At 33.7% G+C, this 72,089-nt stretch overlaps 7 protein-coding genes across 10 annotated transcripts; 5 read left to right on the top strand and 2 right to left on the bottom strand.

Annotated features, from left to right (window-relative positions):
- Positions 1 to 5,879: 5,879 nt before the first annotated feature.
- On the top strand, positions 5,880 to 9,479 carry LOC145006322 (uncharacterized). 3 transcript variants are annotated; one of them, XM_078965559.1, is made up of 6 exons: positions 5,880 to 6,024; positions 6,621 to 6,874; positions 6,993 to 7,063; positions 7,200 to 8,327; positions 8,401 to 8,527; positions 8,615 to 9,479. In XM_078965559.1, exons 2-6 carry the CDS (start codon positions 6,733 to 6,735, stop codon positions 9,250 to 9,252), a joined length of 2,106 nt encoding a protein of 701 aa, XP_078821685.1. In that variant the 5' UTR covers positions 5,880 to 6,024; positions 6,621 to 6,732; the 3' UTR covers positions 9,253 to 9,479. The 3 variants fall into 3 exon arrangements, with proteins under 3 accessions (XP_078821685.1, XP_078821568.1, XP_078821628.1); XM_078965442.1 differs by having other exon boundaries at positions 6,434 to 6,874; XM_078965502.1 differs by having other exon boundaries at positions 5,880 to 6,079; positions 6,434 to 6,874.
- Positions 9,480 to 20,209: 10,730 nt separating this feature from the next.
- TOM5 (mitochondrial import receptor subunit TOM5-like protein) lies at positions 20,210 to 20,975 on the top strand. The gene is made up of 2 exons (XM_078965349.1): positions 20,210 to 20,433; positions 20,739 to 20,975. The coding sequence occupies exons 1-2, from the start codon at positions 20,347 to 20,349 to the stop codon at positions 20,814 to 20,816; spliced, it is 165 nt and encodes a 54-aa protein (XP_078821475.1). The 5' UTR covers positions 20,210 to 20,346; the 3' UTR covers positions 20,817 to 20,975.
- Positions 20,976 to 21,109: 134 nt separating this feature from the next.
- On the top strand, positions 21,110 to 21,964 carry LOC145006133 (AT-hook motif nuclear-localized protein 16-like). Its single transcript, XM_078965260.1, has one exon. The coding sequence runs from the start codon at positions 21,204 to 21,206 to the stop codon at positions 21,864 to 21,866; it is 663 nt and encodes a 220-aa protein (XP_078821386.1). The 5' UTR covers positions 21,110 to 21,203; the 3' UTR covers positions 21,867 to 21,964.
- A 1,251-nt stretch (positions 21,965 to 23,215) lies between these two features.
- Positions 23,216 to 26,425, bottom strand: RPA70B (RPA70-kDa subunit B). The gene is made up of 10 exons (XM_078965175.1): positions 26,144 to 26,425; positions 25,609 to 25,755; positions 25,351 to 25,506; positions 25,082 to 25,259; positions 24,733 to 25,003; positions 24,547 to 24,649; positions 24,336 to 24,460; positions 24,001 to 24,224; positions 23,618 to 23,899; positions 23,216 to 23,541 (listed from the first exon to the last, which is right to left on the bottom strand). Exons 1-10 carry the CDS (start codon positions 26,269 to 26,271, stop codon positions 23,350 to 23,352), a joined length of 1,806 nt encoding a protein of 601 aa, XP_078821301.1. The 5' UTR covers positions 26,272 to 26,425; the 3' UTR covers positions 23,216 to 23,349.
- Positions 26,426 to 28,390: 1,965 nt separating this feature from the next.
- LOC145048203 (homeobox-like protein) lies at positions 28,391 to 30,489 on the bottom strand. The gene is made up of 4 exons (XM_078996641.1): positions 30,406 to 30,489; positions 30,193 to 30,298; positions 29,141 to 29,939; positions 28,391 to 28,770 (listed from the first exon to the last, which is right to left on the bottom strand). The coding sequence occupies exons 3-4, from the start codon at positions 29,908 to 29,910 to the stop codon at positions 28,602 to 28,604; spliced, it is 939 nt and encodes a 312-aa protein (XP_078852767.1). The 5' UTR covers positions 29,911 to 29,939; positions 30,193 to 30,298; positions 30,406 to 30,489; the 3' UTR covers positions 28,391 to 28,601.
- Positions 30,490 to 43,037: 12,548 nt separating this feature from the next.
- On the top strand, positions 43,038 to 44,747 carry LOC145048187 (glycine-rich RNA-binding protein 3, mitochondrial-like). Of its 2 annotated transcripts, none has more exons than XM_078996623.1 (5): positions 43,038 to 43,168; positions 43,651 to 43,814; positions 43,900 to 43,968; positions 44,079 to 44,185; positions 44,284 to 44,747. In XM_078996623.1, the coding sequence occupies exons 2-5, from the start codon at positions 43,667 to 43,669 to the stop codon at positions 44,542 to 44,544; spliced, it is 585 nt and encodes a 194-aa protein (XP_078852749.1). In that variant the 5' UTR covers positions 43,038 to 43,168; positions 43,651 to 43,666; the 3' UTR covers positions 44,545 to 44,747. The 2 variants fall into 2 exon arrangements, with proteins under 2 accessions (XP_078852749.1, XP_078852757.1); XM_078996631.1 differs by lacking the exon at positions 43,038 to 43,168 and adding an exon at positions 43,443 to 43,575.
- Positions 44,748 to 56,232: 11,485 nt separating this feature from the next.
- Positions 56,233 to 59,634, top strand: LOC145005949 (Mitochondrial substrate carrier family protein). Its single transcript, XM_078965078.1, has 9 exons — positions 56,233 to 56,567; positions 57,381 to 57,496; positions 57,665 to 57,722; positions 57,879 to 58,028; positions 58,174 to 58,381; positions 58,621 to 58,666; positions 58,807 to 58,927; positions 59,036 to 59,108; positions 59,202 to 59,634. The coding sequence occupies exons 1-9, from the start codon at positions 56,465 to 56,467 to the stop codon at positions 59,428 to 59,430; spliced, it is 1,104 nt and encodes a 367-aa protein (XP_078821204.1). The 5' UTR covers positions 56,233 to 56,464; the 3' UTR covers positions 59,431 to 59,634.
- The last annotated feature ends 12,455 nt before the right edge of the window (positions 59,635 to 72,089 follow it).

The following is a 72,089-nucleotide window of genomic DNA, read 5'->3' as shown; positions in this document are numbered from 1 at the left end:
AGGTTGAACTTTGAAAATTTTCAAATTGATATACCGATTTTGGGGGATTGTAACTCATTGAATATGAAACCAAAATTAACAAAATTATAGTCTAAAATCATGTACAAACTCTAAAATACACTCTGATAAAAACTGCATGTCAATCCGACTTTAAACGAATGAGATATGCATGTGTTAACATTTTCACATAATACAAATTAGAAAGAAAAAAAAAAGGTGAAAAGTTGAAAATTTTCAGTTTTGATATCCCGACTTCGGAAGACTGTAAATCATTGAATGTTAAACCAAAAATGACAAAATTATAGTCTAAACTCATGTACAAACTATAAACTACATGTTGGAAAAAATCACATGTCAATCCGACTTCAAACGAATTAGATATGCATATTTTAAAACTTTCACCGAATACAAAAAAACTGAAAAACTAAAAACTTTCAGCTTTGATATCTCGATATTTTGAAGGACTGTAAGTCAATGAATATAAAACAAAAAATAGCAAATTTATAGTCTAAAATCATATACAAACTCTAAAATACATGTTGGAAAAAACTGCATGTCAATCGGAGTTGAAACGAATGAGATATGCATCTTTTAAACGTTTCACAAAAAACTGGTTCCGGTTCTAAACACCAATTCCGATTTTTAGACCCGATGGACCCAAACCCAGATTACCCGAAACCCGGATAAAGTCAATTTTTAAACCCGGAACCGAAATCGGTTCTATATATTCCGGTTCTAACGGTTCCGGTCTGATTTTTCGGTTCTAAATCTCATCCCTAAATATATTAAGATGAATCTACAAGGATCGTAGGCTTATTAATTCAATTACTGTCTAGGATAATTTTATTATTGAATAAATTTATACATATTAAATATGTTATAATTTATCTTATCTTAGGAAAAATATCTTTGTTTAATTTTAATGTATTTAATTTTTGGTTGCTTCTATTCTTAAAAATGAGACAAATGGTTAATTATTATTATTTTAATATCATAATATGCAATGGTAGGACAATGAAAGTATACCTTGTGTGAATTTCATAATAAATATTACGTTTCAAAACTATGGAAAATGGCCATGTTTGATTTTATAAAAATGGTCCATGTGTGCAAGACATAACTGAAGAAATGGTCCATGTGTGCAAGACATAACTGAAGAAATGGTCCATGTGTGATCCTCTCGGGCTTAAAACTTATGTTTGTTGTTTGATTATTTAGTTATTAATACAATTTAACATTACTATGTAAATAATTAATGAAAAAAATTTTAAATTGTCAAATATTTATATAATATTTTTATATTATTTTCAATAACAGAATCACAGATAATTTTATTAAACTTAATATCTAATTAAAAAAAATCAATTTTTCAAAAATTACATTAAAGTTTTCAAATTTTCAAATATTAATCCAAAATTTTTATATTTTCAAATACTCATTTTCTTAAAATATTTTAATTTTTTAATAACTTAATTAATAATTTATTGTCTTTAATTACTCACCATGTAAACCGATTAATCTCTTAAGTCTGATCTATTGTTGAATTCCCGTCGATTGTTTTCTACAATTAACCTTGAAATTACCTAATTTGTTATTATCAATTTCTATTTTGTTAGAAACAAACTTGATCTAATGAATCATTTAAAATCAATATTTGGTATCAAACTTATAACCACTTTATCATGATGTTTGTATATTTAGTACACTGACAACCTTATAAACAAGTGAGATATGTTATTGTCGTTGTAATCACATCATAAGATTTTACAGAGTCCAAACTAGATTGAATTGGCCGGCTTCCTTAAAAACAAGGTTGGATCGATGTGATGGAAACGATAAAAAAAACGTTTTAACCAATTTATTGGACTTTGATAGTTGGATTTCATTTAGCATTAAAAAAACAATCCATTTCCAAAGCAAATTCAAGAACTCGATCGGTCTGAGTTAATTGGAGTGTAAACAACTTGAAGACTAACACACACCACTATCAAATGTAAGAAAATTCTTAGTGTTATGTATATATATATTTGTTATCTATTATCTATTAAACTTATTAAATATACCATTTTTAGGACAAAAAACACTGAATTTTGTGCAAAAAATTGTTCGCCTCTAGAAACTAATTTCTGAAAAAATTATTCACACCCGTCACTTAGCACAGGTAAACGACTTGTGTGTGTGTGTGTGTGTGTGTATATATATATATATACACATAATATTAGGTATAGAACCATTAAAACTATATAATTTTAACAAAATTCAATCAAATATCTCTACCATATTTCATGTATCCTCTTTGTAGAGCTTATATTAGGCTTTGTATATATTTTTATAGAGTTTTATAAGTTTAATTTTACACCACAAACCGTGTATAATAATATTTTATCAACTACATGTAGTTCAACATATTGAAATTCATTACAGAGAACTATAATGAAATATTGAAATTGTTCATTAAAAACCAGATAAACCAACCACTTGAGTTGTGGTGACTTGGCAATGCATGTGGAATATATGATAGATAACATATTGATCCATGTTCAAATCATGGCACCACCCAGCCCTTATGGCCATGAAGATCTCCTACAGTGACTCCAGGGAATGAGGCAAAGCTTCATGTTTGCAGTGGAGGATTAGTCGGTACGTGAAAGTTGGCTTGGAAACCCTTGTTATGAAAGTTCCCTTTCCAAAAAAAATCAAATAAACCTTTTCCCATAATCCATCAAAAAAAAAATGCAAGTATACATCAGATAAGTGTCGGAGGAAGTTATGATGCTTCTATTAGAGGTCTAAAAAAAACACATTCGAAATACATAGAAGTTGGGAATGAATTGCAAAATAAAAAATAATATGAATTCAAAAAGCAATAGGAAGAAGCTAGCAATGAAAGAAAATTGTATTTTTTTTAAATTAAAATAAAGCCAATTTAGAGGGTATTATACCTAATATTTCATACACAACCACATATTCACTTCTCTCTCTCTCTCTCTCTCTCTCTCTCTCTCTCTCTATATATATATATATATATATATATATATATATATATATATATATATATATATATATATATATATATATATATATATATATATATATATATATATATATATATATATATATATATAGGAGTAAATTACTGAAATCGTCCCTGTGGTTTGGTCAAAATTGCACGTTTGGTCCTTAACATTTTTTTTGCACTCGGATCGTCCATGTGGTTTGATTTTGTTGCGTTTTTCGTCCCTATGGTTTGATTTTGTTGTATTTTTCGTCCCTTACATACTCTCTCTCTCTCTCTCTCTCTCTCTCTCTCTCTCTCTCTCTCTCTCTCTCTATATATATATATATATATATATATATATATATATATATATATATATATATATATATATATATATATATATATATATATATATATATATATATATATATATATATATATATATATATATATATATATATATATATATATATATATATATAGAAAGGAAAGGAAAGGAAAGGTATTGTATGCATATGAAATATGAGCCACATATAACAATAATAATGTAACGAATATAGGCTCAAATCATTTCTAGTTGGTCCACTCAATTCATATGTAGAGTAGAGTGTAGAGTGTAGACAGTAGACTCACCCTCACACTCACCCCCAATTGGCAATCATGCTTCTCGGACATTTTCTAATGTCCATCGTCGACTATATATATACTTTTAAATCATAACTTACCAGCTTTTTATACACTTAGATATGTATCTTAAGAAAGAATTGCACTGTTTTATAATACGACAGAAAACAATTAATATTTTGATTATTGATGTGTATATATGTAATTGAATGTGATCATAACTTTCCAAAGTTGGAGCGGAGAATCATGTGACATTCAAAAAGGAAAACCATCAAAGAAGGGGAGGGGAAAAGGTGAATACACTTGGAAAATAATTTTTTTTTTAGTCGATATATATTTCAAAAATTATAAATTTCGAATTTATTATAACTTATTATGCTATCAGATTTTTTTTTCTCAAAAATTGACGTAAACCAGTTGAAAATAATTGGACACGGTTTTTATAGGGAATTTTATTATTTTAATTTTTCAAAAGTTCATCTTTTAACCAACTTGGTTACCCTATTGACTTTCTTTTCTTTTGTATATTTTTTTTTGCATTTAATTAAACTTTTACTTGGTAACATGGCGTTACATATTGTTGCATGATTAGAGTAGGATTGGTTAAACTATCCCATAAAAATAGAGTTGGGACCTTGGCCCTCAACCTGTCAAGTGTCAACCACATGCATGTGACTTCCCTTATTGCATGTGAAACCTTAATTATATATATATATATATATATATATATATATATATATATATATATATATATATATATATATATATATATATATATATATATAAAGAGAGAGAGAGAGAGAGAGAGAGAGAGAGAGAGATTATACTAGTTAAACTTTTTATTTCATTTTAGATTTTGACTTGAACTAAAAGTACACCATGCTAAATTGCTAAGACGTAGACCGGAGTTTATCAATTAATCATCTAATATCTATTTTAACCATAACGAATTCGATTGACCGGACATAACTTCAACTACTGCATTAGGTAACCATTAATTTATTTATGTTTGATGATTAAAGGTGTGCATTGATTTTATTGTGATGGTTGTTGTTTCATATATTAATACTCTTCAATTAATAATAATAAATTTCAATTTATTATTACTATTTCTATTAGTTATTTTATTTTGACTATATATTTCAAACTGGAATATTAGATTAAAATAAAAAGCAATAACATGTTTTTTTATTAATTTGCTTATTACTACGTTTTTTTCTTATCATAAAATTATATTTTGAAAACCACTCTCAATTCTAGAGACATTATACAAATTAATACAAATAAATTTCTATTGATATTATGAAAGTACAATGTCTTGTTATGGAAATTAATCTAAGGCTTGCCTCTGTTCTATAAAAATAAAGAAAGTGTGATAATTATAATATTTAATTAAATAAAATGTGGTGTTATTCTTATTTTTAGCTCTTAAAAACTCACCAAGATCATATTTAGTAGTACTATTATCAATTATTTTGAATTTAATTATAATATTTATTGTATCTTTTAGGGTATGTTTAACATACCGGCTAAAAAACTAAATGTTAGCTAAAAAAACTAGTTGATAAATGAAAAATTAATTGTTAGCTTACAAACTATCTGATAAAAAATAATGTTTAGTAAATTAGATGATAAAACGATATAAAATGATATTTAAGATAACGAGTGTACTATAATTAATTAAGGGTCCATTTTGAATAGTTTAAAAAAGTTTTCAAAAGTTAGTCTAAAAAGTTAGCTTATAAGATTTTTTTTTTTGTCAAACATGATAATTTATAAAAACTAGAAAAATAGCATGTCAAACACAGCTATTTTCCAAAAAATAAAAGTGTTATCAACTTTGAGAAGTAAAGGTTAATTAGTTGACATTTAAAAAATCACATCCATGATCACGAACAAATGGAATATATAGTTTTTGGTTTCATTAACCTATGATCAAATTTTCATAGATGTGAGTTACAATGGTTTGATCATCGAATTATAGTGAAATCTAAAAATATTATTAATGTAAATCTAAGGTATTGTCTTCTCTTACTTTAAATGGGGTAAATACTTCACCTAATTAAGGTTATTTGATGTAAAAATATGTTGTCATAAAAAAAAGTTCTTAAATTATCTTGTTATTGTGTACATTTACCCTAATGCTTTATAATATATTATATAATATTGTGTAAACAAATTTTTAAAATTAAACCCCATTTATTAATTTAATTACATTCCACATGTATGTATCCTTTCTTCAAAACTATAAAAAAAATCCCACGATCCAATATTCACATGTCCCAACCCTTAATACTCAATTCTCTGTAAAACCACCCCAAAAGAGAAAGAGAAAACATACCCTTCTTCAACCTTCAGACCATATATTCTCCTGGGTTACATTGATATTTGCAAATTACAAGGTAAACATGTGCATATGATATTAATTTGCATTACAACGTCCTTAATCTGTAATCGGTAAGTAAATCTTTTTTGTTTCTAACCATACGTCCATACCCATACCCATTTTAAATTTTGTTTTATATTCTGTAAAACATACGCATTTTCATCTTAGGATCCTTCTATTCTTCTGCTCCCAACGTAATGTGTTAACAAAATCACATCTTGTATACAAATCCCATAGGGAACAAACTGTGTTTGTGATTTTCTGATTTTATTCCCGTAGCCGTTTTCTCCTTCTTGAGCTCAGCTCAGTTGGAGAGTTTAATTCTTGAGGGCACTTTCTGAGAGCGTTTGCTCATATAGTAAGAGTCTTAGAGAGAGACATTCAATTTCGTTTCTAATGTATGAGAATTTTGGTTGAGATCACAGGAATTAGAATGGTGGATCGCATTTGAAATGATTGCAAATTTTTGAGATTGAAGAGAGATAGTAAAATGGGAATTTGTGCTTGATATCTCTCTTTGCCTTCCAACTGTTTGATATTTTGTTTGAGAGAAAAGTTGACTAGATTGATTAACCTTTAACATTAACTAATGGTCAATGGATAATGTTCAAGTCTTCAAGATCCATTTTGCATTTAAAAAGACTCCACCTACAATCAAAAGTCAAAAGTTGAATCCAAGGGTTGTGAAGGGGAAGAACAGTATGATGAAAGGGTGATCACTCAAATGGCTGCAAAGTATTTGCATTCACTGGCAGATGAAAATCCAGATCTGAGGAAGCAAATAGGATGCATGACAGGTGTCTTTCACATCTTTAATCGCCACCAGATTGTTTCCAGAAGCCATGCCCCTAGAAGGCTTCCTCATGGTAATTCTTAACTTCTTTATGAATTATGATAGTTTCTCTTTGTTATGATTTTCTCTTGTTAATATATGCAAAAAAGGTAAATGTAATTGTTGATTGTTTTCACTAAATTTTCATGCAGGTGGTTTGCTTTTCAACAATGGGACGCCTGAAAGAGAGTCAAGTGTAATTTCCCAGAGAAGCCCTAATCTGGTATGTGTAGTTAAAAGTTGAAATAACTTTTTTTTTAAAGTTTGTAGAGACAACAAGGTAGATAATAGAACAATAAGTTTTAGAGATATAATTCTCATTCCTAATTCACTCTAACTTTACACATTTTTTTTTTCAGGAAAAACATTCAAAAAAGCACTATATGGAAAAACACAGGGTATCCACAGAATCATATAAAGAATCTATATCCTCATGGTCTCCTCCATCTCCCTTTTCTTATGCGAATAGAAGATCAAATCCAGAAACTCATAAATCAAGTGCCTCTAGACATCAGAATCTTGACCTTAGAGATGTAGTCAAAGATTCAATGTATAGAGAAGCTCGTGGGTTATCACATAATGTTCTTGTTGAACTTCAAGAACCCGATTGGTATTGTAATAATGAAGCTAATGAATTTTCAAGATCAAACTCTTGCAAATTTAAAGATGAGTTTTCTAAAATTTATCCAAGATTTTCATATGATGGACATACAACAACCCCAAAGCAACTGAAAGAAGTTCCAAGACTTTCTTTAGATAGTAAAGAGAGATCCATACGTACTCTTAACTCTATCTCACTTGTACCCTTTAAACCATATGATTCAAAATCTAACCTAAATTCAAGAAACCCTAATGAAAAATCCTTGATTCAGACCAAACCACCCAGTGTTGTAGCCAAGTTAATGGGATTGGAAACTTATCCCAATTCCACATCAACCAGCAATAAGGATCTTGATTTGTTGTCAAAATCTTTGAAAATCCCTAATTCCACAAGAGAACCAGTATCTGAATGTTGGAAAAATCCCGACATGAAACCGATTTCTAGGGTTCCAATTGAAGCAGCACCATGGAAGTATCCACATGGTGGTCAAAATCCTCAAAAACAATCTCCTCGTGTTACTAAATCCACTTCTGTTTATAGTGAAGTGGATAAAAGATTGAAGAATCTTGAATTTTTAGAATCTGGAAAGGATCTCAGAGCTCTTAAACAGATATTAGAGGGAATGCAAGCTGTGGAAGCAAGAAAGGGCGAAAGAGACAATACAATTGATCATCAAAGGCCACCATCTGAGAATGTTTCAACTGGTCAAGAATCACATATTGTCATCATGAAACCAGGAAAGATTATTGAAAAGGGTTTTATAAATAATAATAATAAAAAGGTAAAAGATCCAAATACTGAAATTACAGATTCTTGTAAACCAAGAAAGCAATCAGAGTCTAGGTCTCCTAATAGGAGGAAACAGAGTTCTAGCTCAACTCAAGAGGTATGTTCTTGTATTTTTATATTACTTCCACTGAATTTCAGTCTCCTTATATTTTTATTAATATTATTTCCAGAAATCAACCTTGATTGTGAAAGTGGATGAATCGGAATATCCAAGTCCAGTATCTGTTCTTGATGATTCAGTCTATATGGATAATTCACCTTCACCTGTGAAGAAACATACACCAAATACTCAAAAAGGTACATTTCTACATTTCTAACCCATAATACTCTTATGCATATATCATGATATGATGATGAAACTAAAGCCTAGTATTTGATTAACAGATTATTCTAAACAAAAGCGTGAAAAACTTAAGAAAATTGAGGATTTGGTTGAAAAACTTAAGAGATTAAACTCCAGCCACAATGAAGCTCACACAGATTACATTGCATCGTTATGTGAAAACACAAACCCTAACGACAGATACATTTCAGAAATCCTGTTAGCTTCGGGAATCCTTCTTCGAGACCTTGAATCGTTTGAGTTTCATTCCTCTGGTCACCCGATTAACCCTGAGCTGTTCTTGGTGTTGGAACGAACCAAATTTGGTGATTTACAGAAAGAGAAGTTTCACAGGAAGTTGATTTTTGATGCTGTTAATGAAATTCTTGTGGAGAAGTTAAATTCGGTTTCATTGATTGTTCAGAATCCTCGAGAGCTTTTGAGGGAGGTGTGTTTGGAGATTGAAGAGATGCAGGTGGTGAAGAAAGGTGAAAGGTGTGATGTTGGTGAGGAGGAGGAGGAGGAGGAGGGGGATGAGTTTAAGAGGATTTTGAGGGAGGATGTGGTGAGGCGGCCGGAAAATTGGAGGGGGTTTTATGGTGGATGTCCGGTGGTGGTTATGGAGGTTGAGTGGTTGATTTTTAGGGATTTGGTTAATGAACTGGTTGTGATGGAAAGTGAAGCTGCAGATAGTTGTTAACTTGTTATTGAAGTGACCACCGGTGACCTTTTCCGGCGGGTAATTTGTTAGTGTAGGGAAGAAGACTTGACTGTAAGACTGTTAATTGCTTAATACTTTTGCAACTAAAAATTAAAAATCGGTGATCAAAAATACCGATCTTGTGAGGAAAAGTGTGAGTGATTAAGGACCGATGTGTTTCACCAGTCCATGATTAATTATTATATAAATAAGCATTATTTATTGAATTACGTTAGAGTTAATTACACGTAGGAAGACATTCGGTTCTTATTTTCAAAAATTAAATATTACGGTGTTCATTTGGTTAAAAGTCACACCACACAACTCATCCCTCCCCACACTAAATGATTGTTTTCCTCTTATTTATTTGTTTTTTGATTTATTTACTAATTATTAATTAACAATCCATTAAACACTTGTCTATTAAATATTTGTCTCCTTTTTAATTAAATTAAACCTAATTACAAACAAACTATAACCCCCAATGTTGAAATCGATGCTTCTGATAACTAAAATAAAACCCTTCACTTCTCTCTATGGACCACCCCCACTCCACTTTCCCTTCTTGCATCTTGTAACATCCATTTAAAAAACTCATGAAACAAAATCATTAAAAAAATAATAATAATAATAAAAAATCAAAAACTAATATTTATTACAAAATATTTTCAAAATAGTTTCATATCAAAGTATCCCAGAAACAAAATCATAAAAACGCAAGGAGGTGCACGATCACGCATTCGCCTTCCAACGATCATTCGAAGTACTTGAAACAAAATCCAAAACTGTAAGCCCGAAGCTTAGTGAGTTTCCCCAGACTATCAACCTCATACAAGTCATAACCATATCATAGCAAGCAAGCAGCATGCATATAGAGTCTACAATAAGACTGGATTGCCCTTATCAGGTCTGCAATCTAACTGGCCCACTCTCAGAACCTTTAGCATGTCTGGTCTGCCAACCCAGGCCTTCAGCCTATCTGGAACTGATATGCCCTAATGGGTCTACAGTCTATCCAATCTGTCCTGGTCTGTTGGCCTTCAGCACAAAGCAGGTCCTGCCTCAACCCAACTCCCCGTATACAATCAACACATAAATATCATAAGCTAGCTAGCATGTACAAACAGTCATATCGATCTAACAGATCACTAATCATAGCATCATCCTATATATTAGGATACCGACCTAACAGGTCACTAACATATCATCCTATATATCAGGATATTGAACTAACATGTCACTAAGCATATCATCGTGCAATAACCAAGATAACAATCCAATAAGGACCGACATTGGTGCCTTCTACCTTGTTAGTATTGTGAGGACAACTCACCTCACAATGTCAGTCGGAACTAAAATATCAAACTCCCGAAATATGGCTCCAAACACCAACACCTACAACCACCAATGATCCACTTCCATAAATACCAAAATACCCTCAGAAGTCAAACTGGTCAACCCTTGGTCAAAGTTAAAGTCAACGGTCAAGGTCAATAGTGCATGTTGACCTAACTCGTCGAGTGCAGCTTTTAGACTCGTCGAGTTTCTTTAGAACTCAGAAAGTCGTGAAAACCCCAATCAACTCGTTGAGTTACCAAGTAACTCGTCGAGTCCATGCAACATCCAGAATATCGGGAAAACTTTAACCAACTCATCGAGTCATCTCGCTAACTCGCCAAGTTTATGCAGAGTCCAGAAAGCGAGAAACCATCATCCAACTCGTCGAGTTGACTATGCAACACGTCGAGTTCCTTCAGTCCTTTTCTCATTCAGACGTTTCTAAGTCAATCCAAGGCTCCAAATTGTAGATCTAAACTCCTATGGTGTAGTTATCACGTAAAGTTGCTAACTTTACGTGTATGCAAGGCTTCAAGAAGCCAAAACACTCAAAACTAGCCTTAGGAAGAGGTTTAGGGTAAGGAAAAGGGCCAAAGCTTCATAAAGCTTGAGGCTTTATGTCAAAGAGGGCCTAGAGGAATCTAGATCTGAAGTTACAACTTCAAATCGTGCTCAAAATCAAAAATGCTTCAAAGACAAGCTATAAATGGCCCTAAACTCTAGGATGAATAAATCTAGTAAGAGAATGATCAAGGTAATGACTTTTTACCTTCAAATGGATGCCAAAATGATGTACATGTTGGATCTACAAGCCCCTTCTCATTCCAAGCTCCTAGCTCTTCAAACCTCTTCAAGAAACGCACAAAACACACTTTTAGCCTCACATACACTCAAAATAGGGTTATATCAATTAGGGTTAGCCTCACACACACTCAAATTAGATCGAATAGGGTTTGCTGAGAGTATATGTGACATCCCCTATTTCATAGTCATTTTAAAACTTTATGTTTATGATTATTTAATAACAGAGTTCATTTATAATAGCGGGATATGTCTCATAAAAAGTTTTACGAATAAATGATTTTCATTGATTTAGTATAACTTTAGGATGTCATAATTGATACAAGAAACATAAGCATAAACGGATAATTACAATATCTCAATATAGTAACGATCTACATCTCCTTGAATATCTCAGCAAATAATTATATATCAGTACCTATGATAGAAAGAAACTGAGTGGTTCAGGTTGGGAAACCTGGTGAGTACGTAGGGTTTTCAACCATCAATAATATAGTTTAATTTTCAAACAATTAAACCAATTGCCCATCATCATTATCTTCTTTATTCTTATGTATCTACCATAAGGATATTTTATGTTGACAATACTAGTTCACGGAATCCTTCTTAATACTTGTCGGTAGGTTGTTCTCTATATTCATTCCTAAGTGTTTGTCCTAAGCAATATACACGAAGTCCATCAATGCTAGTTTTTATCTAATAGGCACTAAGTCTATAGTTTCCAATCTTTGTCTAATATGCACTAAATCCATAGCTTCCAGTGTTTGTCTAATTGGCACTAAGTCCATAGTTACCAGTGTTTGTCTAATAGGCACTAAATCCATAGTTGTCAGTGTTTAGTTCGGTAGAACCTACAGGGCGTAGACTTGTCCGCGTACAATTTATCAATGCCTACAGGTCGTAGAACTACCTGCAAAATGATATATTAACACACACATGATGTAATCTTTCCTGTATATGATTGAATGACACCTACAGGTAGTGAACTTCCCCATTTATAACTTATAAACATCTATAGGTTGTGTACCTGCCCATGTTTGACCTAACTTGAGTTAGAATAGTCAGTGGTCATTATCAATACCCTACTAGGTAACTACATTACTAATCTGGTAGTACTATAAAAGTCTCGACCTCTCTTCATTATTTTCATTTCTCTTTACCCTTCACTATCCCATATATTATAAGTATAAAAGTACATATATGGTTAAATAAGATTAGCTCATATAATTTCATCTAACACAAAAAGTTCTAATCATAGATAATATGCTAACATAGTAATTAATTATCTAAATACTTTTTATCTATGTGTAAGATGAAAGTAACTATGCTCTCACCTGACTTAGGGGGTAACTGGAGAATTCGGCAGTGCTCCGCCAAGCTCCTTGACATTTCCTCTGATGTGACCTAGATACGAATGACACTAAGTTTAGTCTAATACTCCTGGCGACTAATGATAGTCTAAATTTCTCACAAATCACAATGTCTACATCAAGATCTATTAAGTAAGGAACAACCAGGTAGTATAATATCGAAGGTAGTGTTCATTTGGTATACATAGTATACTGTTTGGAAAACCCACTTTAAACACCTTATTAAATCCAGCCTAGGCATCACTCCTATAAGTAGATTGATCAATATAATGACTTGGAATCATTGATAAATCTTAAGTATAGGTTCATAATAACGACTATAACTATAATTAAAAGTTACACTTGAATAAAATTAAGTGTAGCTTAACTTAAAGAGTGCACTGATTAAAACTAAGAATTAAACAGGCAGAACTCTAACTCGAGAGCTCCTCGTTGTCGGCTATCTGACACCGTAGAGCTTCACCAACTGAAACTAAGGGAGAAAGGGCTTAAAATTGAGAGAAAATTGAGAGGAAATCGAGAGAGAAACGTTTGAAGGGTGTGAGAACGAACTGAATTTCGACTATATTTATAGATGAATTTGCAATGCATGTCATGCACCTGGTCCCCTGCATGTCGCGCATTTGGTTGGAAGTGATGTTGTGTCATCTTCTATGTGGTGCCGGGTGTTGAGCATCTGGTGGAGTGTCAGTGCGCGCCGCACACGCTGTTTGTGCGTGCGGGTGCACGCAGGAAGATTGAAATTCTTAGAAAAATCATAACTAATTCATAGGAGCTCCATTTTCGATGGGTTTTATATCCATGCGCAGTTATCGGTGAGATCTATCACTTTCATTTAGACCTCGTTGGCTAATTTTGACTTTATTTTTAAAGGTATATTTTTAACAAGCTTAGACTTCATAACCCTCTCATATGATATACGTTCTCAACTATCTTTATATCAACGGAATCATGAGGACAAGATCTTCAACTCTCTTTTAGATTGTTTTTCCTAAAAATTGACCAATTCAAATTTCAGTTTTTAAGCCTTATACTGCTACGCTGAAACTTGTGAAAATCCTAACTTCCTCTCACGAAGTTAGATTTGGACGTTCTCTATATACACGTTCTCGGTTCGACGACTACTATGAGTTTTGTTTAGATAACCTAGGCTAAAAAGCAACCTATCTCTGATTCATTATTTATGACATACGGTTCGAACGCAAAACTACAAAATGTCATAAGTTCTTCCCTCAAAGTCGGATTTGGGTGTTCTTTATATGTACGAAATCTTTGTCTTATATACTATAAATTTGGCTAACATTATTTTATCCTAAATAAACCTCTGTTAAAAAGTAAATTTTAACGCTTATAATAGTCAAACTGACTAGCCCTAATTTGTTGTTGTTACAGTATATCTATTGAGAAACTGGCTGACATTTACATCCAGGATGTGGTGGTTCGGAAGGGGGTGCCAATTTTGTTGGTTTCGGATCGATGTGTACGCTTCATCTCCAGGTTTTTGAATAAGTTACATGAGGAGTTGTGTACTCAGCTGCATTTCAGTACAACATACCACGCCCAGACCAATGGACAGAGTGGGCGAACGATTCTGACGCTCGAGGATATGCTCAGGGCGTGTTTGTTAGATTTTGGCGGGAGTTAGGATACTTATCCTCCACTAGCCGAGTTCTCCCACAACAACAATTATCACGCCAGTATCGATTGACCTCCCTTCGAGATGTTTTACAGGATGAAATGTCAAACCCCAGTTTGTTGGGTTGAGGTTGGACATCGGGTCACTAGGATTACTGAAGTAGTACTTAAGACTACGTAGTTGATTCAGTAGGTAAGTTATAGGTTGTGAATCGTGCAAAGTCAAAAAAAGAGTTATGATGATTGGCGACGATCGGACCTTGAGTTCTAGGTTGGGGGTTTTGTCCTTCTGAAGGTATCACCCTGTAAATATGACATCCAATTTCGGAAGCAGGTAAAGTTAGGCCCCTGGTTTATTGGTCCCTTCAGGATTATCGCCTAAGTGGGTAAGTTTGCATACCAGTTGGATTTGCCTGATGATCTCGGTTAGATCCACAACACTTTCCATGTCTCTTAGTTACGGAAGCGTTTGACCGATGATTCTGCGTTGATTCCCTTGGATGACATTCAGGTTGATGATCTCATGAACTACATAGAGAGATTAATTATGATTCACACAATAAAAACAAATAGCATGCACAACAAAGCGGTGAACCTGGTGAAGGTACAATGACAACACCGGAGTTCGGAGGGGTTCTGAGTGGACATAGGAGCCAAAGGACGAGATGATAAAGCGTTACCCTGAGTTATTTGTGGTGGCAGACTTTAAAGATGAAGTATGATTCAAGTGTGGGAGAGTTGTAACGCCCAAATCCTAAGGTAATTTATGTTTATATTTGGCATTTTAGGGTTGTCACGGTGTGATGCAGGCACCACCACGATGTGGAGAGTCAAGTTTGAAACGCGTGTTTCATTTAATCTGCTGTGGTGGCCACGGCATGGCAGATGTCTAATGGAAACCCTATTTTACAGGTTTACTCCTTGTTTAAAGGAATGAGGAGGCTAGGGTTTGCTCACCCTCAATCTCCTAAAGATCTGAAGAAACCCTAATATCCTTCCTCCATTGTTGAAGCCCTTTTTAGTGTCCTTGGAAGTTCTTAAAGGAAGAAGGAAGAAGAATTGATCTAAGATTCAGCAAGCAAGTCTCCATTCTTCACCCTAGCACTCTTCTGGAACTTTTTAAGTATCCAAGACTCAATTTTTATCATGATAGGTTGCTAGATCTTGATTTTGGTCCCTTAATCTTCATGTTCTTATTAGTTAGAGTGGTGAAATCACATAAAGTTTGCAACTTTATGAATATTTGGAACATTTGGTATGACTGGTGGTTTAGATCTTAAGTATAGTTGTGTTTTTGAGCCATGTATGAGATTTTTATCAAAAAATATTATTTTGACCCATTATGGCTTCAATACATGCATTGGACATGCACGTCTATAAAGCACCAACTTTTATGTTAGTTTTTTTGTTTGAAACCCTTCTGGAGTTATCGGGCTTAGAACTTTTTGGAATAAGTGCTTATTGGGTGAATCCATGTCTTGTTTACCCTTTTTGGAACCTAGGGTTTGAGATTTTGACCTTTTGGGTGGTCTTAATAGATAAAGTGATGGATTTTGAGCATTCTAACACTCTTATGGTGTACATGCAACCTTATAAATCTTGGATCTATGTTTTCTCTATTATACATGCAAATATGATTTTACAAGGTTCTCATCCTAACTAGCATACCATGCGGTACTTGTAATACAAAACTTAGTAGGATGACATACCTTTTCTTGTGGTTGATTTCTTGGAGCTTCAAGAGCCTAGCACCAATAATGTGGATGCCTCAAGTGGAATCACAAATCACCACAAAAGTTGAAAAACTTGAGAGAATAGTAATGCACACTAGAAATCGGCCCACCTTCTCTATCACACACACTAATGCCATTTCATGTGCCAAAGACCTCTTTATATAGTATGGTGGATTAGGGTTACATCCATGTAAACCCTAAAACCCATGACCTTTCATTTCCATAGGATCCATGGGTTAAAAACTCCATGGACTATCCATGCAAGCTTAGTCCATCCTAAATGAACTTTGGCTCATTTTATACATATATAAGAGTCCATATTTAATTAGTTTCTTTGATCACTAAATTAATTCCAAATTAATTCTTAATCAACACTAATTAAATAATATTATTTCATATTAATATATTATAACTTATAATATATTCATAAATCATAAACATACTATTCTCAAAAGATTATCCATACAAATTGTTTCGGTGAAGTGCAACCCAAATGGACCATGTCAGGTCGGGTCAAGTACATACCAAATATAGTTACGGACTTAGACACCTTATCCAACATAAAGTTGGAAACTTTATCCTTATAGAACATGTTTCAGACTAGATCTTAACTTTGGAACCCTTGGAATCGAAGAAGACAATTTAACCCATTAAGTTGTTAGAAACCCAGTGCCCACGGCATGGCCTTAGGTCGCCATAGTGTAGTGACTGGGAAATACCCGACTATAATGTTATATGAGGGTTACGGCCTGGCGGCTAATTAAAGTCAACATTGACCGTTAACTTTGATCATTGACTTTTAGTCAAACTCCTAGTTTTGGAAAAAGAACTAAGGGTTACCTTGTATGGTTGTATAGGTGGTGTATAGCATCTGTCTCCTCGGCAGTTAGAGCGGTAACAGTCGATCATCATCTGATATGTGAGACTTCTCACTATACTTGTGGGTCAAAGACACCAAGATCGGCACACTGGATTGTGTTATGTAGCACACTAGTTGTCTTCATAATACTCTCATGGAAGACCTCAGGGGTAGCATGTGGCACTTGTATGAAAGACCATGGGGGTAGCCCATGGCAATTGCATGAAAGACCGTGGGGATAGCCCATGTCACTTGATTGTAAGACCATGGGAATAGCCCATGGCATTCCAGAAAAAGACCATGAGGGTAGCTTATGGCAACTATATGTATAACATGTGGTATTTTGGAGAACTCACTAAGTTTTGTGGCTTAACATTTTCAGGTACTTCCAATTCGAAAGGGCAGGGCCCAACATGATCGCACAGCATCCCCCTCATGTTTCTGCATTTATGACCATTTATACTCTAATGATTTGATAAATTGTATTGTGGTTAATTTTGAGACATCTGATGTATGGAATTAAGGTTTTTAAAATGAAAAATGTTATAACTGTTTTGTGATGTTACATTTTCAAACAACTGTATATTTTGAAACAAATGAGTTTTCTTAACTTTGGTTTTATGTAAATGGTGTTTTTACCATATCCAACAATGAAAATTTTGTTTGTAAAAATGAGACGTTACAAGTTTGTAAAATTGTCATTTTATGGTGAGCTAATTAAAAGATAGTAAAAAGGGTAAAGCGAAATTATCTTTTATTTGAATTATAAGATCATTACTCGATAATGATTCCAACTATTTAGGGATAATAGAGATCAAGATGAGATAAGGGTTTAAAATTTTTAAACCATAATTGGAAGAAACATATAATCGATCACCATCTCCCTCTTATCTCCTTTATCTCTAGGCCTTCATGCACACTTTTATCTAGGTTTTAGTTTTGGTCAAAGAAAAAAGATCTTGAAGTATTTTGCTTGATCATCCATCTTGGTTGCAATCATCTTATAAAGGTGTTGGCTTGGACCTTCAAATGATCCAAGGAAACAAGATCATCAAAGTACAAAAGGTGTTGTTTTGATCTTAATTTTTATGTGTTATGTTACTAGAAGTTTGCTAGAACAAGATCCTTAGTGTTCTATAATGGATCAAATTTTGTTTTTCTTCTGTTGCGACTTTTGTGAAAAATCATCATAATCCAACAATTGTCTTTTGACACATATCCAAATATAGTTGGACACATCACATTCGAAACATATCTATGATATCATCGAAGTCTTTTGGCTCAATGCGTTGTGTGTAGCAACTTTGATGTGTCACGTTTTGGCCTTTTGCTCTTAATTTTGCTCTGGGTTCCAGCTTTTGTTTTCAAGTCCTTTTCAATCAATAAGTGTCATTAGCTACAAAGCAGTATTCTAAACATAAGCATTATCATTAATCTTAATTTGTATCAATATATAACTTAAAACATTAAGATAGTGTGCAAATTTATGTATATACTAAGCGATAACAATATGTGCATATTCTATCTATGTATTTACTATGCATGGACTTAAATGGTTAAAAAATTCATAACTTTATTAAAATAATTTTCTTTTAATTATTAATATACAATTATTACATTTAAAGGCTAAAGCTTTGGATTCTGGATTCTATTTAAGACAAAAGAAAAAAAAAATCACAAGTCTGAAATGCGATGAACAAATATTAATTTTAAAAAAGTATTTTATATTTTAATATAATCTACTAAAAAGTTATTAAAAAAACATAACACATAAAAAAATAGATACAATACAAAGGCGGGAAAATAACTCTTAAGGGTAATTAACTATTGTGTTTGTTCTCATTTGGTCCATTTCCTTTTTTTGTACTCAATATATCATCGGACTTGTTGTTTGTGTTTACCATAACCCTTTTGATTGGCTTTTGATCTGTGATAGTCAGTCAAAGGATTATGGTGAACACAAACAATAAGTTCGATGGTATATTAAGTACAAAAAAATGGACCAAAGGAGAACAAATGCGACAGTTGGTTACCCTCCTGATTCATTTTCTCTTTTCTCATTTACATCAAATCTCACGAATGACTTTATGATATTTATTATTGTTTCTCTTCAAAACATAACCCACGAAATAACATTATTCGTACATATACAACTTTGTAATGCACTTGAATATTTATTAGGGGAATTTTGATTAAGCATGTGCATTTCATGACTATATTTACATTTCCAATCAAATTATTTATCGTATAATGGATTCTAGACAGGTCTACAAATGAGTGGAATCACAAGTGCTGTGATTTTTGTGTTTACTTAGTTTTAAGATCAAACTAATGGGATAATATACAACATCAATATGTACAATATTATGCAACTTTTGCAGATACATCACCATAATATACCTTGAGGTAAACATTTATGTTGATAAATATACCTCTCATACACAGTCATATCATTTTTGCAAAGAAGTGTTGACAGCTAGTCACAGTAAGCATAGCATAGACCATGTTTTAACGAAGTTATCGTTCTGAAATGCTCTTCACATACGTTATGGTCAAAGAAGGTTGCAGTCTTTGATAATTTTGCAACTTTAATTTCATTTAACTTTTCGGGGAAAATGATTCAGGAGGGTAACCAACTGTTGAGTTTGTTCTCATTTAATCCTTTTTTTTGTACTCAATATACCATCGAATTTGTTGTTTGTGTTCATCATAATCCTTTGACCAACAATCACAGGTCAAAAGCCGATTACAGGGGTTATATTGAACACAAACAATAAGTTCGATGGTATATTAAGTACAAAAAAAAAATGAAATAAAAACATAAGTAACAGTTAGTTACCCTTAATAGTCATTTTCTCTACAAATGCTTAATATACATGTTTTTGTGTAAATATCGTAAATGGGCTTAAATGATGAAAAAACTATAACTTCAAAAAAATTATCCGTTTCTTATAACTTTTGTATCTTTTATTTATGTAATTCTAATTCTGAATTTTAAGTTAACGTAGTACTTAAATTTTATGTAAAATGATTAAAAATATGATGTTAATTAGATGATCGATTAAATTCTTTGTATAGTTTAAATTATGGATGTCTTTGCTGAATATTTTCACTTTTGAAAGAAAAAAAAAAGTTTCTCAAATACAAAATAACAATAATAATAATAATGAAAAATCATGTGTCAAAACTCAAAACCTTCGGAGTCGACATCTTACAAAAATAAGTAAATATTATTGATAGATTCTTCGATACATAAACCTAGTCCTTGCTGCTACTTTTACGCTCATCTGAAAACCCCCCAACTCCAAAACCCTAATCCATCTCTCTTTTTCTCTCACGCACGTTTTCGGGGTTTACAATGGCCGACGCTGTGATCTCTTTGGAAAAGGTTAAAGCCTTCTTGAGATCTCAAGTTCAAGATGAAGATAATTGGGCACTTAACACGGTAACAACCCTTCGAATTCATATGAATGTCTATAAATCTTCAAATTATATCTACGTTTAAAATATTTACTTATGCAGATTTGTTAAATACTAGTTGTATTTGTTAATTTACTGATTTTTGCATCTGGATTTGGATGTTGTGGAATTGGTCATACGAACCTAGGGTTAGTGTTAGTTACGTTGTGATTGTCGCTCGTTTAGGGGTTTTTCACTCTATGTATAATCTTTTCTTGCTTATCCATGTGATAGAACTGATTAGGGTTTTTAATCACGAGATTTCTTCATTTAATACCTGTTTTGTTGCAGAAATTACTCCGTGCTGTAGGACTGTTTGCTGGTTCCATTGTTTTGATGCGGAATTTTGGTGACCTCATGGCTATTTGAAGATCAATCATGGATTTCTATCTAGTGATCATATCATATGTGATGCTTAGCAACTTTTTGAGACACTCTGTTTCTAATCTATGGATGCTTTTTTTAGAGACCAAAAGAATTGCAATTTTCTTACAATAATTTTGCTTCAATAATGGTTGTTGCACTTTACTATTTTCCCATGCTATTGTTTATATTTGCATTATACTTGTTAGAATGAGTTGAATTGAGTCTAGTTGTTGAGAATTAGGAGCTCAAATAGGTTTTAGAATGTTTGGATTCACTTAACCATCTCCTAATCCCATGTCATTCTTTTGATTTTTCATCATAAATATATCCATCCATCATTCCATCTCCCCTACTTAAACACACCCTTGATCCTTACTCAAAATCACAAACATGGCCAGTGGTGCACCCGATTATACTGCAAAAGTTGAACATGTAGCCCGAAAGCCACGTGGCCGACCCGCGGGCTCAAAAAACAAGCCCAAACCACCCATCATCATCACCCAAGACAGTGCCAACACCCTTCGGGCTCATGCCATGGAGGTCACCACTGGGTGTGACGTGGGTGAGAGCCTAACCGCATTCGCTAGAAGAAAACAATGTGGAATTTGCGTTCTAAGTGCCGCAGGCCATGTCACCAATGTCATTTTACGCCAACCCGCCACATCATCAGGAACCGGCCCGATCGTTACGCTCCATGGCCACTTTGAAATATTATCGCTAGTTGGCTCAGTCCTGCCACCACCGGCGCCGTCAGGTGTCTCTGGTTTAGACATATATCTAGCTGGCCCGCAGGGCCAAGTTGTAGGTGGAGCCATCATCGGCCCACTTATTGCAAGTGGACCGGTTATTATCATGGCTGCCACTTTTATGAATGCAATTTTTGATAGGTTGCCAATTGAAAAAGATGAACCGCCATCGGCTATCAGTCCAATAGCAGCATGCAATCAACACATGATTAGTGTTTCGGATATATGCGGGATCCCACAAAACTTCCTTTCAAACACGAATGAGATATATACTTGGGCTACAACTCGACCATTGTCGAAAACTTAAAATAACCATTGTTTAGTACATGATTTTTACCCAAAGTCACACTCAGAACTATGTGTTTCTAGTAGAAATATTGCAAATTTAGCAATTTAAAGAACATAAAGATGGTAAACACCATCATGTTGATTTAATTGATTTATACTCGAAATCATACTCAACTGTGTTGCTAGTAGAAATATTGTAATTTGAATTGTCACCCATATCTTACTTTTCAATCCAAGGTGACCTCATTTGTTGAATTGTTTGAATCGATTTTTCCAAATTACAAAAATGGCCTCTACATTTTTCTATTTGTTCACAATCCAAGTTACAGAAATGGTGCTGGATTTTTTTTTTACAAAACCTTTCAACACTCATTTTCTTTAAATTTTCGTTGTTTTGTGGCCAATGAGGCCAATTATCATGCCCAGTTTTCCTATTGGAATATGGGGTTCACCTTTAGTTGCTTTCCCAATCAGACGTTTAATTCACAATTCCTTAACGAGTCAAATAATTCACAATTCCTAGATTTTAAGCGTCTGATTGGGAGCAACATCTCAGTCAAATAATTCACAATTCCTTAACGAGTCAGATGTTGCTTTCCCAATCAGACGCTTAAAATTGGTTTGTCAAACACCTTTAGTTGACCGAGTCAGCCATAAATGTCTGACCGAACTCGGTCAGACCCATATCAAACACAGCCTTAATGTAATAATCATTGATCGCAGTTAAAGGTTGGGGGTTCGAAACTAACAAACTCCAAACCTCCAACCCTTATTTTTAATTATGAGTCACATAAGCCTGTCTTAACAAATTCTAGCTTCTTTACTGTTTTCATCCAAATGTGAACTTTTTTTTTTAAAATACTCATTTTTTTGCAATTTTATCCCAAAAAAAATCTATGGGTTTTTTCCAAACGGTTAACAAAAATAAAATTAAAACCAACTATTTTCAAAAAAGTTTTATTGCTTATTGTTTTGTTGTTTTACGACCCAAAGTTGCCCCATATCCAAATCTGAACAAATATTTGGTTTTTTACAATTATCACTCACATGTAGATTTTTACTTTTATTTTTGTCCAAACACTCATCTTCTTTTTGTAATTTTTAATGTTATTGTTTTTATATATAGTTTTAGAATTATAACTCATGTCTTTCTAAATTTATTTTATTTTATTATAATCATGGCTTATCACTTTAAAAGAAGAATAATGACAAAATTAGCTTTTACTTTAAAAGAAAATAATGCCAAAACTAAGTTACCGTGTTTGTTTAAAAACTTATACAGAGATTAAAAACAAAATCACTAACTTAAGTGAAATTAAAATTACACGCAAACTGTGTTTTTGGTAGAAGTATTGAAAGATATGAATATAAAGACAATAAACTTGATACTTTCATTAAATCAGTTGTTAAAATTCGATAGATACATGCTTGAAAGAACACCCAAGGATTGGAATTAAACTTCAAAAGAAAATGAAACCACAAAAATAAACCCCAGAATGTCTTCAAGCTTTCATGGAAGAAATCTCCTCCAACAAGAACTTGGATTCAGCTGCAAAATCAACCGGAGCAACAGATCGAACAGTGATCCTTTGTCGTTTTTCATTATTATACTCTCGAGGTTGAACGCTCACTCGGAAAAGGTATGGCACCCACGTCGCCTTTTTCAATTGTAGCTGGAAATCACTTCCATCACCCTGAAAACATCGACAAAGAAAAAATGAGAAACGAGCTCTACAGTTTTGAGATTTATCATTTATGTATCGAATTTACCTGCGACTTCAAGCTATCAAGCTCATCAGCGGAGCACCCGATAATCTTCTCAGCTTCATCGTTAAAAACAGAAAACCAAGCTCCGCCGCTCACATCGGAAAACTTTGCCGCCAAAATGTACTTCAAACTGCAGTTGTCGTCGTTCTTCTGGCATCCTTCACACCAAAAACCAGATCCAATTGCTTCAGTAACCTTCTTTTTGCAGGTCTTGCATGCTCTATACCACATCGTCTGATCAGGTTTGATCAAACTCATACTTGCTCGTGTGCTGTAAAACACCGGCTGCCGGAAAAATCAAAAAAGCTTATTAGAGTTTTTTCTTAGGTTTTGCATTAGATAATAGTAAAGTTTGTAATCTTTTATTAATAGCGAGATTATCGTACCTTCTCCTCACCCAAAGATGGGTTACTGGTGATTTGGTCAAGTGTGACCCGGTCAGAGTACAATGACCGGCCACCGGCTTTCATGGAGGGGCTTAAACCGGAGCCCACAGCTTCCATGGATGTTTCTTTTCCTTCTGTAGAATACCATGATTTTAACTTTTGAGAATCTGGGGTTTCCGGGTTTATTTCAATGATGCTTTTGCTCACTGTCGATAAAGATACACCTAAAAGAAAGAAAAAATTATATAATTATAACGGGTGGTATGATACGAAATGGAATATTATTTTAGTATCATATATTCATTATGCATTGATTCCTAATACGAAATAGTTACCTTGAAAATCAGATACACGTAGAGATTTGATTGCAACTACGGGTGATTCATCTGCCATGTCTAATAGTTTTTGGCCAAGATCGGTGGCAAGATCGCTCCACAAAGAGATGACAACAGTCTTCTTTCTGAAAAAAAAAAAAATCCACTTCAAGATATGCAACAAAAATGGATAATAAATAAAAGAGCAAAACACAAGAGAAGAAATGATTACGTGTCATCTGCAATAACAATGTCACGCTTTGCGACTGATTCATTATCAATTTTCCTGCGAATGCTCATTGTTGGAGATACACTTTGCACAACACCAATAACATCTGTAATTCATGGCCTTGTTAGATTCTTATTGGAAATATTCAGATGTGAATTTGTACGAAAGGTTTGAAACTAGGGTTTATACCTACGAGCTCCTTCTGATTGACATAAGGCCCCAATTGATCAATTGGGACAAAAGAGAACTTGGTTTCAGGGATAAAAGCGACTTCATTGACTGCTTCTTCAACTTGAGAATATTCATTTAAAGTCATTTCATAATCATTCTGTACAGTTTTGTATTGCTTGTTAGCAACTTTCAAAGTTCCTTTAGATATGTAATACACTTTTCCTATTTGAAACACTTCAAAGAACTTTCTTGCAGCCTCACCAAACATGGTTGCTTGAATTTGAGTACCCTGATAAATCAAAAAATGTCATTAATTTTTCTTATCAAGACAACCATAACGATTTAGAACTTAAGAATATGAACTCACATCTTCATCAGTTAACTCCACATTGAAAACACAACCCTCTCCCTTTGCATTCTTGTAAGTGCGCATGTTTCCTTTAGCTGTAACCCTGACCTTAATAGTCCAGTTTCCTTGATAAGGATTTAAAGAAGCAAGGGGATGAACCCTTCTTGTCATTGCCATTCTTGCAGAAGGTGCCATGCTACAATTACAAAACAGCATGATAATCAAAATCAGATCAAAACCGATAAAAGACTTTTTGTAAACACATGCTTTGGAAACCTTTATCTTACTTTTTGTTCTGCTCATTGACAATTTGAGCTGCTGATTTGGTGACAACTTCTTGCCTTGGCTTTAACACGATGCCAGTTCCTTCAATCTTAGGCTCAGTTTTAACTTCTGCCTCTAAAGGAGGAGAGACTGCTTCGCATTTTGTCACAATTAAGTACCTAAACGAAAACCAAAACAAGTGAGATAAAGAATATCTAAAATACACAAACATTATCAAAATCATGGGTTAATTTTAACATAAAATGTAACTAATTTCTTACTTTTCATTCTTGTTTGGAATGTCGTTGAGTGTGTAATCAACAACACGGATAAGACCCAGATTTTGGATATTCCCGTTGATGACTTCAGATGCCAAGCTAGACTGCAAAATAGCCTTCAACTTCGTCTTGCCATCAGTGACTGTAAACCTGTTAACCATAAATAATTAAAGTTTAGATGAAGTCAACAACATCATACCAAAACACAAGATGATATATGCAATTCAAGTGATGAATGCTCATAGATCTGAAGCATAGAGTAATTTCGCGACCAATAGCAGATTTGTGCCATAGAACTGTAGATAAAGCCTGCGTTTTAAACAATAACATGTTTTGCCCTGGTCTACAGATTAGATAAACTTTTTAGGTTTTAAGAATTTAAATCTTCCAGGTAACTGTAGTTTAATACGGGTATTTCCTGAAAGGGGGAATAAAACCCTAGTTCATCGGACGCGAATAAAAACAACGATATACTTTGAATCCTACAACATAGACTAGCGGAAACATAAACGATCAATCGAAAATTTTAGAAACTTACGTGTATCTGTTGCCAGCAGCCTTGAGATCGAGAACTTGAACAACAAGTTCGGGTAGATCAGCCGATGAATCTGGAGTAGGGTTCGACAGTATCACTGATATCGCATCTGGGCTAACCGATTTTGCCATCGCTTCTTGCTACGCAGTATCAAAGATCCCAAAAATGGAAATTAAAGAAACAATAAACCCTAGAACCAGAACTCACGCTCCTCTATTTTTTTCTCTCGGTAGATCTGGCTATGAATCAAGAGAAATGATAAAACGGTAAGAGGGGGGAAGGGGCTTTTGTATAAGTGGTTTTAGCGCCAATATATTGAAATTTTAGTAAATCTATGTGTGTATGTTCCCGGGTTTTTACTCTTCCTTTTCAAGAAAATTTTCGCGCCGATTTGTACGAGCTAATTATGCTGAAGTTTTGAAATTTTTGGGTACTCTACTGCTCTTTACCAATGACCCCCTCAACTTAAATCGAGTTCTAACTTAGGTCCATTGACTTCTCAATACCATTGTTTTTACATTACATTTAATTTTCCATAAACTATTATACCAAAAGTTAATAATAATAATAACAATAATAATAATAATAACAATAAATAAAATGTGTATAATATTTAGCTCTAACCTAGGTCCCTTGACTTCTCAATACCATTGTTTTTACATTACATTTAATTTTTCATAAACCAAATAGTTTCTAGCCCAGCGATACTTGATGTTGTCCTCCCTCTCCTTGAGGTCGTGGGTTCAAGTCTCACTATGTACATAAATGGATAATTTAGGAGTAGTTTAATATATATTTGTATTTGTCGTTTAAAATAAATAGTAATAATAACTTTCCATGAACTATTCTACCAAAAGTTAGAAATAATAATAATAACAAATAAAATGTTTATAATCTTGATATTGGTATATTAGTTTATATGTTTTCTAACTTATTATAAGTGCTCTTTCAAAAAAAACTTATTATAAGTGGATCAAGAATATACTAAACTCACAAGAATATACTAAACTCACGAAATATATTGTGTTTTTGTCTTTGAGTGAATAGCATGACATAGGGCAGTAAAATAAAAATAACTACACTTTGTGGTTGTTTAAATAATCACCTTCAGCTCTTCCACTTGCTTTCACATTGATGACAACAATGGCAAATTCCAATGCAATTTATTAGCTTGGGGACTATTTTTTTGTTCATATTTCGTATAGGTGTTGCTAATAAGACACCCCTTGGGTTATCATAAAAAGACATAAGTTTTATTACATGAATGAAGAGTTTATACAAATTGATCAATTGTAAAAGGTTGATAGCATAAAAAGCCATAAGTTTTAGGCCTAAATTCAAAATAATAATAATAATAATAAAACGTTTGAATTAAATAGGTGTTGCCGGTTACCAATGATTTGATGTCATGTTACCCGTAACCATTACACTTGAATATTTGTGTTTTTGGAAACCACGCACAACAAACACTTTTTTGTCAAAACTTCTTGTACATATATGGTTTCATATTGCAATCAATTCCCAAATAATTACAACTACTTAAAACATTGCAATCATATTCCATTTTCGCATCGCAAACAATGGCCAAATAATATGAAGTACATGTCCATCATCAAAAGGCTAACAAACAAGTAATCCTCAAGACTAACAAAAGCAATACACCGAACATAAACCATCCAAGACTAGCAAAAAGCAATAGATTAACCAAAAGACCATACACAAATCTTATAAACGTAACGTATACATATGCCAATGCCAATGCCAACAACAAATAGGTTGTGGTCAACATAAGATCATAAGATCATAGTATTATTGATTAGACAATATGGTGGGTCAAGCTAAAGGAAGTAATCATAATATTTAGTTGGATCCTAAAAAATTTAAGAAAAGAAAAGGTTAAATACCTACCAACAATACCATCTTGAAGTAGAACCATACCTTAAAATTCGAGCACAATGGACATGGTTTGATAGAGTGATTGAGCCGTTGGTACTCTAATTTTGAAAATGTTTGCCCAATAGCCAACCCAATTTTAGAATGTGTCCCCAAATATATTTAGCAAATGGAGAACAAATTAAAAATTAAGTTGGAGTTTTTTTAGACTCTAGAAACAAAATTTGAAAAACCATGCCACCACCATGCATTAAAAATGATAAATGCATAAAAAAAAATTCTAACTATGTCAAAAATCCATACACCAATTGCTTACACTTGACTGCAAACAAAAAAAAAAGGAACTATTTAGCTAGAACTAAAACCTACTTTATCAGGATGATGCTATGATCAAGAACATCACGTCCTTCTGTTTCAATCACAATATTTCTCATTTTTTCTTCCTTCTTTGCCCCTGTTGTAACAGGAATGGCAAGCCTAGAAATCAGAACCAAAGGGGGACAGACAGTACAACTGTATAAGGGCATATCTGTACAATGAATTCACCAATTGTTGTCAAAACTCAAACTCAAGAACAAAATGTACAACACCCAAAGCAGTTTGTCCAAGTTGTTGCTGCCTTGGGCTTGGGCTTGGGCTGTTTCTCTGGTTCAGGGTGTTCCCTTTCTGTTTCTGAGATCGCTTCCAATGAACCAGTAGTCATCCTAGCTCCATCTTTATCTGTGTCTCCTGCCAAACTTCATTTTTTCCAAAAATAAATAAATAAATAATCATCTGTTTTTCATGTGTAAAATTAAGTTGTTGATGCAGACACCACTTAATCCATTAAGTTCTATATGGCTGTTTCTTTCTTTGTGAAATTTGTGTTTTTTTTTTGGAATGTAAGGGTAAAATGGTAATTTTGACTCGTCATCGGTCTAGAAAAGAAACTAAACAGACTTTATGTATACGACAATTTATGCAGACAAACATTATTACCCATTAAGACACTTTACTCATACGATTCTTGATGAGAAAAAAGAAGCAACCCCTAACGACTTAATACACTTGATGAGAAGATGACTTAATTTTTCAGAAAAAAACGACTTAATAGAGGTCGCAACTTACACTGGAAATGTAAAAGATTTTGCACTTTCACTTTCTGCAGAAAGATGAGAAACACGATCATCAACAACAGATTTCCTTCCTTGATTTTCTTGTGAATTTGGATTCACGGGTTCATCTGGAATACTTGATCCATGATTCTTATTCTTACTTACATCACCCAAACTCTGATTCTTATCCTCTCCACCCAATTCAGGACTTTTACCCTCATCACACAATTTGTGGTCCTTTCCTGTTTCTGACCCGTGGGTTTTACCCGTTTCATTCGATTCAGGAATGGTTTCAATCTCCTGTATATATCTTTCTAGGTCTCCCGATTTCCAGTTGATGCTATCTTGGTAGTTGAAACTCATCTGAATGCTGAATAACGACTCATTTGAAGCCATGGCCCAATCTTGACTTGTAGATTGCTTTCTAGCAAAAACAGAAGATGGTATTCGGTATTTTGGGGTTGTTGGTCTTTCCATGACTTGGATAGGAGGAGTTTCAGAAGTGTAATCCATACCTTCATTGACTTTTCCACCATTTTTGCTATCAGAATCTTGAAAGGAATCTTTTAATGTGGAATCGGTTGTTGAGATGGTGGAAGAAGGTGAGGCGTGTGGGAAGATTTTTTTGTCATCATCTTCACTGTCACTTGCACTTATCAATTCTAATAGATCGTTTTTATCAGAAGTAGTGGAAGAATCTATCACTGGTTCACTCTTATTGCTTCCTGTTTCATGCTTTGGCTCCAAGATTATCGGGTCTGATTTGGTATCCAAAGATCCCATATGAAATTACAGAGATATTTGGATTAGAACTGCATAATGTAAAGAAAAACTTCAGGGTTACTTCTAGCAATGCCACAAGATATAGAACGTAATAATAGATTCATAATCCTCCAAATGTTATCAGCGTATAAGGTTCCCATAATGGATTAAACCCTACATGAGCATTAAAGGAAAAAAAAAAAAAAAAAACAAGAAATCGACACCTTAAACCCTCGGCTACGGCGATTAATAGGGAGAATACAAGTTAAAAGAAAAGAAGCAAACAAGGATTGAGATAATAACCATATGAAACCGATAAGCTTCGTTCGAAGAGACTGTTGATTTCCGGCCACGGCGACCCGTAACCTCAGCCAGACAAGGGATCAGCAGCCTCTTTCCGTCATCAAACCTGTCAATTTCAAAGGCAAATCCTGTCTTATGGAAGATAATTGAATCGAGTATCTGCATCGGTGTTGTGCGAGAGAGAAATGAGAGGAAAGAGAATGATGGTTTCACCTGAGAGAATGAAAATGCAGGACCGGCGACGTTTCCGGGGCCTTCTCTTCCCTCCAATCTTGTTCGTAATCGTAACTGATTTCATTCGAACTTCAATTTTCAATGACTGAACTGCATGAATAGTCCCTAGACTCCTACATAAGTTTCGGTATTTACCCTTGACACAAAAACTACCACAATATAGCCACGTCGAATAACAAGCCAAAGCGTGTGGAAAAATGGTTTAATCGTTTGTTAATATAACATTTGTTAATAACCTAGATTATGGCAAACCATTTGTTAATATAACAATTTGAGATGACGTAAACACATAAGTATTCTATAACAACTTTTAAATCACACGTTTTTAACTAAATTATTAATTAGATATAATTTTGATTTGCAACAATGAAATACAAAGCAAATTGACCCGATTCCTAAGAGCTTGTAAATACAATTTTCCTTTTAAATGCATATTTAGGTTGTGTTTAACATGTGTAATCTAGTTTGATTTGTGAGTGTGTTGTTTGATAATAACTTATAAATTAGTTGTTTTTTAAAAACATTTAATACATATAATTGGGAAACTCATATAGGTTTTCCAATAGTTTTAAAAATACATCTTTATTATAGAAAAACCATATCCTAATATATATATATATATATATATATATATATATATATATATATATATATATATATATATATATATATATATATATATATTGAAACTTTAAATGAGCTTCCATTTTAATTTAATCCATTGGGAAAAATGGTTTAATCGTTTCTTGAACCCAACTGGCTATTTAATTATCATCGTACAACAAGTGAGATGGCAAACGGGCAACAAGTTGTGCCGCTACGCCTTTTTGTATAGCAAAGTTCAATCTTTTAAAGATTACATTCATAGAACTAGGGATATACCATTGCAATGCATGATCCGTTGTATTCTATTAAGAAGCTCTACTGCATCCGGTGCGAGGAAACCAAACGTATCAAACGCAAACGGTATGAACACATGTTGATTTTCCATACACGATTTCTTATGTTTGTTGACTTTGCCTGTAGCAGCTTTTAAAGCAGCCAATCCTGTCGTGACCCCCCCCCCCCCCCCCGCCCTCAAGCCCACGATAGGCAGGGGCGGAGCTAGAATTTTAGATTATAGGGGGTTAAGACATACATCGTAAAAATACAGAGGTGGGACTTTAACTAATAATACACTAATACCAATGGAGTTAAGGGGGGCAAAACACCCACTAGTCCCCCTACTGGCTCCGCCCCTGACGATAAGGGATACCCCTGTAAGGTCCACACATGCATGTTTCCCTCCGACCCATCCAAAAATCAAAATGTCAGCCGGTCTAAGGGTTGACCTTCCTTCTGTCGGGTCAGTCAATAAATATCCTAATACCATGGAGACGATGTTATCTAGGGGCACAACATATCATTGAAGGTACTTAGAATGAGGGGAATAAATAGTAATGTAGTGGATACTATGTTGACAAAATGTACTATGAATGTTGGCTCACTAAATGGAAAGTTTTTGGATTTTACAGAGGTTTTAAAGAAAAGGAAAGTAGAGTAGCCTACTACATCATACCGAATTCTGATATATATATATATATATATATATATATATATATATATATATATATACATATATATATATATATAACATATCAACAAACATATAACATAAACATATAAGCTAAATCCTTTATTGGGCTTGCCCCGACATCGAACCAAAGTCTATAACATATAACACATAACATATAACTAAACATTCATCGGGCTTGCCTCGACATCAGACCGAAGTCTAGAACATATAAACAAACACATGCAAGAATCACGAAGACATCAAGCATACAAACATTCCTCGACCTTGGCCAGGCATCGGACCGAAGTTCGAAAACATATAATCTACATCGGGCTAACCCCGACAACGGACCGAAGTCCGACATACGCTAACATACATAAACAGGTCGGCATTGATGCCTTCGACCCGTTCCTACTGGAGGAAAACTCACCTCTTAAGTTGGTTGTTAAAATCTCGTGTGAGGCATCTCTAATGGCTGCTCTAACAGCTCCCGGACTATTATTAACACAATAACACTTAGTCAATAATGGATAATCCTCCTTAGGGTAAAATGACCATTATACCCTTGGTCAAAGTCAACGTTGCGGGTTGACTCAACTCGCCGAGTTGCTCCATCAACTCGTTGAGTTCTATCATTCAAAACCCTAAAATTGTGATCCAACTCGTCGAGTCACCCCTATGACTCGCCGAGTTCCCTAGCTACTCATAGTCGCGATTTAGTGAATTGACTCGTCGAGTCATCCTCAGACTCGTCGAATTCTACCTTAATCAGATTCAGGACATAACAACTCAACTCGTCGAGTTCCCCTATGGACTTGACGAGTTCCTCTATCTAATCGGGCCATCTTAACAGATTAAGCCTCTACTCTCCAGATCCAAACTCCATATTTCTTCTACAAACCGAAAGTGTCTTCCTAAGGGTAAAGTTTCCAAATTTACCCATTAATAGTCCTTCCTAATGGGTTTAGCTCAAACCCTGGTTCTTTAGGACATATATCTTTGTCCAAAAGCCATAATACTCAAAACAAAAGCATGAAAATCGAGATATAGGTCCTAGCCATCAAATGAGCACGTAAAGTCTTAGACTTTCCTTCCATGCATGGCCTTTTGGGCTTAAAAGGCCATAAAACACCTTAGAGCTTGCATGGGGGCTTCAATGGCATAAAGTTTGCACCTTTATGCCATAACAACCCTTAATGATTCCAAGTCAGTAGGGATCCTTGCTTGGGACGTCTAAATCCCAAGGGTCAAGCTTCTTGGACCCAAAAACCCAATAAATATAAAATAATATCTAAGGAACTACTAGACAAGTTAGAGGCTTGATTACATGAAAATGAAGAGGATAAGATGTTGCTTTTGGATCTACAATCTTCTCTTGGAATCCTCTAGCTTCTTATTCGTCTACAAGCTTCAAATCACACAAAGCTCACTCAAAAGTGGATCACAAACTCACACGATGCTCTAGGGTTTCGTGGATTAAGGTTTGGGACTTGGAGGCTAGAAATGAGGTCATGTAGTGGGGATTAAGATGCTTAAATAGGTTGCAAAACCCTGAAATTATGTTTTCACTCTGGCAGACCTACTCGCCGAGTTAAGGGCTCTCAAATCATCGAGTAGATTGCTTAAAACCTCGCGGCCAATCTCGTTTCTACTCGACAAGTCTGGGGATCCCAACTCGTCGAGTAACTCTACAAAAATGAATAAATTACAATTAAATGTGCACCAGGAATCAGGCGTTACACAGTTGTGTGTTAAAGGTCTATGTTTGTATGTATTGCATGTATATTGTTATATATGATGTTCCGAGGATCTGACTAGGCTTTGACTTACAATTATGGCTTAAATATTTTAGGTGCTTCAGATGATTGTGGGAAGGCGAATGTATGATTATACACACTCATTATCACCTTTTGTACTTTGTGATTATGCGTTTATTTATCATACACTGATTTTGGGATTTTGTCTCGTGGATGTAACATCTCAAATTCCAGGTATTTACCTTTTACCCCCTTGGTATGAGAAATGTTTGTATTTTGGTCCCAATAGAATTTTTGTGATTTTTGGGCAAAGTTTGTGTATGTTGGGCATACACTGCGTACGCATTGCCTCATGAAAAAACCCCAAACCTAATTTTTAGGGCGTGGACCTTATTTAAACATCCTTAACTCTCAATGTGTTCTTTCTTTCATCAGCCTCCAACCCTATTTCGACCATTTGAAAACCCTAGTCCATTTGAGAACATATATGAGCCATTTGTGTGTGTTTTGGTGATCTTGAAGGAAAAAGGAAATAAGAGGTGATCATCTTATAAGAGTGGATCACTTTGGATCCAGAATCACATCACCATTTGACACTATTTGGAGGTAAAAATGTAACATCCTAAAATTTCAATAAAATTTAAACTTTTCAAATCAAACCTTTAACAAAATATTTTTTTACAAAAATTGTAGTTTCCAAAACATTATTTAAAAATTAGAATCTCTTTCAACATAGTTTTCAAAATATTCAAACTATCAGAGTTCCCCATAATTCATAAGTCCAAAACGCGAGGATGTGTATGGTCGCACCTTCACCTTGTCATGATCCGTTGAAGTACCTGAAACCATAAACTAAAACTGTAATCACAAGTCATAGTAAGTTCCCTCAAAGTACCAAGTCCCAACCAGATAACAATAACATACACAAATAACAGCATGCACATAGAGCATTCAACATGTCTGGACCGCTCACGTAACCTTCAGTATGTCTAGTCCGCCTCACCGGGCCTTCAGCCTGACTGGACTGTTCTTTGAGACTTCCACCTGACTGGTACGCCCTACTGGCCTTCAGTCTATCTGGGATGCCATGGGTCTGTTGGCCTTCAGTACTAAGAATATTCACCTCAACCCAACCACACAACCATGTCGACATACACATAACAGATAAGCAGGTATATAACATACCGATATAAATATTACAGGGTTTGTTGACAGGCACCACAAATCAGTACAATCTCAACCCAACCACACTACATCAACACATTCTAATGGAAAACATATAGTCAAAACAGATAACATACAGATATAACATATCACTAATCATAGCATCACCATCTCTACAAATATACCGATCTAACAGGTCACTACAACATGGCAACACCCTATCTACCAGGATACCGATCTAACAGATCACTACAACATATAAGTGTACGATAAACCATGATAACAGTCCAAAGAATCGGCCTTGGTGCCTTCGACCCATAAGTACAGTGAGGAAAACTCACCTCGAATGTAGAAGCTCACTGAAGAGATCCCTAGTTGCTACCCTTCCGACTTCCGAACTATCAATACCAAAAACACATCCAATTAGCAATTGGATTCCTTGTCATAGTCCATAATCCATACTTGGGGTAAAATGACCATTTACCCCTAACCCAACATGCACCAAAACTGAGGCCCAAATCCAAAAGATCCACAATGGCCCACTAATGGCCTAATTTTCCAAATTGGTCTTAACCCCATATGGGTCTTATCTTAAGCCCATATTTTCCTTAAATCCAAATTAGGTTATCATAAACACCCCTCGCGACAAACTTTGTCAAGGACATAAATCGAAAGTCAAAGTCAATGGTCCAAGTTGACCCAACTCGTCGAGTTTTTCCATCAATCTGCACATATCGGGAAAAACCAATTCAACTCGCTGATTTAACTCACAAAATCGTCGAGTTCCCTTATCAAACTGAATATGTCGGGGAAAACCGAGCCAACTCACCGACTTCGCCATGAACCACCTCTAAACACAATAAGCACTTAATCTATAGTCCAAAACATAGATCTGACTTCCTTGAGTCAGAAAACCACGTGAAGTTGCCAACTTTATGCTCATGTTTGACTAAATGAAGCTCTAAACTCAAAGAAGGCTTAATAAGGGACCTAATGCATTAAAGGAGGCCTATAATTTGATAAAGCTCGAAACTTTAAGCCCAATGTGGCCATAAAACGTCCAAATATGAAGTGATAATTTCATGAAATACCCAACCCATGAACAATACCGAAAATGAGCCAAATATGACAATAAACTTCCATGAAAGATATCTAAACAATAGATAAGCAAGGTGTCAACTTTATACCTCAAAATAATTGAAACAAAAGAATAGGTTCCAGATCTATAACCTTCTTTTCAATCAAGCCACCTCAAACTTCAAGCTTCTTCAAAAGAACACCAAGACTTCTGATGATAAGATTCTTACAGATGAGGATCCTTAACGATGAGTATCCTTAATGACGAGGATCCTAAATGATGAGGATCCTTAATCATAAGATTGTCCAGGGGAATTCCCTTCTTAGGATAACCTGTTTACGTTATAGACTTTGACAAAATTTTTGGGTAACACCATAAGTTCAATTGATAACATGTTAATGTTATATAATGGGTAAGATCCCAACTTTTGACCTATTTCATGGGAAAGATCATTACTTTATGATAACATGGAAATGTTATGATTCGTGTGTATTTTTGGAAGAAAGATCCCAACGTGTGATAACATGAAGATGTTAGAAATCTTATGTAATCTATGGGATAGGATCCCAAATTTAGATAACTTGAAGATGTTATAAACCTTAAGGATCTTAACTAGTGTTCAAAGATAAGAGGGTTGCCAAGCTACTGCATCGTGAAATGAACTCCTTATTCATATCCCATAGTTAGATATCGTGCGTTCAAGCGAGTTGTATAAACCTTAGTTCGTGTGAAAGCGACATTTAGCTATTTAAACCTTATAGGTGATTAAGTACCCTTAAGCGTATGAGAGATGATCCGTCTCTAGCTTGTATATATGATAGTTGAAAGATCATACCGCTGATATAATGAATTTTTTTGGGTGTTGAGATGTTGAGATATTCATGTGTCAAGATCCTTATGTTTCAGAATCTTCAACCTTGAAGATCCATATGTTTCAGGATCATTGCTTATGGAGATTCTTAGTTGTACATTGTTATGCATAACAAATGTTAGCTAGGGGTGGGTGTTAGTCTAGTTAACGATGCTTCGATGCTTAAGTTAGTAAGGTATTCGAGGAGAAAATAAGTAATGATGAAAAGTTCAAGGTAAACAACATGTGCACCTCGGTTTTGTTGAAGATCAATTGATCTTATTTACATATAGTATGCTTCGAGATGTATAACATTTTAAGATTTTGGAAAAAATTTATCCTTCAAGTGTTGCTAGCCAGTATGATCCTTTTCCTGCTTCAACATCTATGAGATATTGTCCTTCCCACTTAGGAGCTAATTTACTTGTACTAGGATCCTTGGTGTTTTTCAATGTTTCCCTTTATACTAAGTCTCCTATTTGGAATTCTCTAACATTTATGTTATTGTTGTAAGCCTTGGTGATCCTTTGTTGATGAGTAGCAATGCTTATCTTGGCAAGATCTTTGAGTTCGTCAACAGTTTCAGGATCTTAGGATAGGATCCTATCATTGTTTTCTTGATTTTGGAGCAAGTATCTTGTTGTCTGGATCACTACTTCGGTAAGGATCATTGCTTCTGTCCCAAACACCAAGGAGTAGGGGGTCTGACATGTGGCTACTTTGGAAGTAGTCCTATCTGCCCATAGGACGAAAGGAAGGTCTTATTCCCATCTTCCTTTATTTTCATCTATCATTTTCTTCAAATTGTTTACTATGATCTTATTGCTAGATTCTGCTTGACCATTAGATTGGGAATGAACAAGAATGGACATACTCATTATGATTCCCCAATTCATGCAAAAGTATCTTGTCCTTTTGCTTATGAATTAAGATTCATTGTTGCATGTGATTTCAACAGAGATTCCGAACCTGGTCAAGATATTACGTTTAATAAATGAGACTAACTCTTTGTCTCCAACCTGAACGAATTTCAGTTCCACTTCGAGAAGTAATTAGTTATCACCAACATGAAGACTTTTCCTACTGGAGCTATTTGTATTTTTCCTACTATATACTTCCATATTTCATGAATGGTCATGGAGAGATAATAAGATATAAAGGTTCAGGTGGTTGATGTAAGATGTTGCTATGTCTTTGGCAAGCATCACATTCTTGAGCATGTAGAAAAAAATATATATTCATGGCTGGCTAGTATTATCCTGTTCTGAATACCTTGGAGCATAAGGATTTTCCCCCAGTGTGATTGCCATAGTCTCTTCATGTATGTCCTTCAAGACTTTTGCAGCTTCAGGATCTTCCAAGCATCTGAGGTATGAACCTGCCATTGACTTTATATAAAGTTGACCTTGGATTATTACAAATCTTGAGACTCTTATTTTGAACGCTCTTTCGTTTTTTTTATTTTTATTTTGTTGAGATCATTCCATTTTGGAGATACTGTGTAATGGGTTGGATCCATGATCGTGGACTTCTTCGAGGATCCTGTTCGTCGGATCCCTTTGAGGAGGGATACGAGGGTCAAAATCTATGATGGTTGCTACACTTATTAGTTGTTCAGGATCATTGAGTTTGTCGGAAAGGGCTTCTATAGCTGGAGTTATTATGTGGGTTATAGGTAGCTTCATTTATGGTGGGATCCTTAGGGAGTATCTTAAGTTGGCTAATGTGTCTGCTTTTGTGTTTTCTTCTTTAGGAACTTGGGTTAGGCTAAAGTTTTCAAAACCAGAGGCTAATTTTTTGAAGCTATTGAGGTATAATTTTAATCTTTCACCGTTCATTGCATAAGATCCATTGAAGTAATTAGTTAATAATAAAGAATCAACAAATACCCGAAGATCCTTGATTTGAAGATCCTTATCCAATTGTAGTCCCATGATGAGTGCTTCATATTCTGCTTCGTCGTTGGTTGCGTTTAGTTCGCAACTAACTTCCCGGGGTAGGATGTCCCCCCGTGGTGATTTTAGTATGATCCCTAACCCATATCCTTTTTGATTTGCAGATCCATCCGTGAATAGTGTCCATTTTCCCAAATGTTCGTCTTCTAGGAGTTGCTTAACTTCAGTGTTTACTTCTTTTTGTAGATGATCACTAAAGCCAACCACAAAGTCTACTAATGTTTGTGACTTGATGGCGGATCTTGGCTCATATTTGATGTCAAACGTGCTTAACTTCACTAATCATTTTGCCATCCTCACTGTCATCTTTGGTTTTGTCATCACATTCTTAATAGGCTAATTAGTTTTCACATGTATAGTGTGTCTGTACATGTCTTTTTTCTGGTTTAGACCGAGATTGGTCCTTCTGTACATGTCTACTATAGATCTTATCTCTCCATCTTCTAGGTTGCAAGACCTATCGATGGACGACGAGTTTCCCTTCTTCGTTGAGCTCTAGTGTTCCATCTCTGATGATTCAAGACCCACCAAAGAGTTCTCTGACTCCAACGAATTTGAGTCACCAACCACTGACGAGTTCAACTAAGTGAAATTCCTTTATCTTCTTCCCCTACGACCTAAAAATTCTATTTTGACTTGTGTTATTGTTGGCATTGTGACACTTATGAGGTTTCATACATCTATTTCTACTGTATTAAATTTAAACTTATATTAATTACAAAATACTAATGAATCATGAATTAATAGGTGTATAAAATAAAAATATATTATTAAACTTCTATTAATAAACATATATTATTATAAAAAATGACAAGAGAAATAATATACCTACTCTCCTTTGCATGTGAATAAGCTGTAATGATTTTGTTTTTTAACATGCCCACCATTTTTATTTGGAAAACATAAAAGCAATTAGTCTCAAGTCAAAATAGGTCAAACATCTAGATTAAGGTGTATAACAAACGTAGACAAATGGTTGACTGAAAAGACACCTCATTTTAGCATATATAAACTGTAATTAATTTTTGAAATATTTTTATTGGTTGAAATTGCAATGTTTTCCGAAAAAAAAAATGATTATAAATAGTTAATTATATTTTGGTTTTTTATTAAGGTGTCAATGAGGTGTCTTGTTAGTAGCACACAAAATGCCCTTTGATTATTGTTAACAAATTAATTAATGTTTTGAAAATATTTTGATGGTTTTATAGATGAATTAAATGGTACATAGTTTTCAAAGATTATGTACTGGATGGAAATCTGATGAAATGCAGAATATGTATTTTCAATGTCTTAAAATGTTAAAAACAACATTTTACATCTATTAACCAAAATATAAAACAGTTGTAATAAATAAATAATCTAAAAAGTTGTTACCAATAGTTACACCAAAAAAATAATTATGAAGGGAGGTATATTAAGGGAACAAGGGTATTAATAATAATACCTTAATATTAAAATAACAGTACAGACTATTGATAAAATAATGAAAAAAAAAGTTTCGCACTTATTTTAGGAGATCATTGACAAATTTAGTAATTTAGTGGCTTGTAATACATAAAAATAAAAATATCATTAACGACATTTTTGTAGTGCTACAATTATATTATCTATTTTTATTATGGAACTAACAAATTTTTGACCAGTAATTTTTTTTGAGTACTTGTCAACTAATTTAATAATGCTATGATTTTATCGGTTAATTTATCTACTAATAATTGAGTTTTAACTATTCTATCAAACTTAGAGGTAAGTGTTTGGCTAAACTTATTTAAAAATATTTTAACTTTTTTATTTATAGTTTATTAACTTTTAGTGGTGGCAAAATTGAGTTTTTTAAAAAAATATTTTGATTAATTTATCCGGTATCAAAACATAATAAGTTGATAAGTCATTTTTACTGATCGACAAAATGATAAAAAAAAAGTTTCCTAGAGATGTTGAAGAACTATAAGTTATAAGGAGTTTTGATAAGTTAAATGTTAGCAACTTATAAAAAATGACTTATCTTCCATTCCACACTGCTATAAGTTGTTTTAAAAAAAAGCAGTCTATTAGAAATTTGGAAGTAAAAGCACTTGAAAATTATAAGATTTGTGTAATCACTTTCGAATCGAATTATTTTGATGGTATTTTGAAATCCTCAATTGGATAAGATTTACAAGTTTGAGAGAATAAGAACAGAGAATTAGATATATGAATTTTTGTTAGTACTTAAATTATGACCAAAATTTGGTTAAGTACTCCTGTTATCAAAAAAATATCACAATACAACTTTATGTTTAAAAAATGTCCTAAAACAGTTTTAACAATCAATAAAATTGTCATAAATTCGGATTTAAGAGGGAGGGTTATAAATTTAGGTAAAACAATTTTAGCAACAAACAAAACCGTCGTAAAACAATTTTATGTTTGACTTATCTTCAGCTTGACCCCAACTAGGTAGGGGCTTTACCGCTTGGACCCCACTAGGGGTTGCCGTCCCTTGGACCCTGCTCCCAGGGGGGACTGTCCCAGACCCCGTTCGTTCAGGGGATTTATCCTTAAATACCAGTCTACTTTGAATTTTGAATAAATTTAAACAAGTATGCACTCCTCACATTCGTTAATTGTTTACTATTTATCAAGATTGATTTTGGTCTACAAACCAATCCATTACACTTCATTACAATTAGTGACAAAATTCACGAACACAGTCTATCCAAACACTTATTTTAACTTATGCTGGTATGGAATGATAACAAGTTAAAAGACTTGTTTTTAAAGGTTAACCAAACACCATCTTAATCTCAAACAAAGGGACTTGCGATTGTAATTACATTTCCGTATTGTTCACGTTTAGGTAACATTATTTTTTTATACACATTTGACCATTTAACTTATTAAATGTGTTCGCATATTACCATTGTCACCTGTTATAGCATGTAACATTAACAATGGTAATATGTGAACATATTTAACAAGTTAAATGGTAAAATGTTTACAAAAAAGTTGTTTAAATATGAACAATCTTTTTTACAATTTTCTTAAATTTTTTTTTATAATTTCTTACAACATTTTTATGATTTTTTTTCCTACATATTTTTCTAATACAATGTTTTAAATATATATATATATATATATATATATATATATATATATATATATATATATATATATATATATATATATATATATCTTTTTATTATTTTATATAATTTTAATACAAATGTTTTTAAAGCAAATATTTTACAAATGTTTTAATTTTTTCTTACACATAGATAACTTTTTTTTAATACATTTTCATACAATTTTTTTTATAATTTTCATACATTTATTTCTAAACTTTCTTTTACAACATTTTAAAAATGTTTCATATATTTTATATGATAGTTTAATATATTTTTATAACTTTTTAAAATACTTTCGTTAAATACTAGTTTAAAATATTGTATTAAAAATATTAAAAGTTTATAAACTTCTAATTTAAAAGTATTAAAAAATTGAAATAATTTTTAAACATTTACAATATATATATATATATATATATATATATATATATATATATATATATATAGATTTTTTTATTTGCTAAGTAATCTTTTCTTTTTATTTTTTAAAATGCCCTCTATACTTATTGTTACATATTTAATTTATTTAATTTTATTGTTAGATATTACTACTTTAAAAATATTACATATACTTAAAAACAAAAGAAAAAAAATTATAAAAGGGTATATAAAATATTTCACAAAACAAAAACATATTTATTAATTAAAAAATAAAGTTTAAAATTAATCAATATTTAATTAATATTCAGGAAATTATGAATATTTTAAATATAACCTTTGAAAAAAAATACAAACAAATATGAAATTAAAATTACTATTAAAAGTGGGGAAATATTATGGTAAGTAATTTTCGTTTTGTTCATATTTAAACATTTTTTTCCGTACATATTTAACTTGTTAATTTGTTTATATATTACTATTGTTAGTGCTATAACCGATGACAATAACAATATATCAACAAATATAACAAGTGATATATATATATATATATATATATATATATATATATATATATATATATATATATATATATATATGAACAATAAGATTAAGATGATAACCTCGTAAGTTATTTTCCAAATTATTTATTTAAGTAACGACTAAAACGTAAATTATCAAACTCGAGGGTTAATTACTCCTTATAACCGTGATGTTCAAACTTCAAATTCTTGCGGTCCAAGTCGAACGTCTCAAGCCTCAACATCATCCGACGGCCCATAGTTCCCCAACTCCGATCCTACATCTATAAATAAATAAAAAACCTTCCTGAAAAATCCATAAACCCTCGTTTTAGGGTTCTGAAACACGCAGAAATAAGCTCAACGAATCAAAGGTATGTGTTTTATTTGGTTATTGCATTTGTCTACATGCTCATTGTTACTCTTGATTCGTTTGTTTTTTTCATCATATTTTTTTTACTGTAACTATCTACGAGTTCGATAATTTGAAAATGAAAATAGACGTGGTTTTAAAGAATACAAAAATCAACACGTGGATGGATTGGATATTTTGGCTAGCGAGGAGGGTTGGGTTTCTTTCTGATTTTGATTTTGAAAATCAATCCAAGAACTTTGCCTATTTAAGAACTTTTACCGTTTATTTTGCAAATTTGTTATTGATCTTGGAGTTCAGTCTTATTTATAACATTCCTAAGAGTTAGTATGATTTATGAAGATAATGTCGATCGTATTTCGTGTCAACATTGAAAATCACTCACAAAAGATAGTGAATTTGACCAACGTAATGCAAAACTTCATCATTTTGTCATATGTTATACAGTGAAACTTCTTTAACCCTCTGTTTTGGTGGATTTAGGTTTTAACATACAACCATGGCTTTCTTCAACAAAATGGGCAACATGGTAAGGCAGACTGTAACTAAGCAGGTCAATCATGAACTATCGTCAGCCAATCCATCAATTTTTCAAGTGATACGATGCATGTCATCATCATCATCATCATCAAAACTATTTGTGGGAGGTAATTTCAAATTCCCAACTGAAATATCAAATTTATAATTTTGTGAAGTGGATCTTGATATATTTATCAACTTTATTTTTTACAGGCCTGTCTTATGCGACAGATGAAATGAGCTTGAGAGAAGCTTTTAGTGCATATGGAAATGTCCAGGAAGGTATTATTCATGTTAATTTCCAGTAATCTAATACATTGATTTGTGTTTATATGGAATTTTGGTAGTAGAAATTACTGCAATAAGTGATTATGTTTTGTTCTTGTTTTCAGCTAGAGTTATTGTGGATCGTGAAACTGGTCGATCTAGGGGTTTTGGCTTTATTACTTTCACCGATTTTGAGGCTGCTTCTGCTGCAATTCAAGCATTGGATCAACGGGTATTTTTTCATCTTTTTTTTCTTTGAGGTTTGTTTATTAAGTCGTTGTTTTTATATCTAGTCAAAAGAGAATACTGATAGCTAGCTGATTATTCCAGGAGTTGCATGGGCGAGTGGTTAGAGTGAATTATGCAAATGATAGGCCACAAGTGGGTGGTGGTGGTTACCGAGGTGGAGGCTTTGGTGGTAGTTATGGTGGAGGTGGGGCCTATGGTGGTGATGGTCAGAACACTGGTGTTGGTGGCTTTAACAGTGGTGGTTATGGTGGAAATAGTTATGGTAGTGGTAGTTATGGCGGTAATGCTGGTGGCTATTATGATGGAGACAGCAATGTCAGCAGTGGTGATGGTGGCAGGTGAGATGCATCTGTGGCTTCAACTGTGTTTTCTACCGGGCTGATATTAATTACTTGTTGGTCATATGGTCTAAAATAAATAGGTAATTCTTTTTTTCTTTAAATCTTAGGTCAAGAGGTTAGGTTATAACAGTTTTGATTGTTTCTGATAAATATTCTTTTAGATTTGAGCTCATGTTATTTATGGTCAATACAACATTCTTCGAATCTTGGGCATTTGCAACTACTTATTTATTGTAGTTAGTTTCTGGAGATAATACGAATGGGCAAATAATATACAGTTTTTCCAATTAGCAGAGTTTAATAAGGATCGGTAAAGCTAGGTCAAAGTGTAGTTAAAACCGATTCAAAAGCTTTGAATGATGTGATAATGTGGAATTACAATCTAATCAAAAGGGATCACTAATATGTAACGGGATAAATATACCCATCACCCAAAAAAACTAACAAATTACAACAAAATAGACTAACCTCTGAAAAGTGAGATAAATATATCTATTATTCTCCATGGAATGCCAAAAAAAACTACTTTGAATTATGTTTAGCATAAACATCTCGAGTTTGGATTAAGTTGTTAAGTCTTTCGATGAAAAATTCAAGAAAGGTATTCTCAAAATCTAAGAACACGTAAGTCACAGTTTGATTTTTTCTTATTAAAAAAGAGTAAATTATAAAAAATGGTTGATTTGGTTTTTTGCTTATTTATTTTTAAAGCCAAGTTCATTTTTTTCAAATGTATCACTATAACCGATGTTTAATTTTGTTTTGAGTTTGATCATCGTTATATCAAAATGATTATTTTACTCATAATTATTTGTTAGGTCATTTATTCATTCTACAGTTGTACATAAGCTTGAAGATGGTTTATTTCCTATAAGATTTAACGAAGAAGCAAAAAAGAGTTTTATTAAACCGGTTAACAGTTGAATTACACAAATTAGATAGTGATATTTTTGTTGGCCACAACATATCTGGATTTGAACTCAATGTGCTTCTCAATAGAGTCTAAGGTTTTTTCATTATTAACAAACGGCTTAATAAATTTAATGTGAACATTGGTATTACCGTTGACATTTAAGATGAAATCTATACTACAAGGACAATCAAAACTAAGAGAATGACCAATCTATTTTTTCTTTTAACAACATAACCAATATGATTTCAAACAAAAATTGAGTGCTTACCGTCAGAGGCTAGAAGAATGGTTGACAATCGCTCGTGGAAGAAGGTTGGTCGTCGATGACTGGCGGAAGGGGGGTAGACGGTGTAGATGGACGACGACAAACGAAATCGAGTTGTATTCTCTAGTCGTCGTTCCATTTGTGGTCTTGTGTCTTAGACTATTGTCGTAGTTTGATTGCTAGAGACTATAGAAGAGGTGTGATTTGTGATGTTATTGAACTGTGAATTTGTGACTATGAAGACGAAGTCAAAGAATGAAGGGAGGAAATTAGGAGTTGGCGGCCATTTGGGATTACGGTAAGTGGAGTGAAGTTGCAAAACCCTAGAAGTTATATATACACACACACACACACGCACACACACGGGGCCCCACGAGATTACGGTACGGAAATAGCCACTCCCAACCCCGATCCCGAAAATGAAATGGGAGTTAAGCTCGCCTCGCCCCCGCTTCAGCCCCCGATTTTTCTTAAAAAATTATTCCGTACGGAACTGGGGTACCACAGGCGGTTTTGACATCCCTAGTTAGACCTTACGGAACACCAAGCCATAAGCTCGTAGGGGTTTATATGACAACAAACAACAAAGATGAACACTATCCAAGCCCTCGGTAGTTCTTCGTTGTCTTGGAGAATTGTGGTGGGGAGGTCGGTAAACCACTAAACCATGACCAATGGGAGGGAAAGGGACCACTGAATGGTCAAAAGTTTGATTTTTTTTTGTTTCTAAATAAAATTTAGACAAAACTGCAAAAAATGGTTTCTGCAATATGCATTCTTTTAGAGGTTTAATCAAAACCTCGATTTTTCTGGCTTTATGGTCATTTTGGCTTAGTTTCTACGTGGAAATAGTCCCTCTCAAAATTAAAAGACTATTATACTTTTTTTTTCATTTTTAATATCTATTTTAATAATTAAAACAATAGAAGGTCTCCCTTTCTCTCTCTCTCTCTCTCTCTCTCTCTCTCTATATATATATATATATATATATATATATATATATATATATATATATATATATATATATATATATATATATATATATAAACGTCCCAAAAATACGGTCCAAAATTTTCGTTTTAATTCATTATTAAAACCATAAATATCATCATCAAGTAAACATCATAAATCATGTATCTAAAAAACATCATAATAACTATCAGAGTATCAAAACATCATATCAAATATCAGAGTGAAATATCCCAGGGTAGAAAATTGTGGTGTGTGTCATGCAATCATCCCGAGTCCTTAATTTTGCTAGCAGAAGTACCTGAAACCAAAACTAAAAACTATAAGCACGAAGCTTAGTGAACTCCCCCAAATACCACATACCATACACATAACATATAACATAAACTTCGGGGCTCCGTCTATCTGCATCGGGGCGAACCCGACATCGGCTTACCCGGTATCGGACTCCTGCCCGACATCGGGCTCACCCCGGCATTAGACCACGTCCGGCATCGGGCTTGCCCTGACATACACAATGCATATCATATATCATAAGCACATAACATAAACATGTAACATACATCGGGCTTGCCCCGACATCGAACCGAAGCCCGAAACACATAACACATAACATATAAGCTAACATACATCGGGCTTGCCCCGACATCAGACCTAGGCCCCGAACACATAACACATACTATGCATGAATCACAAAGACATCAAGCATACATAAATACTTATCGGGATCGCCCTCGCATCGGACCGATGTCCGGAAACACATAATCTGCATCGGGCTGACCCCAACATCGGATCGAAGTCTGGTATACACTAACATACATAAACGGGACGTCATTGGTGTCTTCGACCCGTACCTACTAAAGGAAAACTCACCTCTCAAACTGGATGCTGAACTTGTGCGTGAGGAATCTCTACTGGCTGCTCCCATGACTCCCCAACTAACTCTATACAATAATACTTAGTCAAAAAATTGAGCATCCATCTAAGGGTGAAATGACTAATTTACCCCTTGATCTGACTTGGACCATGACCTAGACCTAATCCCTTATAGTCTTTCCAAACTCATTAATGGCCTACTAAAGGCCCTCTAATGGCCCAATTTTCTAAATTAGGTCCAACTCCTCAAATGGGCTTTCCCCCCAAGCCCAAATGTATCCTTGGTCCATTAACTGAATCCTGGTAGCCCATTTCGGCCCAAGATCTGCTAAGCCCAAAGATTGGCCCATAACGAGGCATGTACACTAAGCGTACTCCTCTGTACGCTACACGTACAACTTGCATCGCTTGTACGCTGCGTGTACTGTCGTGTACGCCCAACGTACTACTTTGTTAAGCCATATTCTTCAAAACCTCTTAACCCCTTGAGACACTAAGTCCAAACTACATATTTGAGTCTAAAAATTCGTCTTAACCCATAAAGTCGATCACTTGGTGGCTTGCAACCCACCAAGTGAGATCAAACATGGAAAAATAGAAACTAACATCATGGAAATGGCTAGATCTCATGCATGGTTACAAATGGGCCTTAAAGATTGAAACTTTACTGCTTATGTAACGCCCGTAGATTAGGGCTAGTCAATTTAGATACGATAGGCATCAAAAAAATGAATTTTTGATGAAAGATTATTTAGAATGATTAATCCTAACTAAGTTATAATATATGTTACAAGGTTTCTGTACATATAAAGAACGCCGAAATCCGAGTTATAACGAAGAAATTATGACTTGTCGAAGTTTCGCGACAGAACCGGCATGACGCTGAATGACGTAAAAAGTGAATTTACGTTAGAGCGATATTTAGCCTTAGTGATCTAAATGAAAGTTGTAGAGTTCGTTAAACCGTGAGTGTGCATAAAAAGAACGCCAAAATCTGACTTCGTATGAGGAAGTTATGATTTTTCGAAGTTTCGACTTAGTGGTATGCAGCTCGAATACTCGATTTGAGATCGAGCGGTTTTTAGCCGAAACAATCTAAATGAGAATCGAAGATCTCGCTGTTATTAGCGAAAAGATGAAAAGTTAGGCAAGAACGGACGTCAGCCGAAGAAGTTATGAATTTATAACAAAGTTTTTCTGTCCCGGCCTTCTAAAAATAAATAATAAAAATAAAAGTCAAAATTAGCCGACGAAGTCTAAATGAAAGTTGTAGAGTATGGTCTGACCTTCGCGTGAATATAAAGAACGTCGAAAACGGAGCTCGTATGCGAAAGTTACGCAATTTAGAAGTTCGACGAGTCAATTACGCCCCGCGTAATTTGAGTACGCCCAGCGTACTCAGATGGATGCAACTTGTCTGACCGATGCTCGAGTGCCACTAGTCGACGCACGCAGTGACGTCAAAGTACGCCCTGCGTAATTTAAGATTACACCCTGCGTAATCCCAGACCCAGCAGCCTATAAATAGAACTCGAATTCAACCATTTTTTCTTGTTCAAACTCTTCCCTCTCTCTAAGTTTTGCCTCGATTTGCGTGCCAATCATACCCCAAAGCCCCGGTAATATTCCCGAGCCCCGAAGTAAGATCCGAAGCCCCGAGGATCCCGAAGAGCGTTATTTCCGAGCCGAAGCGCTGCCCGCGAGGAGCCTGGTTTTTGTGAAGATCTTCTAGATCTACGGAGAAACACTACTTCTGCAAGCCGTAGTGTTGCCCGATCATCTTCTGATCAAGTGAGTGTGTAGTCACTTTCATCTTACACATAAATATGAAGTATTTTATAAATACGTATTATGTGTGTGTATATATATATATATATATATATATATATATATATATATATATATATATATATATATATTGTTGTTTATATGTGTGAGTGTATAGTCACTTTCATCTTACACATAAATATGAAGTATTTTATAAAATACGTGTTATGTGTATAAATATATATATTGTTGTTTATATGCGTGAGTGCATAGTACTTTCTTCTAATACATAAATATAAAGTATTAGCTATGAAATATGTGCTATGTGTTATATATTAATTATCTATTTGAGATGGATTTGGAATTGATGTTTTTATATGGGTGTTAAATGATTTAAATTGTGTTTGTATTTATATCTACAAAAATGTTGGGTAGAACATGGGTAGATGGAATAGTTGGTGACGATGCGACTTCGTGCCTATTGAGTAAGCCTCGGTAACGATGCGACTCCGTGCCTATTGAGTAAGCCTTGGTGACGATGCGACTCCGTGTCTATTTGATAAACCTTGGTGACGATGTGACTTCGTGCCTTTTTGTGTAAACCCAGGTGACTATGAGACGTAGTGCCTATTGTGTAAACCGTGGTGACTATGAGACGTAGTGCCAATTGTTTGAACCCTGGTGACTATGCGACGTAGTACCTGTTGTATAAACCGTGGTAGCAAATGGACTGTGTGCCAGTTCCTTAGGTGAATCCTTAGGAATGAATGAAGAAAGTATAATCGATTCTTAGGATAAAACCTTAATCAATAAAGAAGATAATGGGGATGGGTATTTGGGTTGATTGTTGATAATTGAATATAACAAATGTATTATTGTGGGTTGAAAACCATATATGCTCACCAGGCTTCCAAGCCTAACCCACTCAGTTTTCTTTGTATCATAGGTATCAATACGAAGACATGTTTTACTGAGAGATTAAAGGAGACGTAAATCATTTAGTGTAAATAAATGTAAGTTCTGTTTATGCTTATGTGTCTGTATCGGAACATGACATCCCGAGATTTGTTATATAATAAAAATACTCTTCTTTAAGAAATGCTTTGATAAATTCTTATCATATCTTGTTTTGGGGACAAATTCCGCAACAATTTTCTTTAAACGATTACTCTGATTTTAAAAACAAAACATAAACAAATCGGTCTTTTCTGGCCGTGAAATTGGGGATGTCACAGCTTAAGGGACACTTTTAGCTCTGAGGGTGGCAAACATAAGCTTAAAAACGAAGTTGCATCATAAAAATCCATTCTTTGGACCTAAAAAGGTCCAAAGTTCCATAAATATAGATCTACGATTTTATGAGGAAAGTTGGAAGCTTTATACCTCCTTTGAGTGCCAAAAGATGAGGTAATCCCAAATCCTTGAGCTCAGGATACTAAAGTTTGTCTTCTCCAACTTATCTTCTCTTCTTCCAAGCTCTTTTTCACCAAACCAAGCTTCAAAACGTCAAACACACACAAGAATGGAGCAAGAGAGAATATGTAGGGTTTCTGAGAGTGAGGGGTTGGTAAGGAGGCTAGGGGTTCTGCCATAATGAGGTATTTATATGGCTTAAACCCTAAAAATTAGGGTTTTGGAATCTACTCACGTATGCTGAAAGTACGTGCATGTGTCCCCCGCATCCAATGCGTCTCTACGCCCCGCGTACACCAAGGCTACGCCCAGCGTACGATTTATGGGCGGCCCAAGTCCTCAGCACACTTGCTAAAGTTCGCTCCATTAATCCTTCTATCTACATTTAGCCCAATAAATAAATTAAAAAATATTTAAAAATTATTACCTCAAATGACGGTCGTTAGAATATATATATATATATATATATATATATATATATATATATATATATATATATATTATCGTGCTCTTCCTAAACACACACATATTCTGAGATTACTCCTTCACTTCGCCTTTGTGAGCCCTCTTTCACGCAGGTAAAATATTGATGATCAAAGGCACTCGATTTCTCCTCTTTTTTGCAATGTGCGAATGCACTTTTCTTTCAGGTGTCTTATCGAGCACCTGGAGTGCATTGTTCTCCTCTTTCCTTTTGAGCTAAATAATTTACTTGTTCTTAAGAGTATTGATATAGATAGACATGGACATGCATGAACAGATTACCCCAAACAATACTAAGAAGAAAAAACCTTGTAATTCGGATAATATAACAATCAACAATATCAAATCACAACAAATTAAAGAGATTCGTATAATAAAGGGAATGTGACTGAGATTATAAAAGAGAGCACACAACACAATCATGGGAATCGGTTGAGAGAGAGAGAGAGAGAGAGAGAGAGAGGGAGAGAGAGACCTTCTTATTTTTAAATCATTAAAATAAATAAATAAGTATTTAGATTTAAAAAAATGAAAGAAAAACAAAAAACAAATACTCAAGGGTATTAAAGTCATTCCAATTTATCGATGGACTAAATCCACAACGAAACTAGCTCAAAATGACCACGAAGCCAAAAAATTCGGTGCTTGGACCAAACATCGGAAAAAATGCATACAACAGGGACAATTTTTCCAGTTTTATCTAAAATTTACCTATATAAATACAACATTCTTCGACCAGATTTTCAAATTATTCTTCTCTTTATACTCTCTAAATATCATATAGATGTTTTTTTTTTAAATACAAATTTTGATTCGGATAATGGTGAAAAATTTATCTCAATGTTCTTTAATGTTGTGCAACACATAGACAATGAAGAACGTACAAATGTTTTGCGTATAAGAGCGGTTGTCAATTGAGCTTTCCAAGCCGCACATGAACTATTAGTACGTGATTATTTTTCCGACAAATGTCTTTATAATGATGAGACATTTGAACATTGATTCCATCTAAATAGGTCGTTATTTTCACGTATTAGTCATGTTTTAGAGGCGGGATATGATTATTTTAAGCAAAAACTCGATGTTAGAGGTAAAACGGGCTTTAATAGTATATAAAAATGTATGGCTTCACTTATATATTTAGGATACGATATAACTTTTAATGCATCAGACAAGTACTTGAAAATATTTAAGAGGACTACAATTTCCGGTACCGGTACCGGTAATGTTAGTTCGGTTTGGTACTAGGGATTGACTTTTGATTAAATTTAGTTTTTGGAAAATTGGAAATGGTACCGATCGGTACTAGTTTTGTCCTACACTCATCCTTGCTCTACTGTTTCAAAACGGAATCAGATAATTTGTTATGTTTTGTTCCAATCTTACTGTTAGGTGCATTACGTCCTAATTCTTGCGTTTAGTTAGCTATTTGGGCACTTGCATGTTTTATTAGAATGTCTGGTACTTCACTGTCTTTTGGTTTAGTTTGCAGACATTATGGAACACATAACATTAGAGCTACGGAGGCAAGCATGGAGCTTGGATGATCGGGCACAAAGCATTGGAGCATAAAGAGAAGATGGACCGACGTGTCAATGAAGAGAACTTGAAGACACAACCTGAGTCATTATATTTCATCATAACAATTAACCACGCTTGAAACACAGTTTGTGTCACACTGATAAGGGTTACTGTAACACCCATAAAATCATGCTGAATTTGAAATTTTAAAAACACTTCAAAACCATTAAAAACTTGTTTTTAAAATGTATAATATCAGAGTTTTCCCAGAAACATAAACAAAACACGAGGAGTTGTACGATCACGTCTTTTCCTTGCCGCGATCCCCTGATGTACGTGAAACAATAAACTGAAAACCATAATCCCGAAAGTTTAGTGAGTTCCCCCAAAATACCGACACACTACACATAACACATATATAAATAACAACATGTACTGGTCCACAACTTTACAGACCGGATTACCCATGGGCCCACAATGTGAGTTTGGATTGCCTTTAGGGCTCACAACTCACATCTGGATTGCCATTGAGCCCACATTACGAGTCTCCCTCAGCTCGTATCTGGAATGCTCCTGGGTTTGTTGGTTACCGCACGGAGCAGTATCACCTCAACCCATCTCACATAATATGTCAACATATAACGCAACTAATGCACATACCGGTAATCACATGATACTATAAATAGTCCTACAAATCTACCTAACTGGCATAGAAACTAACATGCAACCCTAACTCATACTCATCATACTACAAACTGCTAGGGTATCATATCCAATGGGACGACCTTGGTGCCTTAGACCCCCTTAGTATAGTGAGGATAATTCACCTCGCAATTGTCGACTCGAAAGATGAGCTCAAACTCTCGGATCACTGTCACAAACTCCACCACCTATATTCACCAAAAAACCATACTTGTAAATTTCCAATTTTCCAAAGTGCCCCATAAGTAAATCAGTCAACCCTTGGTCAAAGTCAAAGTCAACAGTCCATGTTGACCCGACTCGTCGAGTACAGTCACTAACTCGTCAAGTTCTTCCAGAAATCGAGTAGTCGTGAAATCCGCCACCGACTCATCGAGTTTTCCCTGCAACTCCCCGAGTCCATACGTGTCCAAAAGTCGGGAAAACCCTAGTTGACTTGCCGAGTCACCCCACTGACTCGCCGAGTCCATGCAAAAGTTCATGCGCGACAATCTTCATCGGACTTGCTGAGTTGACCATGCAACTCGTCGAGTCCCTTCAGTCCATTATTCATTTCAGATGCTTATTAAGCCATTTTAAGGTTCCATATTGTAGATCCAGCTTCCCAAGGCTTGTTTATCATGTAAAGTTGCAAACTTTATGTGCATGCAAGGCTCTAAAGTCTTATAATGTCAAAACCAAGCTTGAAATGAAGTTTTACACTTAAGGAGAGGTTTATACTTGCTAAAGCTGAAAGCTTTAGGGACTTAGAGACCAAAGAGAGTTCATATACGAAGTTACAACTTCAGATCTTAGCTCATACTCACGAACAACTTCATAATATGCTAGAAACATCCTAAACTTTAACCAAATGAGATATAGAAGGAAATGAGGTCAAGGTAACAACTTGATACCTTCCAAAAGATGCTAACTGAGGTAGATATCAAATCCCCACACGTTCCTTGCTTCTATCCACTTGCTCTCCAAGCTCTTCTCACTAAGATCCACATTCCAAAGCTTAAAACACACAAGAATGAAGCATACACACAAATTAGGGTTTTTTGGACTCTCAAGAGGCTGTAAGGGGACTAAAGGAGGCTTATGATCCTTTAAAAAGGGTGTAAAACCCCGTAAATTAGGGTTTCATCCTCCAGCTCCTACTCGCCGAGTCTTATCTTGGACTCGACAAGTAGGTCACTTAAACACGTTGCCCAAACCGCTTCTACTCGACGAGTCAGGGCATCCAACTCGTCGAGTAGACCTTGAAATTATGAAAATTAAATCCTTAAAATTATCACCTGAGAGTCGAGGTGTTACAGTTATGTTTATCTTTTTCATCATATATTTGAGCAACATGCATCGGGGTGAAGCTAGACCAAAGCCAAGTTTGAAGAATGATTTGAGTTTTAGCAAAAAGCATGGTCTTGATTAAAAAAACACATGGCTATGGTTAGAACACATGGCCATGCTAAAAAATGCATGATCTTTGAGGCAAGCAAGTGAGTAGTTACTTGTGGTGCGAAAAAGGAAGAAATCGACTATTTTACACAAATGGATGATTTTGAGACCAACAATGGGAATTTTGGAGCTTTTGAAGATACCAAATCATTACAAACATTTCTTATATTCATTTGTAAGAATTAAAAAAAAAATCAAAATCCATATTTTTGTTTGATTTGCTCTTTGTCATGTGTGGCTAAGAAACCCTAATCTCTAGTTCTTGTTCGAGACATGTTGATTGTTTGACTTGAAACATATGACTTAATATTTAATTTATGGTTATATTCTAGTGATTATGTTCTTGTTTAAACTAGAATATTTGAATTTGATTTATGTTTGATTGACTACATGTATAAATTGAATTCTTGTGTAGTTAATCAACTTTTAGGGCCTCTAATCATTCTATAAAGTCAATGATTAGTAACAAACAATAACTTTTCTTATTGTAGAGCACATATCACATATTTTAACACTTCTGAGCGTATAAGAAGAAATGAACATTGTTGGGAAGCTTGTACAAAACTTAATGCAAAACTTCAATACAATCTAAGAGCGTGTTTAAGTTGAATTATTAAAGCTAAGTCTCGTCAAAGAGTTTGTTTTCGTTAGATAACTTGACAGACGAGATGTATTAGAGCGTGTTAATATATTTTAGTACCAACATAGAATAGCAATCATAAATTGTTTTTATAATCAAGTTAAATGACAACATTAAAAACTATAACTAGAACCATTTCTACAATTTATTTACAAATCTATTTAGTTTTTCAACATGTTTTCAAAGTATATTATTATTTACATTATTTCAAATTTTGCATATAAATCCCCCTTTTGTGACTAAGGTACATTGTGCAAAAAAGATATAAACTTTTATCTTTGTGTCTGTGGGGATCGACCCTACTTGCTTTGTATTACTTTTTAGTGCATTGAAATTGTGTATTTAGAATCTATAACACCCATATTATTTATTGAGTTTGACACACCTAGCACTTACCAAACATTATATAAATTATTTGTCCACTCAAATGAGACAATTTTTGAAATAATAATGTATTTTGAAAGTAAATATTTTGAGAACGGTTGTTATAAAGGTTATTTTATGAAAACAAGGTTATTATTTGATATATTATTTGATATTTTATTAATGAAAATAAATTAAAAAGTAATGAAAGGCAAACTAATATTTTAGATAGACAAGACCATCGAAACAAAATAAAATTACAAGAAAATCCAATGTTACCATGAAAATTGAGAGTCATTTTTGGAATTTACTCTAACAACAAATATATAAACTCAACAAATTCCGTTCTTTTTCTTGGGCGGAAAGTCGATACATTGCGATGAGAGGAGCGACGAGAGGAGGGGAGAGAGTGCTGAATTAGATGTCGTGAAATACTTTTCGAGACTCCTCAAATTTCGAGGCTAACGTCGATCTCCGTGAGCCTCGTCCTCTGTCTAAACCCCCTCCATAAAACCACCCTAAAACCCTAAACCGACGAACGAAAGGACTGCTAAAAGCAACTGCTCGATTTCATGGCGGTCACCAGCAGTAGCACTACAGCTTCTGAAGGAATTCAAGGAACAAAATCTTCAGCAACAATTGTTTTAACAAACTCGCCACACAATCAATTCTTTGGCAAGTTTAATCTTCGTCCTCTATCTTAATGTTTTGATTAACAACTTGTTCACGCATTTTAATCGAACTAATCGTGCGCGGTAAATTAGATTTGTGGTTGAAATGAGTCCTCGAAAGTTGTTGTCTGATTTTAAATACTTCGTTACTGGTTTGAGATCGAAAAAATGTTAGCCGTGTAATATTTTGCTTTAATTTTTAGAGTTTTACTGTTCCGATCTATAATGAAACTGGTGTATGATGTGGACGGAGAGATATCTTAGTCTTGCTTTCCGAAGGCATTGGTGTTATTTGTGCATCAGATGATAGTAATTGCATTCTAAAGTTGGAGAATGAATAATGGAGAACTTAGATTGCATTTACGTGACAAAGTACAACTCATGTTTAGCAGAAAAGTGTAGGATTTTGTGTCATTTAAGATAGAAAGTGACTTTCAGTTACCCTGTCCATTGAACAAGTGCATTGAGTTGAGCTTGAGTGAAGAAGGACCTTGTATTTCCCCAATCCATTACTAATTCGAACTTCAGTGCATTCTAAAGGCCGACTGTACGTGACCATTATATGTATTATTTGTAGTAATCAGTTTTATCCAAAACTAGATTAAGTCCTTATCATTTTTTGAAGTTGAATCCCAGCCCACCCAACCTAGACACTTACTAGTATGCAAAGGCAGTATAACTTTATAACTATCATATATGCAGTGTTTTAAAAGGATGTTACACTTTCTTCATCAAAGTGGTTGAGATTGAAAATAAAAATACTTCTTACTTTTTAGAAAAAACAGAGTTCTCATGGTAATGTGCTAACACATTTCAGTTTGGAGAGAGTTCTTATGGGGAGCCCTTGCTGGTGGCTTTGGGGAAGGGATGATGCACCCAATTGATACTGTGAAAACTCGAATCCAAAGTCAAGCCATTTTGACTCAAAGCCAGGTCTGTTATGGTTTTCTTACAATCAAATCTAAACTCTATGGAACAAGAAAGATATAGTTGGGTAGCTTCAATACTTGTGCATGTTACATTTATAACTTGGGTTCATTTTCTTGGATGTTGACTCTTTATTAACTCGGTGATGTTGGTGCATTGTGTTCCTATGATCAGAATCAAAAGACTATATTACAGATGGTTAGAGCTGTCTGGGGTGCTGATGGCTTAAGAGGTGAATTCTCTTCCTATAAAATTATTTTTTTCCTTTGAATGTGTGAATCATATGCTTTTACATGTGACTCCTTTCCTGATCTACAGTGGCACAATGTGCAAACTTTAAGCATTTTGTTACATCTTCCCTTTTGCTAAAAATCTACCTGAGTGTTAGGTTTTTATAGAGGGGTGGCACCTGGGGTAACTGGATCTCTTGCAACTGGTGCAACATATTTTGGTGTCATAGAATCCACCAAAAAGTGGATTGAAGAAACACATCCGAATCTTGGAGGTCATTGGGCCCATTTCATTGCTGGTGCTTTAGGCAAGTAGCAACTCTTGTTTTTGTGTCAAAGTTGATGCATTTCCATTAACTTTCAGTTTCAAGATACGATTAATACATACGAAGAATAAATAAAATAAAATAAAATAATTTGTTTGTTTTGTTTATCTCCTTGAAACCATAACAGGAGATACACTTGGGTCTTTTATATATGTCCCTTGCGAGGTGATTAAGCAACGTATGCAGGTTCAAGGAACAAAGAAATACTGGAGTTCAGTTGTGATGAAAGAGTGTGCATCTGATGCCAGTTTGAGTATGTATGGATACTATTCTGGAATGTTTCAAGCTGGATGTTCAATATGGAAAGATCAAGGACCAAAGGGACTATATGCAGGGTATACTTTTTACTTTTTACTTTTGTTTTATTACCACCCCTCAAATTTCCACTTTTAGCAAGTGCTTTCTATGACTGAAAGTCTGAAAAACCTGTTTGTTTTGCTTTGCTTGATGGAATGGAAATATGGAATTGTTCCTGAAAAGAAATATTAACATTTTCAGTCCCTGAAGTATTTTTTTTTTTTTCCATGTGAAACGACCTGTTTTTTTTGTTACTATTTTCTTGTTTTATTGGCAGGTATTGGTCTACACTTGCAAGGGATGTCCCATTTGCTGGTTTAATGGTAGTTTTGTCATTCCATTTTCCACCTCTTATTCTCTTTATTCATCATCCGATTGTAGTCTATTTAATTAGTAATAGTAGTCGATAAAATCTACAATAATCAATCTACAAGAGAGTTATTATATTTATTTACATATGCAGGTTACGTGTTATGAGGCGTTAAAAGAAGTAACAGAATACGGGAGGCAAAAGTGGTTCCCTAATTCAAGATTCCATGTCAATACTTCTTTTGAGGGGCTTGTATTGGGAGGAATAGCTGGGGGTATTATTATTATTATTATTATTATTATTATTATTATTCTTTTTATTATTATTATTGTTATATGGTGTTGAAGGATTTTTTAACATGATAAATGTAAAACATGCACAGGTGTTAGTGCATATCTTACAACGCCTTTAGATGTAATCAAAACAAGACTACAAGTACAAGGCACAATCGTAAGGTAGAAATGGTAGTTATGCAAGAATGTTGTATTTATTTTTTTATTTAGAAATTTATGTGAGAATTAATGTTTTATATATAAAATGTGTGACAGGTATAATGGTTGGATGGATGCATTTCATAGAATATGGTTGATTGAAGGTGCAAAGGGGTTTTTTAGAGGAAGCATTCCACGGGTGATATGGTATGTTCCAGCTTCTGCTCTTACATTCATGGCTGTTGAATTCCTCAGAGACCAATTCAATGAGAGAAAGACACCAAACACAGATACAGTCACTAGCTTAATATTAGACAAAAGTAAGCCTCCTTTGCAACACAATTAGATTTACTGAGAAGGATGAGAATAGCAACATACTTCTAAACTAAACTAAGTGAACTCTTTTTGGTGGGCCATAATAGGGTTGGCAACCAAATTTTACTCTTTTTGGTGAATAGTAACAAGTTTCAGCTTTTTGGTGAATGTTAATATTCTTAATGAAACCATCTAATTCCTTCACTATAATAATATTTCTCACACATATGCTCTATTACAAGTCTTTAAACCTATGAATCTAGTCCCTCCTTGTTTATTTGTGATTTTGTGGTTAGGTATTGATTCTAGCAAAAATAATGTCAAAATATTGGTCGAAATTAGAATAAATTAAAAAGATTTTTTTTTCCTATGCACGTATTTCCTTTTGTTAAATGAAAAATGAAAAACAATGGATATTAGTATTATTTATATTCCGAGATGAAAGAACTTTTTGTTATATACTTAAATCAAGATCTCTAATATTTTAATTTTTTTTAACTTGTTATGAGTAGCTGTAAAAAGCAAGAGATAGAAATTTCTTAAGGATATTGTGAAAAATAAGTGGGCACAGAATGAGAGAAATTGGTTAGATGGCAAAACTAGAGTTTGGTTGGAAATCTTAGGTTGCGTTTAGTTACGGAAAAACAATTTTCATTTTCCGTTTTTTGTTTTCCCTTTTCAATTTTCATTTTCCGTTTTCATTTTTCGTTGAAAAATTTAGAGAACGCGTTTAGTTAAACTTATTCATTTTTCATTTTCAGTTTTAGAAAATTAGAAAACGTGTTTAGATGTCTATTTTTCTATCGGTTTTCATTTTTAAAAAACGGTAGTGGTTGTAGGGTGTGGGTGGGGGCGGTGACGGTAGCGGGTCGACGACGGTGGTGGTGATGACAGGCGATGTTGGTGGCGGCGTCAATTTTGTCAGTGGTGGTGATGGTGGTGGTGCTAGTGACGGGTTAGTGGTGGTGGTTGTGATGGTAGGTTGGTGATTGTTGTGGTGGTGTTGGGTGGGTGGGGGTGCGAGTGTGTGTTTGTGGGGGTAGGTGTAGGTTTGTGTGTGTGTGGGTATGTGTGTCTGTGAGGGTGGGGGTGGGGGTGGGGGTAGATGTGCGTGTGTGTGGGTTGGTGTGTGTGTGTGTGCGGGTGTGTGTATGGGTGGGTATGTATGTGTGTGTGTTTGTGGGTTGGTGTGTGGGTGGGTGTGTGTGTTTGTTTGTGGGTGTGTGTGTGTGGGTGGGTGTGTATGTTTGTGGGTGGGTGTGTGGGTGAGTGGGTATGTATGTGTATGTAAGTGTGTTTGTGGGTGGGTGTGTATGTGTGTCTGTTTGTGGGTGGTTGTGTGTGTGGGTGGGTATGTATGTGTATGTGTGTGTGTGTGTTTGTGGGTGGGTGTATGGGTATGTATGTGTAAGTGTGTGTGTTTATGGGTGGGTGGGTGTGTGTGTGTTTATGGGTGGGTGGGTGTGTGTGTGTTTGTGGGTGGTTGTGTGTGTGTGGGTGGGTATGTATGTGTGTGTGTGTGTGTTTGTGGGTGGTTGTGTGGGTATGTATGTATAAGTGTGTGTGTTTATGGGTGTGTGTGTGTGGGTTGGTGTGTGCGTGTGTATGTTGGTGGGTGTGTGTGAGTGGGTGGGTATGTATGTGTGTGTGTGTGTGGATGGATATGTATGTGTGTGTGTGGGTTGGTGTGTGTATGTGTGTGTGCGGGTGGGTGTGTGTGTGGGTATGTATGTGTAAGTGTGTGTGTTTGTGGGTGTGTGTGTGTGTGGGTGTGTGTGGGTATGTATGTGTGTGTGGGGGTTGGGGTGTGTGTGTGAGTGGGTATGTATGTGTGTGTGTTTGTGGGTTGGTGTGTGTGTGTGTGTGTGCGGGTGTGTGTGTGGATGGGTATGTATGTGTGTGTGTGGGTGGGTGTGTGTTTATAGAAAAATTTTGGAATTAGAAAAATATGGAAAACAATGATTATCAGTTTTCCAAAATTTTCCAACTTCTTTGTAATTTTAGAAAACGGAAAATTTTCATTTTCCGTGAAAAATTTAGAAAAATAGACGAACTAAACGCGTTTTCAAAATTCTCATTTTTCTTGGAAAATTTTTCCGAAAAACGGCTCATTTTTCCACAACTAAACGCACCCTTAGATAGTAGAGAATGATTGTGTGAAAAAAAAAGTATGCAAAATGTAAGACCTCTGGTTTAGGATAAACAAAACATTATCAAACCTTTTTGTTTTAGGCGAATTAACATTTAAGTTCGTTGAAGAGGTTTTAATTGAATACACCAATGCATTTAATGGTAAAGTTGTTTTGCTATCTAAACATAAATTTTTCCACAATGTGGACAAAATTTACATGCAAGAGAGAAGATAAATGTTTTTTTTATATTTAAATAACCTAAAGACCACAATACATTTGACAATGGTTACTTGATCGTTTCTTGTCAAATGGTCCAACCCACTTTATAGATGAAAATTGGGTGACATACAATAGAATAATAAACTTAGAGAGACAGATAGTCATAAAGAAGACGAACTTAGCCGAATATTACTACATTGCATTGCATTCACGGATGAAGTATAAAAAATGTCATTTCTATGACCGTGGATAACACCACTTCGAAGGACAAGACAGTTTTTTTTTTTTTTTTTGTTAAAAAGTTGTCAAATCTTTACGATGATGGAAAACATTTCAATATAAGATGTATGACCTGCATATTACATAATTGACACAAAAGATAAGTCAGTTCAAAAAAGATATGAAAGATTGTAAGTTAAAAACGAAGATGTTTCTATGTGGTGACACCCATACTCGATGTAAATCAACTTTCAAGTTACTAAAGAACGCATACGAGCTTTTTCTAGGGTCTGTTACTTAATCAATAAGCAACCAAATAGGGTGAAATTGTGGTTTAAAATAAGGTACAAACAATAAGATACATGTTGGAAAAAATCAAGTCGAAAAAATCAAGTCATTTTTACTTTAAATGAAGGAGTTATGACAGTTTAAAAATAAACAGATAGTTTAAAAATAAACAGATCGTATATAATGTTAAAACAAAAACAATTTAGTTTTGATACACAATTAACTACATGTTTAAAATTGTTGTCTAAACTCATGGACAAATAACTAACTACATGTTGGGAAAACATTATGCCATTATGAATTCAAAGAAAAGAGTTATGTTAATTTAAAAAATATGACAAATTCAACACAATTAAAAAAAATTCCTCTTATGCAAAACTCAATAGTCGAGTCTCATTGGGTAGGGGTGTTAGCACATGGAAACTTTTTCATTTCTAACCCACAATCTTTCATAGCCTTTTTGAACTTTCATTATCCCTTGTGTCAATTGTCTAATATACTTTTCAAAATTTTTGGACACATTCAACATGGTGATTTTGAAATTTTAGCCCATCCCTCACAATATGGTTTTATATGTGGGTCATGCATACTTTATGTGAAAATGATTTCCACCGTCATAAAGATTAGACAACTATTTAACCCAAAAATAAGTTGTCTTGTCGTTAGAAGTGAATACAATCTACTAACTCCATGGTCATAAACATGATATTTTTTATTCCTCATACAGAATGCAATCGAGTAATTATCAACCAATTTTCTCTCCTTTTGGCTATCTCCTTGAAATTTATTGTTCTCTTGTGCATCACGCAATGTTCAGCTATAAGGTGTGTCGTGACCACTATGTAAGTTACCATTTGATAATAGGAAGTCCAAGTGTCCGTTGTCAAATGTATTGTGGTTTTTGGGTTACTCAAATAAAACCATTTTGTTCTCTTTTCTATGTAAAACTTGACTACACCATAAGAAATCTTATGTCTAGATGACAAGACAAGCCTACCATTAAATGCGTTGGTGTATTCGATAAAGACCTTGTTTTCAATGAACTTAAATGACAGTTCACCTTCGACGAGAAGGTTTAATAATGCCTTATTTTTTAATTCTAGACTCGTCGTGTTTCCATGTTGTTACATTAGCCTCCCAGTTTGTGTCATTAAAATTCAACTTGGTTTGACTTTTATCTTCATCGTTAGCCGGATTTTTTTGCACCCATTGGCATGTTTGGCTAAACTAGAAGCCTTGTTTTGATTTGGATCGACTTTTAGTAAAGCTTTGCAAAACTTACATTGTCAATACTTTGGTTTTAATGAATGATTTCCAACAAATGGCTCTTTTGTTGCCATTTTTTTTCTTCGTTTTGTAGGCTTTGACATATCTTTTGTTTTGAATCGTCATCGATGTTAACTTGAGGCTTAGGACCAACAAATTCTTCTTCACTGCCTTAAAAACAAATAAAAAGATTCAACAAAATTCAACTAACCATAGCAATCAAGCTTATAACAACTAATTTATTTGTAACAAATCAACTAATAATATCAATTTCATATAATATTAACAAAGTTCTATAACTAACAATCAAGAATATCTAGAATACAAGAACTTATGTGAGTTTCTTCGAGATCTCCAACCCAATTACTCACTTAGCATCTATTGTTTTTTATTCTTCAGTTTCTTGATCAATGAAGGGGGTTGCCGAATTTTTTAATTGATTTGAATTACTTATGATTAGCCAAGTTAGGAATTTATATTGTGTCCTAAGTCCTAACCTTCACGCCGAACCAAATGCTCACCCCTACATAATACCCATATTATTATTTGGCTATTTTTTTATTCGGTATATTTCAGTTTCGTCAATTAAAGTTATTATCTAACTTTGACAATTATTTATATGTCCACTATTTTGACATGTTATACCATGAGATAGCACGTTAAAGTAATCAAAATATTTTTTTTGGTCAAAATTTAGTACCTTTACTAGATTATTGAATGTCAAAATTCACTTAGGGTATTAAACTTTGACAAAATTTCCTATTGTGTTCATTGTTGTTTACTATAGATCAACGTGGTCTACTTAGAAAAAAAAGTCAAACCCAAATGACTTTCATCAACAAATTGAATTATATTGGTTAAACTATTATAAGTACATAGAATATAATGATTTTTATGTAAAATTTCCTTTAGAAGCTTCGGAAGTTATGAAAATACGATCAATAAACAAATTATAGTACTAGTTTTTATGTAGTTTTTGACAAGGAGTTTTGAAAGTTATGAAGAATAAGATATAGAAAGTCTCGACTCCAATAAGTTTAAAAATGAAAGAATTTTTTTATTTTTACATGATTGATTATAAAATATTTAAACATTTTTTTTTCTGATTGATATGAGTCTTGTTTCTTAGGTATTTTAAAAGATCCTTGGTGTAATTTTAATACTTGTTTTGATGCTGCTATTTGGACTCCGATGAATCTCAAGAAATTACAATTTTTTTTTATAAAAAAAGAGGTGGATGTGCTTTCTCAACCTAACATCGTCGTTAAAAGTAAAAAAGAAATAACAAAATTCTGTTTTTATGGTCACCATAAAAAACAACGAAATGTAATTGAAATGTAATTGAAAGGGAAAACCCTCATTTTTTACTGACTTGGTTAACTGAATCACAATTAAGAAAAAAAAACAAGTTCGGATAACCTAAAATCTATATAATCTGTTGGTTTTTCGGTTTTGAGATATTTTGAAAACACCTCATGACACATTTGTGTCATATAAACATTTGTGTCATATACACCTTTTGTAATAACTATACAAGCTACAAGTAAATGCTAACACTCTTTATATAAGTGATCTTGTTGATATATCAACAAATATCTTATAAATTTTATGTATATTATAGTTATTTGTAGTTAATAGAAATAATACAACATAAATAATGTAATAATACATATTGTTGTAATATAAAATACTAAGATATTTATAAATTAATAAATATATTATTAATAAATAAATTTAATGAACAATTTAATAAATACATAGATAGTAATATAATTTAAATTAATACTAGAAGGGACGGATCATCTTAGTTATCCTTACAATCTACCTAAAAATTCCTAAAATAAAATAAGATTCGTAAGAATTGGTGACATTTAGGTATTAATGTAGACTTCCAGTTCAAATCACATCCAAGACAATAAAAAGTTGGCCACGAGAAGAGTTGTGCACCCCACTTAAAAGTGATTTTAACCATGTGAATTAGTAGAATAAATTTTCTTTTTTAATGAATAATGAGATTTGGTCCCCATTGGTTCCCTTTCGGCACCCATAGTCGCAACCATTTGAAACAGCACTTTGAATCTTTGCATCTTCATGGCTTTACTTAGGTGAATGTATTAAACAAGAAACCTTTTTATTATCTGAAACAATGCAGAAGTGGGCAAAGATACAACTTAAATGTCAAAATTGCACATATGGGCAAATGTTACTGATGCATGGATCACGGATTAAAAAAAATTCCATATGTAATATGATAGAAGTTACAAGAGAACATGCATGTTTATATATATATATATATATATATATATATATATATATATATATATATATATATATATATATATATATATATATATATATATCAATGATGAAATTATTAGTTTATTCTTTGATCTTTTTGTTGTTTATTTTTTAAGATGACGTGCAAATGTGGCATAAAAAATATGATTTCATAACTATCTAAAAAGATAGGTATGATCAACAAAATATTTAAAGACCATTTTGGTAATTAAATATAACTACAAGATATTTAAGGGCATTGGCGGGATACAAACATACAATATTTCAAAATCGATTCTAACATATCAACACCTAGAATGAATTGGCTATAACTCATAAATAGGCATTAAAATATTATTATAAATATAATACTTTATGAAGTAATAAATAAATATTAAAACATATAATTAATAAAAAAAAGTAATAGGTATTTAATTTAATTTGTTATATTCATCGTTAATTAAACATTTTGTCTAGCTAGGAGGAAAAGCCAACAGCAACAAGTCAGCAAGTTTAATTTATGAATAATAATTTATGCATTGTCTAAACATATGGCACATCAAACATTCAATTTATTGTTTGATTTTATCAATATGCATATGACATTCAATATATATATATATATATATATATATATATATATATATATATATATATATATATATATATATATATATATATATATATATATATAGTTTTTTAACCGATGGCCTTAGATGATGCATAATAACAATGATTTTAGTGGTATTATGGGACAACAATATTGTTTTGTTCTCATGAATATATACTTAGGCTATGAAAAAGGTAAAATAGTAAAATTAGTTGCTATTTAACTTGAATTTCCCCATGCAGTAATTAGTAATTAGTAATTAGTAAATGTCATCACTATCCACAAATTCATAGTTCTGCGAAGTAACTATTTAACACGTGCTTCTTTCTTTTCGTATTTGAAACCCGGAACCATTAATAGTCTTTTCTTCACCTATATAACAAGCTCTAAGTATGTTGTGCCACGTGTCATATATTGCAAAAGGATCAACCTTGAGGAGGAGGAAGGTTGTGCATTTTCTCAAAACCTGGAGGAAAGTCATTCACATTCTCATGCACAACAATTGAGTTTGATGATGTGCCCTTCTTCACCATATTTGCCCGAAACACTCCCCAAAGAAAGTAATTCCCTTCAAATTCTGAACATAAAAAAAAAAACAATATTTAATTTATACATTGATTCTTCTATGTAATACAACAAGCTTAAAGCTTTGTCTGGTTATTTTCAATGTTGATTGAGAAGGGTATTTGCATCTTTTGCACATATCATATTCATATGAGAGATCAAACAGGAGTCCATGTCTCAACTTTTTGAATGGGACAAAAAAGTGTAATTTTTGTTCCAACAAAAGGGATAATAAACATATATAAATAATCAGATTATGAAGTTACCTTGAGAATTTAGTTGTAAGAATTTAGATGAGAGCACAAACAACTCCACTTCATCCACATAGCTTTTCATAACCAAATTATTATTCCAAAGAAAGTCCGTTAGAGTACACTTTTCATATGTGTGCACATTAAATAAATAAATCAAGATTTGTCACAAACTTGTATATAAATATAATAATGCAAAAATTGCAACTTTTGGCCCATAGTTCAATCGGATATGAACTTTTTTTGTATCTTGGAAAGAAGTACAAGACAATGTCATCCTTTTAGGGGGGTCGCCTTGAAATAAGTCAGGAATTGGAAGCAACTAAAACAAATATTTTCGGGCATTTTGTGTAGGGCCTTATACACCTTACTATGCACATTCCATGGTGGATGACCCCTGAATGCCCCATTATAAATTTCATGCCCTTTTGGTAGATTAAAACTTCCCCTACAAAAAAAAACATGCCAATTAAATAATCATCTTTTTTCCCCTTTTCTTTTCGAACATAAAACCAAATACACACACACACTCTTTTCTAAAGAAAAAAGTAGTCTTACTTTCCACCTTTATATGGGTTTCAGGTTTCTAAAAACTTCCTATTTTGACATTCAAAAGTCAAACATTGACTCCTCTTTTGAATGAAAGTGGAATTAGATTTATGAAAGAAAAGAATGGATAATTTGCTTACTTCCAGTAAGAATGTAAAGCAGGAATGGAAGTATCATGTATCTCAAAAATAGGCATTGTTAGATATACTTCTCTAGAATTATCCTTGGCCTCCACATCAGCATCATTCTTATTGCCACCTTCAAATAACATTTACAAAATTAATGACATTTTCAACAAGGATGACACAATGACATCAACAAACAACATATTCCCATCTTTTCTACCTGTTTTCATGTTGGTTTCATCGACTTTTTGGAAGATTTAGGCACCTCGATTTCAACTTCTTCTTTGTGGAAGAGAGAACCTCACTCTTTGCTGAAAGAAATTAAAAAAAGAATACATAACACTAGGGCTTATGCAAGATAAAACCATAAGAAAAAGGAACAATCACAATACTAGAGATTCTTAACTCATAAGTCAATACCCCTCTTTATACTTTCTTGTGTGATGTTTTTTTTCCGATTTTGTGGGAAGATTTAGGCACTTCAATATGCTTTCTGATATCAACTTCTTCTTTTGTGTGAGGCAAGACTTCACTCCTTGGTGAAAAGCTTTCTTTGTTTGTTCTTTCAACTCTTACAGAAGAAAACTTAGTGGACTTGATAGAATCTGGAAATAAGAAACCCCAAAAAAGGTTAAAGATAATGATAACTTTTGTGATTACATTTTACAAACTAAAAGTACATAACATGTATGCATATAAAGAGTTTCACCTTTCACAGCAGTTGATTTTTGAACAACAGGCTACTGTAATTGTGGTTCAAACATGGAGTTGGTGGATTCATAGATTTTAACAAGACTCTTTTCACGTGGTGGTGGCGTGGATCTTGATGATGCATGTTTAGAAGTGAAATCATTTCTTAAGGAAGGTGGTTGTTGTTCAGACTTGTTAACACCTGAAGAAAGTTTAACTGCTTCATCACAACTGATATATTTTGTTCTTCCTGTATTCACCCTTTTCTCTTTGAAGTTAAATCGGCTAGCAAAAGAAGTTTTGTTTGGACTTTTTAGTACCCTTGTGTTTTTCTGTATTAAAACTTTAGGTATTTGTTCTTTATTGGTTGTTTTTGTGGGTGAAAACAACTTTTTTCTCTCACATTGTTCACAAAGCCAAAACTGTGGTGCCTCTGTAGTAACTACCCTCATGTAATACCTGAAACATATAAATTTACTTCTAAACATAAATACAGTTAACTTTCAAGTTTTCCAACAAGGAACATCAACTTTTGAAGAATGTTCTACAAAAACAAAACACTTTAAATGACATATTTTCGTTATTGAGAAAGACTTCTAATAAATGATCTAAAATATTCGTCTTCAATCAATGGATTAAGCACATATTGTTCATATGATTCATTAAGACACATTGACGATTGAATATCGAATAATATTTCACATATTTAAAAGGTTGAAGGTTTGAGTATTTTATAAATGTATGATAACAGACTTTCAAGAGTTTCAGGTTATGTTTATACTTTATTGTTTGTAATTGTTAATTATATAAAAAGTTAAACTTTTGGTTGGATTCCTATAAATTTATTATATTACAAATTACTAAATGATTGTATTTTTTTTTTTTATAAAATTGATTAAAAATATAAACCTTTTACATACAAGAAGGTGTTTATAGTCAATGATATTGTCATGTGAAAGTGAAATAGAGAAGAGAAATCATACAGATGCAGGCGAGAAGTTTTGCATTCACAACATGTTATTATAGCTTCAATCACACCTTTATCACCACATATATCACAAAGATTCGCCTGCAAAGCAGTAAATATTAAATAGGGATAATGACTTGAAAGGGTAACGAACTTTCGACTTTTCTCACATTTAGTCACTAAACTTTTTTTCGTTATCTATTTGCCATTAAACTATTGAAACTATTCACATTTTACCCTTATGACCGGTTGTTACCGATCATAAGGGTAAAATGTGAACAGTTTCAATAGTTTAGTGGCAAATAGATAATGAAAAAAAATTTGGTGACTAAATGTGAACAAAATCGAAAGTTCATTTCCCTCTAAAAAGTTCAATGACTAAATGTGAACAAACGTCTTATTGTATTATGTTTTAGCAAAATCATTTATTTTTGTTTAATTGTAGCAACATTTGTTGATGAAGAAATCTATGAAAAAAAAACAAAATGTAACATCCGGATTTCCAGGTATCATCATTTAAATATTTTTCTTTTGAGTTAAGAAGAGAGACTCGACTAGTTGACGCCTCAACTCGTCGAGTAAGGTCGCGACTAATGACTCGGATTAATGAATGGACTCGACGAGTCGGTGAGGCGACTCGACGAGTTCGCGCTGTTGGCAGAAACCCTAAATCTTTGGGCTCGAGCCATATTTAAAGGCATTTATGGCCTTCAATTGCGACTACCTTTCCCATAAGTGAGAACCCTAGCAAGCTTGAGTGTGTAGAGTGAGAGGAAGAGCTATCTTGATATTTTTGGTGTGATAGATCTGGACCCTTCTAGGTTCAGAGAGCCGAGAATATGAAGCTTTAGTAGAGTAAACCTTGGGGTTCAAAGTTAGGAAGCATTTATGGTATATATAGTTACTTTCATCTTACACATAGATATGAAGTATTTTATATAAATTACGTGCTATGTGTGTATATTATTTGAATACTTGCTGTCTATACTGGATGAATGATTTTATACATGTTTTAAAAGATTTAAATGGTATATTTATTTTATATCTACAAATATGGTGCGGATGAAACATGGGTAGATGAAATAGTTGGTGTGTGATGAAATAAAATGATGAGAGATAGGTGATGATAGAAAGGTGGTGATAATTAGGTAAATAGATGATGATGAATATGTGATGTAGGATGAAAGGAGATGCCATAACCTTTACCAGCAATGTGGCGATGTAGTCATCTACCAGAGTATAGATGGCGACCACGGACTATTCTAGCCAACCCAGTGGAAACACCAGCAGACCCATAACCTGCAGGTGATGAATTCCGAGTTCATGCGATGTTGAAACTACGTATTCATGTGGTGATACTCTAACTCCTTACTATGAATTACAATTTCAGACGATGTTGTAACTACATATTCATGGGATGTCACAAATTTCGCATGTCAAACCAATGGTCATAATTCACATCAGTGAGAATGATTAATTTTTTTGTAAAACCAAAATCAGATTGGAAATTTTGATTTTTTATTTTGGAAAATGTCAAACCATTGGTTTTTTATTTCGGTTTTGGTTTTTTGTTTTTTTTTAAATATATTTTCAGGGTTTTTATTTTTATTTTTTTATTTCATAGATTTCTTCATCAACAAATGTTGCTACAATTTAACAAAAATAAATAATTTGCTAAAACATAATACAAGAGAAGGTTTGTTCACATTTAGTCATTGAACTTTTTAGAGGGAAACGAACTTTCGATTTTGTTCATATTTAGTCACTAAACTTTTTTTCGTTATCTGTTTGCCATTGAACTATTGAAACTGTTCACATTTTACCCTTATGACCGGCTGTTGCCGGTCATAAGGGTAAAATGTGAACAGTTTCAATAGTTCAATGGCAAATATATAACGAAAAAAAGTTTAGTGACTAAATGTGATAAAAGTCGAAAGTTTGTTACCCTTTCAAGTCATTATCCCTATTAAATAATTGACATAATTTTAAGGAGAAGATTCTAAAGATTTGATATAATGGGGTTTGACCAAATGATAAAATTGCATGCATGATTAATTGATTACCATATTGATGATATTTTTCAAGTAGTTATGTTGGGGTTTGAAGACTTTTTAAAAAGATTCCGGTCCCATTACTAAAATTCAAAAGGAACTTGAATATTGACATGTGGAAATCCTGTTATGATTTGGTACTTCTGACTTTTAAAGTCAAACTACATGTCAAAGTTCCAGTCAAGAATCAAAGACAAATTCATAATCAAAGAAAGAGGAAATCAAATAATATGCCAAAGAGATTGTTAAGATGTAAAAGAATTTACATGAACTTTGTATATTTCTGTTGTTGTATACTAAGGTATCACATTAAAAGGTCAATAAAATATATTATATTAGATGCCCCCTCTACCTAACAGTTGCCACACAAATGGAACATTCTATTTCACGGGTTCTACACCAGGAAACTGAGAACCAAAAGCCAAAAAATTATATATAATCTCGGTTTTCAAGAACTTTATCATGTCATTTTTAATGTAGAG

The sequence above is a fragment of the Lactuca saligna genome, chromosome 1 (genome assembly GCF_052625555.1).
Source record: "Lactuca saligna cultivar CGN05327 chromosome 1, ASM5262555v1, whole genome shotgun sequence".
NCBI lineage: Eukaryota > Viridiplantae > Streptophyta > Magnoliopsida > Asterales > Asteraceae > Lactuca > Lactuca saligna.
The sequence above is the reverse complement of the archived record's forward strand: the minus strand, read 5'-3'. Positions and strand labels throughout refer to the sequence as shown.

Coding starts and splice junctions, on each gene's coding strand:
- LOC145006322 (XM_078965559.1), top strand. CDS start 6,733: ATGGCTGCAAAGTATTTGCATTCACTGGCAGATGAAAATCCAGATCTG. Junction 6,875..6,992: donor CCCTAGAAGGCTTCCTCATG/GTAATTCTTAAC, acceptor ATTTTCATGCAG/GTGGTTTGCTTTTCAACAAT. Junction 8,528..8,614: donor TACACCAAATACTCAAAAAG/GTACATTTCTAC, acceptor TTTGATTAACAG/ATTATTCTAAACAAAAGCGT.
- LOC145048203 (XM_078996641.1), bottom strand. CDS start 29,910: ATGGGATCTTTGGATACCAAATCAGACCCGATAATCTTGGAGCCAAAG. Junction 28,771..29,140: donor AAATCTTTTACATTTCCAGT/GTAAGTTGCGAC, acceptor GAAAAAATGAAG/TTTGGCAGGAGACACAGATA.
- LOC145048187 (XM_078996623.1), top strand. CDS start 43,667: ATGGCTTTCTTCAACAAAATGGGCAACATGGTAAGGCAGACTGTAACT. Junction 43,815..43,899: donor ATCAAAACTATTTGTGGGAG/GTAATTTCAAAT, acceptor TATTTTTTACAG/GCCTGTCTTATGCGACAGAT. Junction 43,969..44,078: donor ATATGGAAATGTCCAGGAAG/GTATTATTCATG, acceptor TCTTGTTTTCAG/CTAGAGTTATTGTGGATCGT.
- TOM5 (XM_078965349.1), top strand. CDS start 20,347: ATGGCCGACGCTGTGATCTCTTTGGAAAAGGTTAAAGCCTTCTTGAGA. Junction 20,434..20,738: donor ATAATTGGGCACTTAACACG/GTAACAACCCTT, acceptor GTTTTGTTGCAG/AAATTACTCCGTGCTGTAGG.
- LOC145005949 (XM_078965078.1), top strand. CDS start 56,465: ATGGCGGTCACCAGCAGTAGCACTACAGCTTCTGAAGGAATTCAAGGA. Junction 58,382..58,620: donor CCAAAGGGACTATATGCAGG/GTATACTTTTTA, acceptor TTTTATTGGCAG/GTATTGGTCTACACTTGCAA. Junction 58,667..58,806: donor TCCCATTTGCTGGTTTAATG/GTAGTTTTGTCA, acceptor TTACATATGCAG/GTTACGTGTTATGAGGCGTT.
- RPA70B (XM_078965175.1), bottom strand. CDS start 26,271: ATGGCAAAATCGGTTAGCCCAGATGCGATATCAGTGATACTGTCGAAC. Junction 24,461..24,546: donor ATTGTTATTGCAGATGACAC/GTAATCATTTCT, acceptor TTTTTTTTTCAG/AAAGAAGACTGTTGTCATCT. Junction 23,900..24,000: donor CATCTTTGGGTGAGGAGAAG/GTACGATAATCT, acceptor TTTTTCCGGCAG/CCGGTGTTTTACAGCACACG.
- LOC145006133 (XM_078965260.1), top strand. CDS start 21,204: ATGGCCAGTGGTGCACCCGATTATACTGCAAAAGTTGAACATGTAGCC.